At 41.7% G+C, this 60,948-nt stretch overlaps 2 protein-coding genes across 2 annotated transcripts; both read right to left on the bottom strand.

Annotated features, from left to right (window-relative positions):
- Positions 1-4,149: 4,149 nt before the first annotated feature.
- Positions 4,150-21,804, bottom strand: sash3 (SAM and SH3 domain containing 3). The gene is made up of 8 exons (XM_029770671.1): positions 21,597-21,804; positions 17,903-17,992; positions 13,566-13,703; positions 10,190-10,328; positions 9,942-10,099; positions 6,581-6,799; positions 6,146-6,290; positions 4,150-5,346 (listed from the first exon to the last, which is right to left on the bottom strand). Exons 1-8 carry the CDS (start codon positions 21,663-21,665, stop codon positions 5,102-5,104), a joined length of 1,203 nt encoding a protein of 400 aa, XP_029626531.1. The 5' UTR covers positions 21,666-21,804; the 3' UTR covers positions 4,150-5,101.
- Positions 21,805-25,755: 3,951 nt separating this feature from the next.
- Positions 25,756-52,431, bottom strand: xpnpep2 (X-prolyl aminopeptidase (aminopeptidase P) 2, membrane-bound). The gene is made up of 21 exons (XM_029770670.1): positions 52,247-52,431; positions 51,590-51,651; positions 50,903-51,013; positions 50,757-50,820; positions 47,297-47,401; positions 45,558-45,644; positions 45,189-45,332; positions 42,538-42,639; positions 42,356-42,437; positions 42,058-42,259; positions 41,772-41,861; positions 40,046-40,155; positions 39,866-39,943; positions 39,691-39,762; positions 39,450-39,510; positions 39,055-39,124; positions 38,451-38,555; positions 38,201-38,260; positions 37,967-38,043; positions 35,717-35,806; positions 25,756-26,330 (listed from the first exon to the last, which is right to left on the bottom strand). The coding sequence occupies exons 1-21, from the start codon at positions 52,353-52,355 to the stop codon at positions 26,130-26,132; spliced, it is 2,082 nt and encodes a 693-aa protein (XP_029626530.1). The 5' UTR covers positions 52,356-52,431; the 3' UTR covers positions 25,756-26,129.
- Positions 52,432-60,948: the final 8,517 nt, after the last annotated feature.

Raw genomic sequence — 60,948 nt, 5'->3', positions numbered from 1 at the left:
ATAACAATTATTTTAAGAATTATAGATACAGAACTCCTTTATGCTCGGCCATCACGGCTAGCTATTTTCACATCCGCCAACTTCGGGGTCACCTAAACTGGAAAAATTGGATTACCTTTGCTGTTCTTCGTCAGAATGCCCTCCCAGGACATCTACTTCAACAACAAATGTTGTTTTGGTTCCAAATAATCCATAGTTATATCCAAATACCTCCGTTTTGTTTGTGCGTTCAGGTCACTATCCGAAGGGTAACGCGCAAGCGCATTTCGTGACAAAAAAATGCGAAATATTCCATTACCGTACTTAGAAGCATGTCAAACGCTGTTTAAAATACATTTTTATGCTATTTTTCTCGTAAAATAGCGCTACAATTCCAACCGGACAACGTTGTATTCATTCATAGACTGAAAGAAAAAAATGGAGAAGTCTCGTGAATGCGCATCTCAGTCTCACTGTCCCCAGGCAGGCCACTTACAAACTCTGCTGCTATACTTTGCCCAGAGACAGGAGACACGTCATTCCACTTTCTGAACGCTTTAGAGAGCCAATGGAAGCCTTAGAAAGTGTCACGTAACAGCACAGATGCTGTAATGTCGATAGAGATGCAACAGAAGGACAACAAATTGTCAGACAGGGCACTTCCTGCATGGAATCGTCTCAGGTTTTGGCCTGACATATGAGTTCTGTTATACTCACAGACACTATTCAAACAGTTTTAGAACGTTTAGAGTGTTTTCTATCCAAATCTACTAAGTATATGCATATTCTCGTTTCTGGGCAAGAGTAGTAACCAGTTTAAATCGGGTACGTTTTTTATCCGGCCGTGAAAATACTGCCCCCTAGCCCCAACAGGTTAAGGATTCACATGTGAGGCCATGTTATAAACAACCAAAGATTTAAAGACTAACTCGGAACCCAAACCTGCTGCGCGCGTGTGCCATCGTGCATGCATGTATTTTGTCCCCCCACACCAAACGCGACCACGACACGCAGGTTAAAATATCAAAACAAACTCTGAACCAATTACATTAATTTGGGGACAGGTTGAAAAGCATTAAACATTTATGGCAATTTAGCTAGCTAGCTTGTCCTATTTAGCTAGCTTGCTGTTGCTAGCTAATTTGTCCTGGGATATAAACATTGATTTGTTATTTTACCTGAAATGCACAAGGTCCACTACTCCGACAATTAATCCACACATAAAGTGGTCAACTGAATTGTTTCTAGTCATCTCTCCTCCTTCCAGGCTTTTTCTTCTTTGAACTTATATTGTGATTGGCATCTAAGCATTCATAGTATTACCACGACGACCGACAAAACCGTTCGTCTTTCAATCACCCACGTGGGTATAACCAATGAGGAGATGGCACGTGGGTATCTGCTTCTATAAACCAATGAGGAGATGGGAGATGGGAGAGGCAGGACTTGCAGCATGATCTGCGTCACAAATAAAACTGACTTCTAATTTAGCCCTTGGCAACACAGACACATTGACGTGCGCGAGCAGTGTTGGTGCAATAATTGAATAATATAGATTTCTACATTTATTTTGCAATGCACGCACACCTGATGTGAGTGGTGTAGTCAGGGTGTTAAGGCTGGTTTATACTACAGGTGTGTTCGTAAATTTAATCTGGAGTGCCACAAAGTGCTCAGAGTGCGCTCTGGACGTTCGTAACTCAAAGCGTTGTCTGATTGTCCATTTGTAAATTCAGAGCGTTTCGCTCTCGGAGCGTTAAGAGCGCACACTGGACACTCTGGCCGAGGACTAGGGTTGATCCGAGCATTCTGACCTAACAACAGCAGTCAAGCACACAAACTAACTGGTTAACGTTGGCTAGCTACTTCCAGACACAAATGAGAGAACAGCTCACTCTGAGAATTTTACTCACCCTAGCAGAGCTGGTTAGGCTGTTTTTATGTTATCCAGAGCATTGGTGACTGCAACTGGGCTGGCTAGCCCATCTTCAAAGAAGCATCTTCCGGAGTGAATGGATGGAGAATAAACTCTGTGTGGCTCAGTTGGTAGAGCGTGGTGTTTGCAACGTCAGGGTTGCGGGTTCGATTCCCACGGGGGACCAGTACGGGGGAAAAAAATGTATGAAATGTATGCATTCACAACTAAGTCGCTCTGGATAAGAGCGTCTGCTAAATGACTAAAATATAAAATGTAGTTCTGTTCAGGACTACACGACAAGTCACTGGATACCGGACAACTTCAGAGGAGAACAGTAGAAGACTTGTTGGAACCCTTGTGGATAATCAGAGCCTTACAAGCGTGCCGCAAAAAAAGGCCCAACCCCCTTTCCAAGGCGGCACGGTTCCGGGAGATACACAGCGAACCAAGGCATTTCACGTAAATGCATTCATGATTTCTTACGCCAAGCGGGCGACGGTTTGTGTGCAAAGTATAGGAGTACTGTAAGTTAGAGTAGTTTCTAAATGTACCAACGTTAAGTGTCTCTGTCCCTCTCTCTCCATGTCTTTTGTAACAATTAGCCATATTGTTGTCAGTCCGCTAGGGACCTGTTTCTAACATATTAAGTGTGTATGTTTAGCCTGTGTTACCATTTTAATTAGCTAGTAAATAAATAATTAAACCAATTTGTGTAGTACTGAATCATAAGTAAGGCTCAGGTTTTTGCAGATGCAAGGTTACGACTGTTCAGAATGATGATATGATACGAGGTTATGATTAATAAGTTGACTGTTTATAGACGTGATAGGTAAAGACCTTTTAGTGTTTAAGTCGGGAGATGGTAACTCTTTAAAGAACCACTCTCGTGGTTTCCCAGATCCTAATGAGTTAATGATTCATTTAATCGGGTAACAATTAGACATATTTAGGTAATTAGATAAATAAGTCTTCAGAATAATGTTAAAGTCAAGTCATGACAGAGGTGCTTAGCTCATCAAAGTTATCGGCGGAGTCTCGAAACATATTCCAAACCACGCTAGCAAAGCAGTCCTGTAGCATAATCTGATTCTGGTGACCATTTCTCAAGGGAGCGAGTCACGGGTACTTCCTGTTTGAGTTTCTGCTCGTAAACAGGAAGCAGGAGTACGGAGTCATGATCTGATTTGCCAAATGGCGGACGAGGGAGGGCCTTGTATGGTTGCTTGTTGGTAGAATATCAGTGGTCTGGGACTTTATCGCCCCTAGTGGCATTGGAGACATTTTGATGGAAGTTAGGCATCACGTGTCTTAGTGACGCAGAATTAAAATCGCCCGCAATCACAAAAGGAGCCTCTGAATGTAGATTTTCTTGCTTGTTTATAGCCTTTTAGACTTCATTAAGAGCCAGCTTGTCATCTTTCTTATGCTGAGGTGGAATGTATACAACAGTCACGATAATAGCTGAAAACTCCCTCGGGACGTAGAAGGGTCGGCATTTGACCATCAGGTATTCCAAGACAGGTGAACAGTGGGTTGACACTTCCACCGCACTGGGGTTAGCACACCAGTTGGTGTTGATGTCGAGGCAAAACCTCGACAAGTTCTTGTCAGTTGTAAGAAATAATAGGGGATACATTTTGCGAAAATAAAGTAAAAATAAACAATAGAATAGCACAGTTGGGCCAGAGCTTGTAAAACGGCGGCCATCCAGTATGGCGCAATCTATACTGTGCATTCTAGTGTTTTATTTACTGTTGAGATTACAGAAAAGTCTTCGTGAAGGGCATTTTTTCATATTTTCATTGGCTGACAGAATATTTCACCACCATGTGTTTCCATCTCCTCTATTCCTTTCTCAAACGTGCAGAGGGGCTGTCAACAGTTTAATTCAACGTTTTGTTGTGAAAATGTTACTATCGATGTTTTCACTTAGTTTCCCAAATTAACCACTAGGAAGCTACAGGAACAGGATTGGAGAGCCAATGGCATACAGAGTTTGGGCAGAATATCATCTGTCGCGCAGATGATATGGGTGGAGATAAATAACTGGAGTAGCCTACATGGCATGATTGAAAAACGAAACGGTGGTAAAGCGGCCTCCATTCACTATTCAAGTGCATGGCATGTATTTTTACCCCTGCCCTTGTTCCTGACCGGCTGATGTCATGATCGTCATAGCCTATCCAACCAATCAATTCCTCCTTTCGGAGGTGGTCAGGAAGATATGATCACAATCAGTTCTTTTAATAATCTACACTGGTATAAAAATGTGTTTTATTTCAAATTGAATACAGAAAAGTCAACCTAACAACTATGACAGACATACAGATATTAACTTTGATCAACACAACAAAAAGGTAAAACCAAATATACAGTAACTCTGAACACATGAGATATGACTTTGGTGCTGTCAAATGTCTACAACATTATATACAGTAACTGAACACATGACATGACTTTGGTGCTGTCAAATGTCTACAACGTTATATACAGTCCACATACTATAGAAACATTCATTCATAGGTCATATTCAAGAATTGGTTGTCTATTTCCAAAATAAAGGTTGAACAAAGAAAAAAACATTCAAGCAAAAGCATTACACATTGAAAACTCAAAACACCTAAAATGTTCAAAAGTAATAGATTAAAGATGACAGAATAAAGGATTCAAAAAAGACACAGGAAAGTAATTTCTTACCTGTCCATTGATGGAAATAGGAATTACGTGACTATATCAAGTCCGAAACACACAGAATAATATTACCGTTTTTATGCCCTTACTAAGGTCTTAATAGTGCCCTGGAAAGATGATGATATGAATGCTCTCAGTATATATAAAATCTACTCAGAACTGCTCAAATGCCATGATATCAGAGAAAAGGATAACACTTGTATTTACAGCATGACCACACCAAGCTTTCAACAAAAAAACAGATACTTTCAAAGGTCTTGCATTCTTCCAAAACATTTTCAATAGTTACTGGTGGAGCTCATGCTACGGTTGCAGTCCCTATGGCTCTTTGTTTCAAAAGTATGGGGGCAACAAATGAAGACACTCCCTTTGCAGTATATATGGCTTAATCCTGATTTTATCACTATTCTGATGGTTTGAATAAATCAACCAATTGTCGTTGGCTTTTGATAAATGTCCATTAGTAAAGTCAACCAACCAAGGTTCTCTTCAATTCCAGAGCTTCTTCAGTTCTCAGGAGATCTCCTCATCCACTGTAAGCTCCTGCAGTTGCTCCTCAACAGAACTCAGCTGATTCTCCTCTCTCTGTTGCTGCTCTGACTCCTGGTTAGACTTCTGCTGCATACCAGGCTCTCCCTCTGGTTCATGGCGCCCGTTCTCCATGTTCTCTGTGCTCTCGAAGCAGCCAGAGTCCCTGGGTACGTCAACCTTCTCCTCAGTGCTACTTCCCTCCTCCTCTGGCTCAGACTCGTCATCCGCTGAGGGGGACAAAGACAAAACAATCATCAGCATCAGTACAGTGTAGATAACGATCCCATCAATTTCAGTTTTGGTCCAAATGCATTATTTCAGTATGCATGTGCCTCTAATGTCAGGGAAATTGCCTTTAAAGTCAAGTGCAGTGCGACGTCAGCGCAGTGTGGTTCGTTTTGAATTCCAGTCGTAGTGTACGTAATTAAAACAGGGAAGCACGTTGAAGCTGCTAGCCCCTCAGGCTAACAGCCAACCAAGCAGTTATGTTCAGAACAGAGGAAACCGCCATAATGATATGGATCATAACTGGTCGGAAACAGGTGTTTAAATGAGGGCTAATTATCTGACTGGAGGGAAGAGCGCTCCCATATCAAAGTGTTTATGAGGGCCAAATGGGGTTTCCTACAGGCCAATGCAGTAACTTGTGAGCGGAATGTTGTACCTTTACTGTACAGTTTGGCTCATGAAATTAAGCTAATCAGGTAACAACTTTCCAAGAAAGGAGAGAAAGCTGAAGATGGCACTGTACAGAGAACAGTTATACATTTATAGGCTTTGCTGAAAATGTCCCGCATTACATTACATCTTGAAGTAGCACATAGGAGGCTATGCTCCCATGTAAATGAGAAATGAATACATACAATGGGGTGATCGCTTACAGGTACATTAGGGCATCATCTACCTGTAGTAAAACATTGCATCTGTGTGCTTAGTTTTTCTGTGATTATTTTGTGATCATGGGCCCCCTATAGTGTTTCTTGTGTGATCTAGTATGTTATTATATGGAATTGAGTGTGGACCTACAGTCACGCAGCAGCTCAGTAGCAGTCAGAATCTTGGTACGTTGCTCAGCATCTGTGATGTTCAGTTCGTTGAGGTGGGACTCCTTCAGCCCGCCAAAGTCCTCCAGGCTTTGGAAGCCGTGCATAGACAGCAAAGAGCCCAGCTCCTGAACAACAGAGAGAATCATCATTTTAGCATTAGTATTGCACAATAATCCAAAAATAAATGTTCATTACTTGACAGGGATTTCTGAGAGCTTCGAAAGCAATGCAATTAAATGAGATGCGTTGTCAGATACTTATCCAGTTTCACTAATGTCTTTACACAGCACTCTGCGTTTAAACTTTTTCCAAATCTGAACTGATGTAAGATAATAATGATTGCTCTTTGATTGCGTTCTCTAAGCCAATTGTCTATTTGAAGCTGTATGAGATTAAGAGGATATGACTGTCTTACGGTGAGACCGATCCTCTCCAGAACTTCCTCCAGGGTCTGGGGCTTGTTTTTGGCCTTGGAGAAGCGGTTCTTGCTGGAGCACATTTTCCTCATGGGTGGCGTGGCCTCGTCCGGTAAGATGTTGACATAGATGAACTTGAAGGTGCCCACCTTGTTGTTGAGCTTCCCTGTCCATGTGCCCACCGGGTCCTTCTCAATGATCTGGATGATGTCACCTTTCTGCAGGAGAAACAGTGGATGATGAATACCTCGATTCAAACTAGATCCAATCTGCTTCCCAGTTATATAATACAATGTGACCACATACAGTGCCTTCAGAAAGTATTCATACCCTTTGACTTATTCCACATTTTGTTATGTTACAGCCTGAATTAAATAATGGATGACAGATTTTCTCACCCATCTACACACAACACCACATAATGACAAAGTGAAAACATGTTTAGATTTTGCAAATTAGTTGAAAATGACATACAAAAATCTAATTTACATAAGTATTCACACCCCTGAGTCAATACTTTGTAGAAGCGCCTTTGACGGCGATTATAGCTTTGAGTCATCTTTGGTATGTCTGTGTCAGCTTTACACATCTGGATTTGGGGATTTTTTACCTTTCTTCCTTGCAGATATTCTCAAGCTCTGTTAACTCTGCCATTTCCTGGTTGCTAAAATGCTAATAGTATAGCTAATTTCAGTTTATATGACATAACAAGCAAGCATAGTGTAGAGAATCATTGTACCATTTTAACCGCAGTGAAATATATTTTCCATAAGCTGGTGTACAAAACCGTAAGTAAAAGATGCAAAAAAGAAACTTAAGAATGGGAAGCATAGAAATAGTGCACATAGAACAGATCTACTACTTCTTAGACTTGCTTTCAATGAGATTGACAGATCTATAACTGGTCGGTTCACCCAAAAAGTTACATATTGCAGCTTTAAATCAGATGGGGAGCGGCGTTGAATAGCAATCTTCAAGTCTTTCCATAGATTTCCAATGGGATTCAAGTCTGGGGTTTTGGCCACTCAAGGATTTCACATTCTTGTTCTAGCATTGCTTTGGCTGTATACTTGGGGTCATTGTCATGTTGGAACGTAAATCTTCTCCCCTGTCTAAGGTAATTTGCACTCGGAAGAAAGTTCTCATCAAGGATTTGTCTGTATTTAGCTCCATTCATTGTTCCCTCTATCCTTGCCAGTCTCCCATTCCCTGAAACTGACAAGCATCCCCATAGCATGATGCTGCCACCACCATGCTTCATGGTAGGGATGGTATTAGATGGGTGATGAGCTGTGCCTGGTTTTCTTCAGACCACAGAATCTCTCACATGCCGTCATGAGCCTTTTTCTCAGGAGTGTCTGGCCACTCTCCCATAAAGCCCATTGGTGAAGTGGTGTAGAGACTGTTGTCCTTCTGGCAGGTCCTCCCATCTGAGCCAAGTTCTGTCAGAGTGGTCATGGGTCCTTGGTCACCTCCCTGACCAAGGTCCTTCTTGCCCGGTAGCTCATTTAGGTCGTACGGCCAGCTCTAGGCTGAGTAGTTCAATATTCTTTTCAATTTCCCAATGAGGAAGACCACTGTGCTCTTGGAGACGTTCAACACTCTAGAAATTGTTTTTTCCCTTACTCAGATATATGCCTCATCACAATTCTGCCTCAGATCTACAGACAGTTCCTTGGACTTCATGGTATAGTTTCTGCTCTGACAACTGTGGGACCTTATATAGACAGGTGTGTTTCTTTCTAAATCCTGTCCAAACAATTGAATTGGCCACAGGGGGACTACGTGTAAATTTCATTTAATACATTTGCAGATATGTCTAAAAACATGTTTTTACTTTGTCATTATAGGGTATTATGAGTAGATGGGTGAGAGAAAAACATATATATAATCCGTTTTGAATTCAGGCATCAACAATTAAATGTGGAATAAGTCAAGGTGTATGAATACTTTCTGAAGGCACTGTACATTTTGTAGTATTATGTGAAGTGGTTCTGTAACCTTTCTGTAGGAGAAACAGTGGATGACTACCACAATCCAAGCATTATCTGCATTCCAGTTAAGTAGTATATGATCACATACATTTTGTGGTATACAGTATGTGAAGTCGGTCTGTGTAATTCTATACTTCACTGAGCTACTCTAATAATAGCTACATGTCTAATCTGGTCAGTGCTCAGTACAATTGGCCCCTATATAGATTCAGCCATGGATGATGACTAAGGAATCATTATTTTATTTCACAATCTGTTAACAAGTTCTTTCAGGAGGGCCTTACTTGGTAGCCTGGTTAAACCAGTCAATGCGGCTAGGGGGCAGTATTCGGAAGTTCGGATGACTGACGTGCCCAAAGTAAACTGCCTGTTACTCAGGCCCAGAAGCTAGGATATGCATATACTTGGTAGTATTGGATAGAATAACTAAAGTTTCTGTTAAAAAACTGTTAAAACAATGTCTGTGAGTACAACAGAACTGATATAGCAGGCGAAAACCCGAGGAGAATCCATCCGGGATTTTTGTTGTTGTAGAGCTCACCACTCGTTATAATGGCTGTCTATGGGAATATGAATGGAATACCTCCCAGATTGCAGTTCCTAGGGCTTCCAGTAGATGTCAACAGTCTTTAGAAAGAGTTTCAGAATTTGTAGTTTTTCTAAGTGGCTCCCATTTTGGCTGTAGTGTTGTGGTGCGCGTCGGTGAGGGCGCACACTTCGTTATTTATCTCTGGTAATGAACATACTATTCTCCTTCTTAATTTTTTGCATTTATTTACATATCAGGGTACCTGAGGATTGATTAGAAACATTGTTCGACTTTTTTGGACGAAGTTTATTGGTAACTTTCGGGATTCATTTGTATGCATTTTGAACGAGGGAAACCGACGGATTACTGAGTCAAGCGCGCCAAATAAATGTACTTTTTGGGATATAAAGAAGGACTTTATCAAACAAAAGGACCATTTGTGATGTAGCTGGGACCCTTTGGATTGCAAACAGAGGAAGATCTTCAAAGGTAAGTGATTTATTTTATCGACATTTCTGACTTTTGTGATGCCTCTGCTTGGTTGGAAAATGTTTGAAATGCGTTTGTATGCGGGGCGCTGTCCTCAGATAATCGCATGGTGTGCTTTCGCCTTAAAGCCTTTTTGAAATCTGACAAAGTGGCTGGATTAACAAGAAGTTAAGCTTTTAAACGATGTAAGACACTTGTATTTTCATGAACGTTAAATATTACGAATTTTGTATTTTGAATTTCGCGCTCTGCAATTTCACCGGATGTTGTCGAGGTGGGGGCGCTAGCGGCATGCCTAGCCCAAAGAGGCTAAGTGGACCGTCAGTCTGGTTAAACCAGGCTACTTACTTGGAGCTTGAGGGACTCTATGTCGTAGGGGCTAGGGATGAAGTCTGTGTGGACACGAGCACGACCACAGAAGGGGCCTGTGTAGGGAGGACTGGACTCCTCCAGCCTCATGCTGTCTCTCTGGCTGTAGCCACTGTCCAGGCTCTGGCGGTCCCCACCTGTTGTAATACACAACACCCATAGTCAGACAATCACTGGAAATCACTTGGCTTGGTTAGATATAGTTTATTTAACCTATCTTAACTTACACCCAGAGAGCTGGCGAGAGACGGGGCTGTGGACAGTGTCCTCGGAGCCATTGGAGCACACAGATGTCCTATTGCCTGCTGTCAGGCCTGGCATCCAGTCTGTGGTGGGAGACAGGGAGCCCTCATCACCACTCTCCCCCTGTATACATAAAGGATATTATTTAGGTGTTGAACAACAGACAGAGCCTTCAGGTCAAAATATGCCCTAACCATAGACATATATTCATTATACAAAAAAAAGTGTGTTGTGTGTATACATATTTTGTTTTTATCGCTTGGCCCTAACATGGGGCTATAGTACACCCACAGACAGCTATCTGGGGACCCCTCATTAGAAAAGTCACTTCAAAGTATACTGTGCTGTAGCGTAGCCTTGTCAGTGGTGCGAAAATGGCTCAAGTAAAAGTCACCCAGTAAAATACTACTTGAATAAAAGTCTAAAAGTATTTGGTTCTAAATATACTTAAGTATCAAAAGTAAAAGCATAAATCATTTCAAAATCCTTATATTTAGAAAAAGCAGACAGCACCATTTTCTTGTTCGGAAAGTGAGCCATGGGCACACTCCAACACTCAGATGTCATTTACAAAAGCATTCGTGTTTAGTGAGTCCGCCAGATCAGAGGCAGTAGGGATGACGACATGTTCTCTTTGTAAGTGTGTGAATTGAACAATTTTTCTGTCCGGCTAAGCATAAAAAAATGTATGAGTACTTTTGGGTGTCAGGGAAAATGTATGGAGTAAAAAGTACATTGTAATTGTTTTATTTATTTAACTAGGCAAGTCAGTTAAGAACACTTATTTACAATGACGGCCTACCCCAGCCAAACCCTAACAACACTGGGCCAATTGTGCGCCACCTTATGGGAGTCCCAATCACAGCCAGTTGTGATACAGCCTGGAATCGAATCAAGGTCTGTAGTGAAGCATCTAGCACTGAGATGTAGTGCCTTAGACTGCTGCGCAACTCGGAAACTGCCTTTTATTTCGGAGATACCCCCCAAAAACGACTTAAGTAAAAATACTTTAAAGTACTACTTAAGTACTTTACACCACTGAGCCTTGTATGGTAGAATGAGTTGTAGCTGTGAAAGCCTTTGTTTGGATGCTATTTGAAATGTGACCACTAGGGGGAGGCACTATCAACCTTTTGAAGATACTCATGTAAAGGTGTTCGGTATTTAGACACAGGTAACTGCCAAAATAATGGAAACACTTGAGTAAATGAGGGATACAATGTATATTGAAAGCAGGTGCTTCCACACAGGTGTGGTTCCTGAGTTAATTCAGCAATCAACATCCCATCACGCTTATGGTCATATATAAACATTCTGCGCAGGCCATTATTTTGTCTACCATGGCTATGCCCTCATAGGATGACAATGCCCCCATCCACAGATAACAAGTGGTCACTGAATGGTTTGATGAGCATGAAAACTATATGCCATGGCCGTCTCAGTCACCAGATCTCAACCCAATTGAACACTTATGGGAGATTCTGTAGCGGTGCCGGAGACAGCGTTTTCCACCACCATCAACAAAACAGAAAATTATGGAATTTATTGCGGAAGAATGGTGTCGCATGCCTCCAATAGAGTTCCAGACACTCGTAGAATATATGGCAAGGTGCATTGAAGCTGTTCTGGTGGCTCATGGTGGCCTAATGCCCTACTAAGAGACTTTATGTTTATGTTGCTTTTATTTGAGTTGTCATATGATATACAGGTAATAAAGTGTCTGTCATTTTGAGGGTTAAACTAAATATCTATTCCCCCCAAAAATATTTCACATATTTGAATCTATATTTGATTTTTGGAATATAAATTATGTTTACAATATAAACTCAGCAAAAAAAGAAACGTCCTCTCACTGTCAACTGCGTTTATTTTTAGCAAACTTAACAAATGTGTAAATATTTGTATGAACAGAACAAGATTCAACAACTGAGACATAAACTGAACAAATTCCACAGACGTGTGACTAACAGACATGGAATAATGTGTCCCTGAACAAAGGGGGGGTCAAAATGCCAGTTCTTGCTGTGAGATGTTACCCCACTCTTCCACCAAGGCAAGTTCCTGGACATTTCTGGGGGGAATGGCCCTAGCCCTCACCCTCCGATCCAACAGGTCCCAGGCATGCTCAATGGGATTGAGATCCGGGCTCTTCGCTGGCCATGGCAGAACACTGACATTCCTGTCTTGCAGGAAATCACGCACAGAACGAGCAGTATGGCTGATGGCATTGTCATGCTGGAGTGTCATGTCAAGATGAGCCTGAAGGAAGGGGACCACATGAGGGAGGAGGATGTCTTCCCTGTAACGCACAGCGTTGAGATTGCCTGCAATGACAACAAGCTCAGTCTGTTGATGCTGTGACATACCGCCCCAGACCACGACGGACCCTCCATCTCCAAATCGATCCCGCTCCAGAGTTCAGGACTCGGTGTAACACTCATTCCTTCGACGATAAACGCGAATCCGACCATCACCCCTGGTGAGACAACTGTGACTCGTCAGTGAAGAGCACTTTTTGCCAGTCCTGTCTGGTCTAGCGACGGTGATAGGCGACGTTGTTGCCGGTGATTTCTGGTGAAGACCTGCCTTACAACAGGCCTACAAGCCCTCAGTCCAGCCTCTCTCAGCCTATTGCGGACAGTCTGAGCACTGATGGAGGGATTTTGCGTTCCTGGTGTAACTCGGGCAGTTGTTGTTGCCATCCTGTACCTGTCCAGCAGGTGTGATGTTCAGATGTACCAATCCTGTGCAGGTGCTGTTACATGTGATCTGCCACTGCGAGGACGATCAGCTGTCCATCCTGTATCCCTGTAGCGCTGTCTTAGGCGTCTCACAGTACAGACATTGCAATTTATTGCCCTGGCCACATCTGCAGTCCTCATGCTTCCTTGCAGCATGCCTAAGGCACGTTCACGCAGATGAGCAGAGACCCTGGGCATCTTTCTTTTGGTGTTTTTCAGTCAGTAGAAAGGCCTCTTTTAGTGTCCTAAGTTTTTATAACTGTGACCTTAATTGCCTACCGTCTGTAAGATGTTAGTGTCTTAACGACCGTTCCACAGGTGCATGTTCATTAATTGTTCATGGTTCATTGAACAAGCATTGGAAACAGTGTTTAAACTCTTTACAATGAAGATCTGGGAAGTTATTTGGATTTTTACAAATTATCTTTGAAAGACAGGGTCCTGAAAAAGGGCTGTTTCTTTTTTTGCTGAGTTTAATTGCCATTTTATTAGACAACCTGTCAGTTATGATGATTTATTGGTAAGGAGACAGACATCACGTTGTAAGCTTTGGAACCATCTTTGTTAAGACCAAACCATATAGCATTACGGGCACTGTAGTATATCACGCTACACTTACCCCCTCCTCTGCCAGGGCCTTCTGTACCGTCTTGGAGGTTTTGCGGGTCATGGTGCGTGAGATGACGTTACGCCACGACTTCTTCCCCTGCTTACTGCCACTCTTCACTGCATCCTCCACAGGCATATCCTCTGGCACCTAAAAGGTTCATTTTCGTTACCATTTCAACATTTACTTAAGTCAGTCTTTGCAAGATGTGGGTGTTGTGTGCTGTTTTTATCTATGTGGATCACAAATGAAGTGCACAGGGTCACCTAACTAGGGCTGTGGCGGTCATTAAATTATGTCAGCTGGGGATTGTCAAGAAAATAGCTGCCGGTCTCACGGTAATTCACCGGTAATTAACATAAACAGGTTTAGCATCTCCTGTATTTCATGCATAGCCTACAAACCACTGATGCAGACCTTTGGAACATCTAGCATACATTTTAAAAGTCTAATAAATCCTATTAAAATAGCCTACACCATCACAACAAATCCATTCATTATTTCAGACAAGTCTAAAGAAACATGACATGTAGAAAATGTAGTCTATTTCAGAAAAACAGATTAGCATACTCTGAGATGCCCTTTTATAAAGGCCCTTTTCTGGCTGTACCATATTGTGAGCTACACTAGTTCATTTAGAAGACAAGATTTGCTTAGAATTCCGTGGCATTATTTTATATTTTATTGTATAAAGAATAGAATTGAATACATTCTAATGCTGCATGATGCTACTCTAATGGTGATTTGAAAAAAGTTGCATGCAAAGCTCTGCTTTGTTTCTTGAGAAGGCTACACACACTTCATCAGTCTCTCATTCACAATTTGACAAGCACTTGATAATATTCTCACCAGGCCTCGAATTTCCTGGCGGCATCCCCCTTGTGTGGCCGTAATGCCCCCTAAAAAAATCCATGCCTTTTGCGGCCAAAGTGGCTGTTGTGCTCTTGGACTGAATATAATAATTATAATTCCCTTCGCTCAGCTGCCAATCGTTGTGCTCCAAAGCACCTCTCTCACATGGCTCTCTCAGATATCTCAATTCTTATTATAAACTGGATGGTTTGAGCCCTGAATGCTTATTGGCTGACAGCCGTGGTATATCAGACCACATACCACGGGCATGACAAAACATGTATTTTTATTGTTCTAATTACATCGGTAACCAGTTTATAATAGCAGTTGCATCGTGCCTAAGAACAGCCCTTAGCCGTGGTATTAAGCCATATACCACAACCCCTCGTGCCTTATTTGTTAATTAGCCAATGCCCATTACATGATCTGGTCCTTCTCACAGGCATCTCAGCTCCGAAGTAGGCTATAAGTGCAGACAGACACATCTGGGACGCAACTGTGCGTGTCCTTCTTATCGAATTTCGAGGCGCATATTGAAAATGTGAGATGAACTGTCCACATTTACTTTTTGTCAGCCAACAAGATGAGTAGACCTAACGAACAGCAAAAGCACTAGCCTATGTCAATCTGCTATCCCCCATAGTACAAAATGTACCTATTCTATTGGTCACCTTGTCCCTCTGTGCAAGAAATAAATATTCCAAACATACTCTGGGACAGTTGTGGGATGCGATTGATCCCAAAGTAATACAACCACTCTCTTAAACTATTAGGCTATTTCTTCACATTATAAGCGCAGCAATGTGCACACGGCAGTAGGCTATAAGCGCGTATGTTCCAAAATGCAATCAATTACCTGGAAAACACTGTTCTCAAAAGTGACCGCAAATGCAAGTAATGCTTTATTATAAAGGTGCATTTTTATGGTGAAAAATGGACTTCCCCAAACTTGAAACTCACGTGCGGCCTATCTATGCCAGTTAGGCTCTACACCGGTAGGCTCTGCTTAATTATTATATATTTTTTTCTCCCCAATTTCAATCTTGTCTCATTGCTGCAACTCCCCAACATGCTCGGGAGAGGCAAAGGTCGAGTCATGCGTCCTCCTAAACATGACCAGCCAAACCGCGCTTCTTAACACCCGCCCACTTAACCCGGAAGCCAGCTGCACCAATGTGTCGGAGGAAATGCCACCAAACTGACGACCGAAGTCATCCTGCCGGCGCCATTCCCACCACAAGGAGTCGATAGAGCGCGATGAGCCAAGTAAAGCCCCCCCGGCCAAACCCTCCCATAACCTGGACGATGCTGAGCCAATTGTGCGCCACCCTATAGGACTCCCGGTCACGGCCGGTTGTGACACAGCCTGGGGTCGAACCCGGGTCTGTAGTGACGCCTCAAGCACAGTGCCTTAGACTGCTGCGCCACTCTGGAGGCCCCAGCATCTACTTATTTTAAGAAGTTATTTGGTCACTTTAGTTGTGATACAAACCTTATCCAGACATATAGGACTATGGGCTAAGCTACATGAGGTGGGCGACTATGATTTGAAAAAGTTGCCAAATAAAAAGTAATGCACTGTTTCTTGCCTTACTGAACAAGCTGGGCATCATTCATAAGTGATAGGTTAATATTGTCATCCATCAGACTATTATTAATTTAATCTTGTCTTTACATTTACTAAATAATATATTTGTGAAATTAGTTTGATTTAGAATGAACCATTATCATACACCGGTCACGCAACAGGGGCAGGGGGGAAAAAAAAGACATAAAATATTAACTTAAAAAGCGAATGTAGGACTCTTTTCCCATGGTTCATTTTCATGCCACCCAGGTAGGCTATACTCCTGTTGTAAAAGATAAGCAATATGCTTAATATTAGGAAACGTGAGAAAAAAATATAGCCTATATAAATGTTGCGCAACATGAGTTCATGGGCTCTCATTAAGTGTTTGATTTGATTTTCGATTACATTTGCATTGACGTCAGAGTGATTACAGGGACAATAGAGTGCCGAGTACGAGGCAGTTAGCAAGTTTGGTAGGCTACTTATGACCATCAGCAGCAGAGCTTGGAGAAGCCTAGTTACCATGACTAAACGGTCACGTGGAATTTGACTGTGATCATGACTCATGACCACTGGTGTGGCGGTAATACGGTCACCATAACAGCCCTACGCCTAACCTAACTGATTTCATACACAAACATGTTAAGTGATCAATGTAACTTGTGTGATGATGTGCTCTAGAGTGGTTCATAGCGCACGCTTCACACACACAAACAGATTGTGGCGTGTGACGTGAATCAGTGATTGGGATCCTGTGTCGGGGAGAGGGCTTCCAGTGAAGCTTGGCTGTGATGACAGTTTGTGTGTGTCACCGGCAGAAGGCCCAGAGAGAGAGAGAAGAGCATGGCGCAGTGAGTCATACTAGCTCCTCCTCACAGGGCTACAGTGCTGTGTCAGAATGGCTGTATGGTGAACATGGAAGCCTACAACCCCATCTTCAGCACAACAGACCACATCACCACAAGGTGCTGTTAACACATACTGCAGATTTCTCACATACATACAGAGCAAAACTTGAAAATAAATGCAGAAACACCTACAAAATCATTAGAACATTGCTTAGGAAGATATCTCATTATTTAATCATTTCTGGAGGTGGATTAGTTGTAGTGAATGGGATCTGGCTGAGAAGCAGCAGACTGTCTGGAAGACAGCGGTTCTCTGCTTGAATAGCTTTTTACAGAGGACATCCTGCTCTGGTATTTCTGTCCTTCTGTCTCTCAATGTGGTTTGATTTAGACGCAGCTCTAAACTTCATCCTCTGAACTTCCTCTCATTGTTGAAAACCTCTTCTAAACTTCTACCTCTAACTTCCAGCCATACTGTTTTTAAAATACAGTAGGATAAATAAATGCTATCCATTCAAGTTTGATTATATTGTCATCAACGCGAAACCGAGGAAGTACAGAACTCGGCTATTGTTGGTATCAGTTGTTGACAGTTCTTTGTTTTTAGCAATTTTTGGGAAGCATGAACTGCAAACTTCCTTTATCGTTAAACACTGATGTCAGTTTTCCCTTTGTGGTCAGTAGACAATTTAGTGTGAATGTGGGTATGGTTGAAACTCAGTTGTTGAATGAACGTTGACCAGTATGTCCTTCGTCGAGGAACAAGTACTTTTAGAATTTCAGTAAACTAAGAAATTGAATTTGAAACCATCCCTGTATTTATTTAATCCATTTTTTGCTATTAAACTGTAACTTGATTGGATTATGTGAATACATATGGCTGCCAATGGAAGACAGGAGAGGCTTTTGTTTTTAATAGAGGTAGTTCGGTGAACCATGCTCATGTGAAGAGTAACCTTCCCTAAGGCCTGAAGAATTGCTTTAGCTTCCCAAGCTAATGCCTAGGCTTTAGCTCAGAAGGCTAACACGGCATACTGGAGACCCGGGTTCAAAGCCAGTCAGTCTCACTGTAAACTTACTGTGTAGTCCAAGTTGAGCTCCTTGTCCAACACTACTGGGGACTTGGGCTTCATGAAGTCCTTGAAGCTGCTGGACCTCTGCAAGGTGAGCTGTGGAGACAGAGGGAGGACAGACGATGTATGTAGGGGAGACCTAGAGAAATGCACATTTGAGTCATAAAAAAATATAACCTCGACATTCAAGTCATGTGGTCTTAAAAACGTACAACATTTCATCAAAGATATTTTGGCACCCAGAGAGTTCTTCTAGTAAAATACGCAGACAGTTGTAATAGAGACAATGAGCCAGGAGGAGATAGAACCTTGGCATGATATCTAAAATAGGGTAGAGAACACATGGTAGCGTTTATCATTTTGGCAACTTTTTTTTTTAGTTTCTTCTTCCTCAAATCTATCAGATACAGCTGAGAAGAGCCAAAATGCCACTGTGGCCAATCTTTGGGGGTTTAGGCCTGGTTATGGTTCAGGCCTCCTGTTGAGCACTTACAGTAATGACAAACTCTGAATCATCAAGTTTATTCAAATGAGAACTTAACAAAACCGATTCATAAAATAAGAGGAAGCGCCTACATTCAACTAAATGTACCTGATAAACATTTCTCAGAACATTAGAAACAGCTGTGTGCAGAGTTTATTGTTTGTGTTGTTGGTTAAAATCACTCCTGAGATAGTACTTTTCACACTGATGGTTCACAATACGTGGTATCACGTCCTTATCAGTAGAGATTCACAGAATAAATCTATATCAGACAGGCTTAGTCATAACGCTAGCTCGGCAGGTCGTCATGGGATATTTAGTCATATATATTATGGGATATGTATCCTTACAGTATATCCTGACCAATATCTGACTACAGGTCAAAAGGACACTGCTGCTCCCATAGCTGCCTGCACAGATGGTGACTGTATTAAAAAGTGAATTTTGTACCTTTCCTGGATCACAAATCAATACAGTGGGCTGATCCCAACCAGGTTATACCAGCATGCAGCATGAGACACGGCTTACACAGATCTACAAGGCTTAGACGCAGTCAATAACATTATAGAATACTGTTCCCAAAATATGGCAAAGATAAAAGCTGAAGTCATGTCTGCTGTTTTATAGACTAGTATGCTTCTATTTGCTCTATGCCTCCATCTCTAGTCTCTCCAATGCATTTCAATAAACCCCTTAATTAGCCTTTACATCTGTTCTCATCTCTGATTATACACTTCAGTTATGAATCAAACATTTTCCCATCTGTGATTACACATATGATTGAGTCTCAATTTGATACTGTACTGAGAATCAATACAGAAATCGTTGATGCGGTCGAACAAGTTCCACTTGGAGTTCCCTATAGCGATAGGGCAGAGTTGGGTAAGTTGAGAATTATTTTTTTACATTCAGCATCTCTCCGTCAAGGGAATTATTGTATTCTTTCTAACAAAGCTATCTACATAAAATTTCAGGATGTTGTGTAATGCTGGAAATAAGAATTAATGTAAACATTACAGTTTTGGAAACATAACTTGTCCGAAAAAGGTGGTCTCTTGGTATAACTTATCCTGGGTATATGGGGCAAGTTGAGCCACGGGACAGGGTAAGTTAAGCCGCCTACAAATTTCTGTACTGAATGAAATATTACCACTACCTTTTTAAAACCATGTCTATATTTATTTTTCAAACACCATTCAACGCAATCACACCCCCTTTTTCTCTCCTATTTCGATCTTGTCTCATCGCTGCAAATCCCCAACGGGCTCAGGAGGCGAAGGTCGAGTCATGTGTCCTCCGAAATATGACCAGCCAAACCATGCTTCTTAACACCCGCCCACTTAAACCCGGAAGCCAGCCGCACCAATGTGTCGGAGGAAACACCATTCAAATGGACGACAGAGGTCAGCGTGCAGGCACCCGTCCTGCCACAAGGAGTCGCTAGAGCGCGATGAGCCATTTAAAGCCCCCCGGCCAAACCCTCCCCTAACCCGGACGACGCTGGGCCAATTGTGCGCCGCCCTATGGGACTCCCGATCACGGCCGGTTGTGATACAGCCCGAGATCGAATCCTGGTCTGTAGTGACGCCTCTAGCACTGCGAAGCAGTCGGGAGCCCCCATTTTGTCTTTTATTCATTTTAAGAATCTTTTAACACAGGCTTAACACCAAACAAACAATTACTACTTTTTAAAAACACTTTCAACATAGTCCAGGCCCTTTTTTTTACCTCATATCCCAGCAATAATGCCTTGCATTACGCCTGGGAAGAAAACACTTATTAGCCCTCTATATTAGCCCACAGAGCTACGGTACAAATATGGACTTTCATGCTAGCTTTAGGACCTCATATTGAAGCTTTTAGAGACCCCAACTGATGTATAGAAACATTTTAAAATATCTACTTTGCTTTAGAAACAAGCATCCTGAAACCTCTAACTGTTTTTTGGACCTAACTTGCTTACCCCTTTTTCATGTTTTGTTCTTCAGACTCCATGAAATTATTAAACATTTTGTGTATGGTTTCCTAGAAGCAAGGTCATCTCAACTTACCTCATTCTCCCCTAAGCAGCCATTACTTTCCAAGGCCTATGTTCCATGGCCTATGTTTCCAAGGCCTATGTTCTATGTTCATATCCACCTCTCCTTCTTGCCCCTATCTAAAAATCCACAGAATATGGGTACATGTTGGGCAACTGTCAGCATCCAATCGCTGCAGGTGTCTAGACAGCCTTGGTGGCAATAGTGGTCTATGTTGTCTCTTCCTGGTGCCACTGAATTAGAGGGAACAACTTCTCAGAGAAGATAAAGTTTGTGTAGTTTATTATGATAGGCATTAGTATCATCCAATATCCATTGGGTGATCTTGCTGAGAAGCAAATCATTTGCCTTGTCTAGCATCAAAACCCACTGCAGTCCACTTTTCAGATACAGTATATCTGCAGTCTTTGCATTCAGTTTGACCTTTCATCTATTTCTCAACTATTGCGTGTCATGGTGATGCAGTGAGGTGATGAGATGTGTAATGATGAAACTTGGATAGAAGCGTAGAATATGCATGCAGATGGAAAACAAGGGCACTAGTGTTAAACATAGGAGAATAGCCGTTACCCAACCAAGCCAGTAGAGCTTTAGAGCGAGAAGCCACAAAATGACTAAGTATGACTCAAACTGAACTTAGCTGCTACGTCCATGGCCAAAATAGCAATGAATCATACAGCAATATTAGAGGAACTAAGGTTTAGTGCCATGAGAAGCAATACTTTGTCTTTTTAACCCTGACAACCAAGGCTTCCATCTATTTCAGTTCCAAGTTTCAGAAGATTTTTTTCAGGTCACCACAAAGGTTTCTTCTTCTAAGCCTGTGTAGCAAAACCTGTCAGTGTTTGCTGCACATACAGACAATAGGCTAATGTGCCTCTCACCATCATCAGTGTTTGAGTTAGTACAAGGGGATGAGCCAGAGAAAGTAGCACTCTAAATTACTGTCCATCATGTGTTCATTCATCAATAAGATGAACACGTTGTGTTGCTCTCTTGTTTTAGCAACAACATTTTTTTCACTTGATCACTGCTCATTTTGAAGAAAAAAATTGCGGTCCAAAGCCCTTTTTGCAGTGTTCAGACAGCGCTTCTCCTCTTGTCATTGCACTTTGTTTCATCATTACTCACAGACACAATCCTCCCATCCAAACACAGACAGCCCACACCTCCTCACCTTCTTCTTCTGCACCTTCTCCTGCACCTGCTCCTTCTCTGAGGCGTTGGAAGGTTTTCGCCGTAACATTGTTCCTCTATGGTTCCTGCTGCTATTATTTTTGGTCAAACAGTGGAGAGACGGGCACCAACGCAGACTTCAGCAGCTCCTGTCACTCCGATGTCACTTCTAGAGAACTCTGACAAAACAGTAGAGACAAAAAGAGTGACTTCCTGTTTGACAGAGTAGAGCACAGAGACTGAGGGGAAGACACGTGACCACACAGGAAGTGGAGAAGCAAACTTCTGTAGGCGCTTTGGTTTGGGTTTGACAGAGAAACTCAACATTGCTTGTATTTTTTTCTTCTTCATTATTTTAATAACCGTGCGTGCCAGGCTTTTTGGACATACATTGCTGGTGAAAGTGACGATTCATCTCTTAAGTTCACAAAAGGAATGGTTGATATCAGTGGATGCTGGTGAGAGGAGCTATAGGAGGATGGGCTCATTGTAATGGCTGGAATGGAATAAATGGAACAGAGTCAAACATCTGGTTCGACACCGTTTGAAACCGTTCCATTTATGCCATTCCAGCCATTACGATGAGCCTGTCCACTTATAGCTCCTCCCACCAGCCTCCACTGGTTGATATAGTCAGAAAGAGTAATGGTTCTAATCCAATTAGTCTAAAATAGGGGATAGCTAACATAAAATAGGGGTTAAGCCATGGAACAAGAGCAGCCAGCAGTTAAAGATGACCATTTTCTTTGTCGGTAGACCTACTCTGTCTGGGGTGGAACGGTAGGCCTAACTTTCGAAAGTACCGTGCTCAGATTCCTAATGAAGTCTCATATTTAATTATTTGCAAACAGGGACAGTTTCGTATCAAACAACACACACTGATTTGGCATTGGAGAAATATGATAAGATGAACACAGAGGGTTACGCAACCCTGCTGCCCTATATACATAGACTTGGACTCACTGGCCACTTTAATGGCCAGAAGTGGCGGGTATCCTAGTGGTTAGAGCATTGGGCCAGTAACCAGAAGGTTGGTGGATCGAATCCCCGAACCGACAAGGTAAAAATCTGTTGTTCTGCCCCTGAACAAGGCAGTTAACCCACTGTTCGTAGGCCGTCATTGAAAATAAGAATTTCTTCTTAACTGACTTGCCTAGTTAAATATAAATTTATGGAACACTAGTCACTTTTAATAATGTTTACATACTGATTTACTCATCTCATATTTATATACTGTATCCTATTCTACTATATTTCAGTTAATGCCACTCCAACATTGCTCAATCTAATATTTATATATTTCTTAATTCCATTCTTTTACTTTTACATGTGTGAATTATTGTGAATTGTTTTTAGATACTACTGCACTGTTAGATACTACTGCACTGTTGAATCTAGGAACACAAGCGTTTTGCTACACCCACAATAACATCTGCTAAATATGTGTATGTGACCAATAACATTTGATTTGATAGAGCTATCTGTGTCCATTCTTAGCCTGTAATTTCTGTAATTTGTGTGGTATTAATTGTATGAAAGGTTTATAAAAGGCAATTTTTCTCGAACTTGTAATTCCGATGATAGATTAATGTAATCATTTTACTATAAAGGAGAGAGAGATTCTTGCATCGCTTTTACTATAAAAGAGATTGTTCTATCCCTACTCTTGTCCACGGTGGTCTGTGAACCCACAACCTTCTGACCCGCAGCCTTGTGCAACATTTCTGCAATGCCATGTAGCCTACTACACAGGTCCAGGAACAGTTTCTAAAACTGACTCTGGTCTGTCCAAGAATTAAGGGTAAACGGTAGACACGTTCTCTGCTATACATTTTGTTTTAATTATTGTTTTGCGTATAGGGGAGGGTCATTTCTTTATTTTCAAGCATTCAGGGTGGGTTTAGGTAAAATATATTTTACCTGAAGGTAGGGCCATTCATTTTCATTTCATACAAGTCTGATTTTCTCCATGTATCCCTTATTATAAAAAAAGTGTGTAGTAATTTAACCATTTATTTTCTGAAAATTATTTCTCACGAATATAAAAGATCCTTATGTTTCCAAAATGTTTCCGCAAGTGATGCGTTTTAACGTTCAGAACAAGCATCGGGGCTCTTAACAAAACTCCCCAGAATACACTCAAAAGGCACTAACGGCAGTTAGTGTCTATGACTGGGTTAAACAAGTTCATGCCTCCCTCATTCTGTCTATATTTACCTCTTGCAAAACAAGAAAGAAGGCAGATCCACCAGAGTGCAAGAAATGAATCATATTTTGCATGTAAAAGGAGTAGAGGAGGTTTTCTTCCTCTTAACCATAACATACAGTAGGGGCCTACTGAAATACAGTACTGGGCGGGAGTAAAACCCCACCCTGGCTTGAAAGCTGCCATCCCTTTCGGCATTCACTCCTCCACATCCTATCTGCTATGAGTGCTCATCCTTAGAGTTTTCAAAGTGCTGTTCACTTGTTGTTGGGCACTGTTACTAGTCATGCCAGTCATACGAAATACCGGCCAGAAGAAGATGAGTTCCACCTTTTATAGTGATTTCTGTCTGATAAAGGTGCTACTTGAGGTTGTTTATGATTGAGATGCTAGTTGAGGATTCGAGCACTGAGCCAGCTTTACAAAAATACCCGAAGTATTTCTATCAGAGCAGACCTGAACCCTGGAAGTGAAAGCCAACAAGAGATGACACATTTAGAAACTGAAGCTGCTGGGCAGGTGTAAATCCCTGTCACAGGAGAAACACACAGCCTGCCCGACCAGAAACGCATCCATGTTGATCCTTGATAAGGTACACAGAGTGGTCTGTCAAATCACGCGTTTCCCTGTGGATTCTATTTCTAGTATTTTCTTTATCGTCCGTCGGTTGATTTCCTTGGTTGTTATTGGCTCAAGGTAGAAGTTGTCCTTGATTTAGGACCAGATTACCCTGCCCCCTCAATCCTAACTTTAACCATTAAGGGGATAGAACATATTGATCCCTGCCTCAGTGGTTAGGGATATCTCCCTGACCCTGCAACTCAAGGGCAACTTTTACTTTGAGCCAATAACAACCGATAAAAACAACTAATGGATGATAAAAAAAATACTAGAAATCGAATCCACAGGAAAATGCGTATACATTTTACCTTTGCATGTTGGACAAAACAAGCATTAGTAGGCCTATGCGGAGATAGACATAAAAGGAAGTAGATATGTGTTAAATGTAGCCTATTATTTTGGAGGGTTGTCAAACGACATGACTAGAGGATGCCCTAGTTTAGTTTCCGAAGGTTGGCAACAAGTTTGAGGTTTTTGTGTGTTTGTACAAACTTTTGAGGGACAAAAGCATAAATAAACAATGTTCAGCATAAGACATACTGGTTTCATTGAAAGAATAAACAGTAGCAATCCAAGAGGATCAACAGTATACACTTCATTTAGGGACAATGTGAAAGTTAAGATATAGTACATTTACTAAAACTGTGTTCAGGTCTTAGGGAAATATTTTCCTTACATAGAGACAATGAGCTCATATTTTCAACATCAATTAGTAATTGCATTGGTCCTCTTTTTCCAGTGGCCATAGCCACAGACCCAACCATTTCAAACACACAGACAGTGTCATCTAACCAACAACAATGGAAATATAGCACAGCCAAGCCATCTTTCTCTTCTTATGAAAACTTGTTTTCCTATGCGGGAGGGATGCAAGTCGAAAAAAAAGCGTGCAGCAGGGCGGACGTCTTCGTAAAAGCCACATTCACACCTTCTTGCAGCTCTTGACAGGTCTGTTGCTAAGCAACAGCCCCATCTCGCTGGCACTCGTTCTTCACATGTGGTAAAGCTAGACGAACCTCAAGAGCTGTTGGTTGGATGGGGGTGAGACTCATATCAGGCAGTGACAATGGCTGCTTTTAGAGACACTGATTAACACAGCATGTGATGATGACCCCAATTATCTGTCCCTCACAAAGTGCTAACAGGCACAGATTTCAATACAACATTCACTCTGTCATCATGGCCATCTTGTAATGTAGTGTTTTATATTGAGTTTGTTTGGTTAAACTTTTACTTCAGGGACAAAGTACAGCATGCTTGATATACATTTAAATCATTCTACACAGAAAGTAAGTAGTGAACTACAGGTCAGTTAACAAAATGGTACTCAAACTTTCAAATAATCCTCTTTTAATAAATTACAAATCAATTTACATTGTCTACAGCCAAGACCCCCTTTTGGGATGCAAATAAAAAAACTGATTCGAAACACAGAGAGGTTGGACACATCAAAAAATGACAAAACAAACCAGCTGAACATATTCACCAAATAATGAAATAAACAAATTGAAATAAACTTAAAGGTACTAATCAAAACATTCATTGAAATCAAACATTGAATGACAACAATACATTTACTATGCACAGGCACTGCATAGGCTGACAGCTAAGATAATAATACTAGCCATAAAAGATGGAGTGCGATGAGATGAAGGGAGAGAAGGACTGAGAGATGGTGGGAGAAGTGGAGCGAGGGATGGAGGCTCCTCAGAGGAGGTTGTGGAGGAGGGCGGTGGCCAAGGCGGTGAGGGTCAGGCTGAGGGGGGAGACGGCAGCAGAAGCAGTGGCACTCTGGAAAGGCACTGTGTGCTTCAGCATCCACTTCTTCTCCTCTGTCAGGCCCTGCCTGTCCAGCTCAGCCCCCATTAGCTTACGTATGGTCAGGTAGTAATTATCCAGCCACTGTAGCTGAAGGGGAGAACAATGGAGACAGGGTCAGTGGGGCACAGACGCAAATGAGCAGCAACCCAGTGCCACGCACCACCGTAAGCTGGCACGGACACACATACATGCACACACACATGCCACATGCACGAGTGGAGGCTCCTCAGAGGAGGAAGGGGAGGACCATCCTTCTCAGTGAATTTTTAAAAATACTGAAACATTAAAAAAGTTAGCCTTTTTAGATAAAACTATACTAAATATATTCAAGTCACCAAATAATGAATTTAAACACACTGTTTTGTAATGAAGGTCTACAGGTTAACAGTACTCTGTAGGGTAGCACCATGGTGTAACCGGAGGACAGCTCGATTCCGTCATCCTCTGGGTGCATTGACTTCAATACAAAACCTAGGAGGCTCATGGCTCTCGCCCCCCTCCATAGACTTACACAGTAATTATGGCAACTTTCAGAGGACGTCCTCCAACCTATCAGAGCTCTTGCAGCATGAACTGACATGTCGTCCACCCAATCAAAGGATCAGAGAATGAATCTAGTAGTGAAAGCAAAAAGCTACAGCTAGCTAGCACTGCAGTGCATAACATCTGGAGAGTAGTTGACTCAGGGAGAGAAAGACAATAGAGGAACAATTTTGAACCATTCAATTCTTTAAAAATAAAGGAGAAGCAAAAGAGATATTTAATTGTATTTTTGTTTTACTTTCACTTAGCTAACGAATGCAACTAGCTAGTTTATCCTACTCAAACGCCCGGCTCAAACAAAGAGGGATGCTATTTAACTTGCTGGCTATGGTTATCCAATACTGGAACTCTTCCAAGTCAAGCTAAGCTTTTGGTTTTATAACAGTGTTGCCAGAGCGCATAGATGCAAGAAGGAATTCTACAATGAGCAAAATGTTCATGCTGTTTCTACAGTATGTGGCTCCTATGAAAGTGAACTGTGTTTGCGTGTGATCAGGGGTGTATTCATTCCACCGATTCTGTTGAAAATTGTTTCTTGAACGGAAGCAAATGGAAAGAAATGGGGATAAACATACCTGAATTTGTCCAATAGAAATTCTCATTTAGAACTGCTGGACTAATGATTACACCCTAGATCAGCTAGATGCAGGCAAGAGTGTACAAGGCAGTATTAAATGTGTCACTGTCTGTCACCTCGATTACTCCAATTTTTCTCTCGACCAGTGCACCTACGTTGTAAACTTTTTAGGTTGTAGCAACCTCATGATGGCTACAGGGAAAAGGAGAGTATCAGGTAGTAGCCTAAACCTATTGATGTTACATTGAGCTGGGTGAATGGAATATGAATGACAGTCATCCAATATGCTGTAATAGAAATACGGCCATGCTCATAATAAAATAATCGTTCTCCCTCATCTTAAACGTCACCGACAGCCACTGACATGCATGCACATATACACACACAATGAATGTATATGTATATATATTTTTATCTTGCTTTGTTTGCTCTTTTCCATGTCTATCCCTGATAAGTTACCCAGGAAAGGGCTGAAAATAGCCCGTATTAGTATATGTAGCCTTAGAAATAAGGTTAGTGAAATCATTAACTTGCTAACATAAGATAAAATTCATATATTAGTCATTTCTAGGATTCACTAGATAATTCATTTGATGACAGAGCAGTAGCAATACAAGGATATAACATCTATAGAAGAGACAGGAATGCTTATGCGTGAGGTGTTGCTGTATACAGTGCCAGTCAAAAGCTTGGACACACCTACTCATTCAAGGGTTTTTCTTTATTTTTACTATTTTCTACATTGTATAATAATAGTGAAGACATCAAAACTATGAAATAACACATATGGAATCATGTAGTAACCAAAAAAAGTGTTAAACAAATCAAAATATATTTTATATTTGAGATTCTTCAAAGTAGCCACCCTTTGTCTTGATGACAGCTTTGCACACTCTTGGCATTATCTCAGCCAGCTTCATGAGTGTCACTGGTGTGCCCTCTCTGGTTTCTAGGTCACCAGGCTGCTCGTTATGGCGCACACCTGTCACCATCGTTACGCACACCTGCGCGTGATCAGACTCACCTGGACTCCATCACCTCCTTGATTACCTTCCCTATATACGTCACTCCCTTTGGTTCTTTCCCCAGGTGTTATTGTTTCTGTGTTATGTCTGTGCGTTGTTCATGTTACTTATGTTATGTTTATTTATTAAAACACTCACTCCCTGAACTTGCTTCCCGACTCTCAGCGCACATCGTTACAATGAGGTAGTCACCTGGAATGCATTTCAATTAACAGGTGTGCCTTGTTAAAAGTTAATTTGTGAAATTTATTTCCTTCTTAATGCGTTTGAGCCAGTCAGTTGTGTTGTGACAAGTTAGGGGTAATAGCCCTATTTGGTAAATGACCAAGTCTATATTATGCTCAAATAAGCAAAGAGAAACAACAGTCCATCATTACTTTAAGAGATGAAGTTCAGTCAATTCAGAGACATATCCCTGTAACTTATTCAACTTTATTTAACTAGGCAAGTCAGTTAAGAACAAATTATTATTTTACAATGGCTGCCTACCCCAGCCAAACAACTCTGGGCCAATTGTGCGCCGCCCTATGGGACTCCCGATCACGGCTGGTTTTATTATAGCCCGGGATCTAACCAGGGTCTGTAGTGACGCCTCTAGCACTGAGATGCAGTGCCTTAGACCGCTGCACCACTCGGGAGCCCTAAATGCTTAGAGAAGATTTTATGTCAAGTGTTATTGAAGTGTTGAGGTTGCAGGTTCACCTGGCACATCTAAAGTATTTTCTTTTGGGGTGTTGCTATAGGCCACCAAGTGCTAACAGTCAGTATCTAAATAATGTGTGAGATGCTTGATAATGTAGTGTGATGTAAACATAGAGGTCTAATTTCTTGGGGACCTGAATATTGACTGGTTTTCATCAAGATGTCCACTGAAGAGGAAGCTTCTCACTGTAACCCGTGCCTGTAATCTGGTTCAGGTTATTAATCAACCTACCAGGAACAAGATCATCCACATGTATTGATCACATTTTTACTAATACTGTAAAACTTTGTTCTAAAGCTGTATACGTACCCATTGGATGCAGTGATCACAATAGCTAGCTAACATTAGGCTCTAACTAGCAAAGCAAACGGTTCTGGGATACGAATAATAACGTCATACACGTAATGTTAGCTAGGGAGCTAGCCAGCTAACGTTAGCTAGCTAGCTAAAAGTACACTTTAGCTTGAAATGAAACCACTTTCTGTCAAAATTAGAAATGAGTAATATCTGAAAATGTAGCTAGCTAGACTATTTTACCCGTATACAGCATCATGCATGATGGACGCGTTTCCCTGTCACGGATGCCATGCCACGGTTGCCCTTAGTTTGAAGATGTAATCCAGAGACAGTTGGAGAAAACATCTCTTTAGCTATCATACTCTAATTACACTGATTTCAAAACTCGATCCTCCAGAAAGTGGAGAGTAACACTTATGCAGCTCCACTACACGATACATTTAAAAAAAAGCCACGTTCGACATGATTACCAACACGGACTGACCAACTCAAATAGACAGAAGCCTTCTATATGGCAGACCAATCCGAACTCTCTCGGCATGTCCAGCACACTCATTATCTCAGCCAATCATGGCTAGTGGGAAGGTTGCTCGCTTTTTCTGTGGCTTAACCAGCAAGGCTCGTAATTAAAAAAACGTATTCGTATTTACAGGTGGCACACAAGTTTGTTATTAAGTCACTTGAAAGTTCACATGTTCTAGAAGGCATTTCTGCCAAAACACATTTAAAAAATAAAAATAAAACGTTCAAATGGCTCTCCTGTGAAGTCGTGAGTTGCAACATACGCCTAGTTTCCTGTAACGGGTCAAATATAGTGGCTATATCCAGGAAAGCCAAAGTTCCAAACGCTGGGCCTAAAATAGTTTTTGCTGTGCCTCTAATGTGGATGATGTTTAAAATATTTCTTGGTCTGATGTGATTAATGAGGAGCATCCAGACGCTGCACTTAATGAATTTATGAAATTGCTTCTTTCAATTATTGATGAACATGCACATGTTAAGAAACTGACTGATATAACTGTTAAGGCTCTATGGATTGATGAGGAATTGAAAAACTGTATGGCTGAAAGAGATGGGGCAAACTGAGAAATTATGTGACTAAACTCAACAAAAAGAAGATGAAACTGTATTATGAAGCCAATATCAATGATATAAAGAATGATGGAAAAAATACTTTGGCGTACAAATTCAACTCCATCTGTCATCGAATCAGATGGCTTATTCATCACAACACCATTTCATATTGGCAATAATTTGAATGATTACTTCATTGGCAAAGTGGGCAAACTTAGGCAGGAAATGACAACAACGAAGAGTGAGTCATCGTACTCATGTATAAAAAAATCAAATAATGAAAGAAAAGCATTGCAAGTTAGAATTTTGTAAAATGAATTCGGTAGAGGTGGAAAATATATTGTTATCGATCAATAATGACAAACCTCCTGGCATTGACAACTTAGATGGAAGGCTACTGAGGATGGTAGCTGACTCTATAGCCACTCCTATCTGTCATATATTTAATCTGAGGCTAAAGGAAAGTCTTTGTCCTCAGGCCCGGAGGGAAACCAAAGTTATTCCACTGGTAAAGCTGCCTTTACTGGTTCTAACAGCAGACCTACAGCTGTATCAGCTTGCTGCCTGCAACTTAGCAAACTGTTGTAAAAATTGTGTTTGACCAAATACAATGCTACCTCTCTGTAAACAAATGAACAACAGATTTTCAGCATGCTTATAGAGAAGGCCACTCAACGTGTACTGCAATGACACATGAAAAAGTGATGCTGATGTCACAAAGTGTTTCTACACCTGCATTGCCTGCTGTTTGGGGTTTTACGCTAGGTTTCTGTACAGCACTTTGTGACATCAGCTGATGTAAGAAGGGCTTTAGAAATACATTTGATTGATTGATTGACTGAAGATTGGTTGAAAGAAATTGATAGTAAGAAGATTGTGGGAGCTGTACTGTTCAATTTCAGTGCAGCCTTTGATATTATTACCTGTTGTTGAGAAAACGTGTGTTATGGCTTTTCAACCTCTGCCATATTGTGGATTCAGAGATATCTATCTTAAAGTAACAGAGGGTTTTCTTTAATGGAAACTTCTCTAATGTCAAACATGTAAAGTGTGATGTACCACAGGGCAGCTCTCTAGGCCTTCTACTTTTTCTATTTTTACCAATGACCTGCCACTAGCATTAGACAAAGTATGTGTGTCCATGTATGCTGATGATTCAACCAAATACACATCAGCAACCACAGTTAATGAAGTTGCAGACTGTTTTGGAATGGGTGGCCAGTAATAAACTAGTCCTGAACATCTATAAAACTAAGAGCATTTCATTTGGTACAAATCATTCCCTAAGTTCTAGACCTCAAATTAATCTGGTAATGAATGGTGTGGCTGGTGAACAAGTTGAGGAGACTAAATTGCTTGGTGTTAGCTTAGATTGTAAACTGCCATGGTCGTAAAGATGGGGAGAGGTCTGTCTGTAATAAAGAGATACTGTGCTTTTTGACACCACACTCCACAAAAGAAGTCATGCAGGCTCTAGTTTATCTTATCTTGATTATTGCACAGTCATATGGTCAATTGCTGCAAAGAAAGAACTAGTTAAGCTGCAACTGGTCCAGAACAGAGTGGCACGTCTTGCTCTTCATTGTAATCAGAGGGATAATATTAATACTATGCATGCCAGTCTCTCTTGTCTAAGAGTTGAGGAAAGACTGACTGTGTCACTTTTTGTTTTTATAATAAACATTGATGTGTTCGAAATTCCAAATTCTTTGCATAGTCAACTTACACACAGCTCTGACACACACACTTACCCCACCAGACATTCCACCAGGGGTCTTTTCACAGTCCCCATGTCCAGAAAAAATTAAAGGAAACATACAGTATTATACAGAGCCACGAGTGCATGGAACTCCCTTCCATCTCATATAGCGCAAGTGAACAGCAAACCTGGTTTCAAAAACAAATAAAGCAACACCTCATGGCACAACGCCTCTCCCCCATGTGACCTACTTGTGTGTATGTATTGACATGTATGTGTAACTGACAGATGCACACACACACTACATTTTAATGTTTTTAAATGTATGTAAATTGTAAAGTATTTTGTCTGTAATGTCTTTCTTGTTATACGTCTGCCCCAGTAAGGCTAGCTGTCCCCATTGGCGTCGGCTAATGGGGATCCTAATAAATCAAATCAAAACACTAGCAGTAATAAAATACAGTACCAGTCAAAAGTTTGGACATACCTACTCACTCAAGGGTTTTTCTTTATTTTTACTATTTTCTACATTGTAGAATAATAGTGAAGACATCAAAACTATGACATAAAACATATGGAATCATGTAGTAAGTAGTAACCAAAAAGTGTTAAAAAAAATCAAAATATATTTTATATTTTAGTTTCTTCAAAGTAGTCACCCTTTGCCTTGATGGCCTGTTTGGCCCTGTCCGTGGTTTTCATCGGATGGGGCCACAGTGTCTCCTGACCCCTCCTGTCTCAGCCTCCAGTATTTATGCTGCAGTAGTTTATGTGTCGGGGGGCTAGGGTCAGTCTGTTACATCTGGAGTATTTCTCTTGTCTTATCCGGTGTCCTGTGTGAATTTAAATATGCTCTCTCTAATTCTCTCTTTCTCTCTTTCTTTCTTTCTCTCTCTCGGAGGACCTGAGCCCTAGGACCATGCCTCAGGACTACCTGGCATGATGACTCCTTGCTGTCCCCAGTCCACCTGGCCGTGCTGCTGCTCCAGTTTCAACTGTTCTGCCTGCAGCTATGGAACCCTGACCTGTTCACCGGACGTGCTACCTGTCCCAGACCTGCTGTCCCAGACCTGCTGGAACCCTGACCTGTTCACCGGACGTGCTACCTGTCCCAGACCTGCTGTCCCAGACCTGCTGGAACCCTGACCTGTTCACCAGACGTGCTACCTGTCCCAGACCTGCTGTTTACAACTCTCTAGAGACAGCAGGAGCGGTAGAGATACTCTCAAAGATCGGCTATGAAAAAGCCAACTGATACTTACTCTTGAGTTTCTGATTTGTTGCACCCTCGACAACTACTATGATTATTATTATTTGACCATGCTGGTCATTTATGAACATTTGAACATCTAGGCCATGTGCTGTTATAATCTCTACCCGGCACAGCCAGAAGAGGACTGGCCACCCCTCATAGCCTGGTTCCTCTCTAGGTTTCTTCCTAGGTTTGGCCTTTCTAGGGAGTTTTTCATAGCCACCGTGCTTCTACACCTGCATTGCTTGCTGTTTGGGTTTTAGGCTGGGTTTCTGTACAGCACTTTGAGATATCAGCTGATATAAGAAGGGCTATATAAATACATTTGATTTGATTTGAAATAAATTTGATTTGATCGCAGTTTTGCACACTCTTGGCATTCTCTCAACCAGCTTCATGAATTAGTCACCTGGAATGCTTTTCTAACAGTTTTCCAACAGAGTTCCCACATACACTAGCGTTCAAAAGTTTGGGGTCACTTAAAAAAGTCCTTGTTTTTGAAAGAAAAGCAATTTTTTGGTCCATTTAAATAACATCAAATTGATCAGAAATACAGTGTATACATTGTTCATGTTGTAAATGACTATTGTAGCTGGAAATGGCAGATTTTTTATGGAATATCTACATAGGCGTACAGAGGCCCATTATCAGCAACCGTCACTCCTGTGTTACAATGGCATGTTGTGTTAGCTAATCCAAGTTTATCATTTTAAAAGGCTAATTGATCATTAGAAAACCCTTTTGCAATTATGTTAGCACAGCTGAAACTGTTGTTCTGATTAAAGAAGCAATAAAACTGACCTTCTTTAGACTAGTTGAGTATCTGGAGCATCAGCATTTGTGGGTTCGATTACAAGCTCAAAATGGCCAGAAAAAATAACTTTCTTCTGAAACTTGTCAGTCTATTCTTGTTCTGAGAAATGAAGGCTATTCCATACGAGAAATTGCCAAGAAACTGCAGATCTCGTATGCTGTGTACAACTCCCTTCACAGAACAGCGCAAACTGGCTCTAACCAGAATAGAAAGACGAGAGGGAGGCCCGGTGCACAACTGAGCAAGAGGACAAGTACATTAGAGTGTCTAGTTTGAGAAACAAACACCTCACAAGTCCTCAGCAGCTTCGTTAAATAGTACCCGCAAAACACCAGTCTCAACGTCAACAGTGAAAAGGCGACTGGCCTTCTAGGCAGAGTTGCAAAGAAAAAGCCATATCTCTGTCCAGTGTTTGTGTTCTTTTCCCATCTTAATCTTTTCTTTTTATTGGCCAGTCTGAGATATGGCTTTTTCTTTGCAACTCTGCCTAGAACACTTTTTTTGGTTACTACATGATTCCATATGTGTTGTTTCATAGTTTGATGTCCTCACTATTATTCTACAATGTAGAAAATAGTCAAAATAATGAAAAACCCTTGAATGAGTAGGTGTGTCCAAACTTTTGACTGGTACTGTAGGTCATATGTGACCCGTTTTGGCTTTTACGGTAGTCATATGTGTGTGTACAGAAGTAGTGTGAGATTTACTTTGAGTGACAGGTGCACTTTATTCAAACTGCAATAATATATGAACGCTGTTTCTAAAATGACCAACATACAAGATACAATAAAAAAAAAAGTAGTACGGCTGAACATAAACACGAGTAGATTACAGATCAGGCAACATGTACAAAATGAAAGTGCTGTCTTTGTTTTCTCTGAGACCTCGGATAGTTAGTAATATCACTGCTGATAAACGTCATACGTGGTTTAAAAAAAAAAAAACTTGCAGGTTTTGGAAGCTGCCTGTAAACTATGAGGGGGATTTTCAGAGGAAACCCACACTGTCAGCATGAATACACCTCAACCTGTCTGTTGAATGTGTATTTACCTCATGCTCTCATACTAGATGTCCCAGAGAATTGAACCGTTCAATGTTTTTGAACCTTCAGCCATACTATAATGCAGTCATAATAATGACCTAACGTGCATCACAGAGATCATATCAAAATACACACATAGTAATTCCAATGACCTAGTCTCCACTGACCCCTTTTTGTCATTTTACAAAGTGGGATTCTATATAATAAATAACAAATATAATAAAGGAAATGAATGAAGGAAATGAAATTACATGAAATATGTAATTGAATGATGGGCATGATGTCAGTCTTAGTTCAGTTGTTAATTAAGCTAACTAGCTGTGATGGCGGTAAGGATTTTTTATCATGACTGCTGATTATGTGTTTATGGTATCTGCTGTCATTACAGGAAGTAGGCCTCATGACAGAGCGTACAAGTTAAGTGTCAACACACCATGTGTTTCTTACCTGTTGAGGGCTCATGAGAGAGGTGTCAATCAGCTTCCTGTCATACGGGACTAATGATACGGTCTCAAAGGTCAGGTATTTATGGCCATACTGCAGGAGAAAAATACACAAAGGGCAGAAAGTCAACGATTGTCACAGTCTTTGGACACATTCCTAGCGGATTACATTGCAGACACATGCCAGATCTCACAACCATTGTACGTGAGATGTAAGTGCCTTAATGTCTTTGGACCCCAGAAAGAGTAGCAGCAGCAGCTAATGGGGATTGCTAATGAATACAAATGTGTTTAACGTATCAGCATATAATATAGCAATCTGATGTCGGACTGCATAGTTGATGACGTGGCACACAACTATTGGTTGATACAATGCATGAAGTCAGCCTGGAACACAACCTTTGACATCCCTTATGGAAAAGTCACGTCTCACGAAGCCGATTTCACACGTGAGAAACATGATTTTCTGACATTTCACATGTAAAAATCACACATACAGTGCATTCAGAAAGTATTCAGACCCCTTGACTTTTTCCACATTTTGTTACTTTACAGCCTTATTCTAAAATTGATTAAATACATTTTTTTTCCTCATAAATCTACACCCAATACCCCATAATGGCAAAGCAAAAACTGTTTTTTAGAAATTTTTGCAAATGTATAAAAAAAAACTGAAATATCCCATTTACAGAAGTATTCAGACTCTTTACTCAGTACTTTATTGAAGCACCTTTGGCAGCGATTACAGCCTCGAGGCTTCTTGGGTTTGACTCTACAAGCTTCTTGGGTAAACTCCCCAAGCTGTACTTGGGGAGTTTCTCCCATTCTTCTCTGCAGATCCTCTCAAGCTCTGTCCCCTTGCTGTGCCACTCAAGGACATTCAGAGACTTGTCCCGAAGCCACATCTACATTGTCTTGGCTATGTGCTTATGGTCGTTGTCCTGTTGGAAGGTGAACCTTTGCCCCAGTCTGAGGTCCTGAGTGCTCTGGATCAAGGATCTCTCTGTACTTTGCTCCGTTCAACTTTCCCTCGATCCTGACTAGTCTCCCAGTCCCTATTACTGAAAAACATCCCCACAGCATAATGCTGCCACTACCATCCTTCACCGTAGGGATGGTGCCAGGTTTCCTCCAGACGTGACGCTTGGCATTCAGGCCAAAGAATTCAATCTTGGTTTCATCAGACCAGAGCATCTTGTTTCTCATGGTCTGAGAGTCTTTAGTTGACTTTGTAAGTCGCTCTGGATAAGAGCATCTGCTAAATGACATAAATGTAAATGTACATTTTGGCAAACTCCAAGTGGGCTGTCATGTGCTTTTTACTGAGGAGTGGCTTCTGTCTGGCCACTCTACCATAAAGGCCTGATCAGTGGAGTGCTGCAGAGATGGGTGACCTTCTTGAAGGTTTTCACATCTCCACAGAGGAACTCTGGAGCTCTGTCAGAGTGACCATCGGGTTCTTGGTCACCTTCCTGACCAAGGCCCTTCTCCCCCGATTGCTCAGTTTGTCCGGGCGGCCAGCTCTAGGAAGTGTCTTGGTGATTTCAAACTTCTTCCATTTAAGAATGATGGAGGCCACTGTGTTCTTGGGGACCTTCAATGCTGCAGAAATGTTATGGTATCCTTCCCCAGATTTGTCCCTTGACATAATCCTGTCTCGGAGGTCTACAGACAATTCCTTCAACCTCGTGGCTTGGTTTTTGCTCTGACATACACTGTCAACTGTAGGACCTTATATAGACAGGTGTGTGACTTTCCAAATCATGTCCAATCAATTGAATTTACCACAGGTGGACTCCAATAAAGTTGTAGAAACATTTCAAGGATGATAAATGGAAACAGGATGCACCTGAGCTCAATTTCGAGTCTCATAGCAAAGGGTCTGAATACTTATGTAAATAAGGTATTTCTGTTTTTATTTTTAATAAATGTGCAAAGAAATAAAATATGCTTTCGCTTTGTCATTATGGGGTATTGGGTGCAGATTGATTAGGATTTTTTTTAAAAAATGTAATCCATTTTAGGCTGTAACTTAACAAAATGTGGAAAAAGTCAAGGGGTTTGAATACTTTGGAAATGCACTGTAGTTGTCAGACATTGTACATCTGACAATTGACGTCATATTATGGATAGCTAGAATCTTTCCACAGCTTTAATACATCCCCATGTTGTTAAATGTTATTCATATTTACCCACACTTATCTGATATTTCCACATGTTAAATAAAAATGCTGTAGTTCAATAGTTTATCTACCTTTGTGTGAGCTGGCACGATGACGACAACATCTTCAATGCGGATCCCAAAGTCATTTTCCTTGTAATATCCTGGTTCTGGAAGAGATACAACCTGCTCATGAAATAAAGGTCTCCATTCTCTTCCTATTCATTCAAGTCAAAAAGGCAGCTAAAAAATCTAAATGAACCTTGTGACAAACCTCAAGATGTTAATTGAAGATAAGGACACAAATTTGATTTGGTAAGATCTTACCTATAGATGTGAACATGCCTTCCCGGAATGGAATGTTATTGCTCTGAAAGCCAACAGGCCCTGTGACGGAATTGAAATTAGTCAAATCCAAACATCTATGGTCACATACTGTACAGCTACTTTAACTTTAGCATTGAGAATTTAAAATAATACAGTGTGATTGCTACAATGAAATCAAAACAACTCTTAATATCAGTATCATAAAACGATACTAAAGATTCAAAATAAACAATAAGTAAAGCAATTATACACTCATGGACGCCAAAGTAGTTTCCCACGCCGTGACCTGTCCCGTGGCCATAGTTCAGGCCCACTTCCCACAATGCCCGGCGCCCCAGCATCTCCATGTTTACACCTGTTGATAAATAAAAGCGTTAACGTGCCCTGGTCTCAAACATCCTTCAAATCTTTACAACCACTTCTTGTTGGCATACTTTAAAACATGTATTTTTCCTTCCTCTCTTGAAGTCATCACTGATTTAACAACCGTGAAAGTAAAGATTCCCTCATCAAATCAAATTGTATTGGTCACGTTCACGTGTTTAGCGGATGTTATTGTGGGTGTAGCGAAATGCTTGTAATATACCTTTCAGTCATGTCAGGTCAGCGATCTCGAAGAAGGAAAGATGTATTTTCAAAGTATTCAACAAACAGGGCCTCAAACAGACCCAATGTACTTTGTGTTAAAATAGCACAAAATCACCTCGCTAAGGGACTAGTGAAAAAATAATGCCCTCTTGTGGTTGTATAGAACATTGCACGTATGCTTTTACATATCCACCAGTAGTAGCCTCTGACAGTGTGACGTGAATGACCATCTGCTTCTGTGCAGTTGTACATTGCATTGCACTCACCTTTTGTCCCTGAGGGGAAGATGGTCCGAGAGATTTCAATATTTCCCATGAGCACACGAGTGAAGGCCTCCTTTGGAGTGAGAGAACGGTGTAGATCAGAGAATTGGTTTGAAATGATGAGAATAGACATTTGAAATAACTATAGGCGACATAAAGTTATATATCAGGTAGAAAGGTATATATCTACATATTCATTTGACGGAGGTAACACAATTTCACTTGGGCCCCCAAAAGGCTAGGGCCGGCTCAGACTGCGGGTATGGATGTGGGTAAGCAGACCCGCCAGCCACTCCGGCCCCTCGTGATGAGTTCAGATTTTTTGTGGCGTCCACCCCATCAAAGTTGCCCATCCCTGGTATATATAAAGCTACTTAGCCCCATAGGGCCACCTGTACCTTCTGCATGTCGGTGGGGGTCCCCCAGTGAACAGTTCGTGTGATGTCAGTGGTCCCATCTCTATGGTCACAAGAAGAACAAGTCATGGCTCACATTTGAATCAATGTGGATAATAACTGAAGAATAAACTGCAAATATTTACCATAAAGATCCTATTAAATTACTAATCTTAATGTGTTATTTGTAATTCTATGGTGATAACTACATTCTCAGCTATAGTGAATAAGCTTCTCTACTCACAGATACTGGCCACCAGAGTCCACCAGGTACATCTCATCAACAGTAAGCTTTCTGCTAGTTGCATTAGAAGGGCTGTAATACAATGTTTGTGACAAAACAATAGTTAGTGGTACTGTGAGGCAGATACTAAGCAAAAACATTAGGAGACAAGGTGGAAAAGATAAGCTCTAGATACCTATAGTGGGCCAGAGCAGCATTGGGCCCACTGGCAGATATGGTTTCAAAGCTTGGCCCCCTGCTGTCCTTCTGCTTGCTGTCAAGTGTCAAAGATAGTGTTAGCGATTAAGTGTGTGTGTGTGTGTGCTTAAGTGCTTGCGTTTGTGTGTATATGCATGTGTGTGTGTCTTCTCCCCACCTGCGACACTCATTGACGTAATATGCTGCTGTCATCTCTGTCTCTGTCCCCTCTGGTACAACTTTTTCCAGCCACATCAGTAGCTGTATGACTGCCACGGCATCCCTCACCTACGGAGAGCAAGGGAGGACAATCAGACCACACAAGGTATTCTCCTATTACAACTGAGAAGTAGGATGACGTTACCCTTGAACTCAAGCGTCTCAAAGTAGGACTGCTGATCTAGGATCAGGTTCATGTAATCTTATTAATTGTGATCTAAAAGATAACACTGCTCTTAAGTCAGAACTCCTATTCTGAGATATTGGATACATACGGCCCCTGATCTCAGATCAGCTTTCCGTTTTTTCCCACAGTGGTTGAGGTTAGGATTTGTAATGGTTGAGGTTAGGGTGTGTAATGGTTGAGGTTAGGGTGTGTATTGGTTGAGGTTAGGGTGTATAATGGTTGAGGTTAGGGTGTGTAATGGTTGAGGTTAGGGTGTGTAATGGTTGAGGTTAGGGTGTGTAATGGTTGAGGTTAGGGTGTGTAATGGTTGAGGTTAGGGTGTGTAATGGTTGAGGCTAGGGTGTGTAATGGTTGAGGTTAGGGTGTGTAATGGTTGAGGTTAGGGTGTGTAATGGTTGAGGTTAGGGTGTGTAATGGTTGAGGTTAGGGTGTGTAATGGTTGAGGTTAGGGTGTGTAATGGTTGAGGTTAGGGTGTGTAATGGTTGAGGCTAGGGTGTGTAATGGTTGAGGCTAGGGTGTGTAATGGTTGAGGTTAGGGTGTGTAATGGTTGAGGTTAGGGTGTGTAATGGTTGAGGTTAGGGTGTGTAATGGTTGAGGTTAGGGTGTGTAATGGTTGAGGTTAGGGTCTGTAATGGTTGAGGTTAGGGTGTGTAATGGTTGAGGTTAGGGCGTGTAATGGTTGAGGTTAGGGTGTGTAATGGTTGAGGTTAGGGTGTGTAATGGTTGAAGTTAGGGTGTGTAAGCTGATTACTATATCTGATTCAAAGGACAATGTCCATCCAGAGTCATAATTCATACAAACACCTTGACATTTTGGTCCATTTAAATGTGAATGCCATGACAACAGTCTGGTCTGTCATATCTTACTGCCGCGCTCAGATCTGTATCTTTATCTGTATCCCCATTAGCTGACAGCCATGACGACAGGAATGGAGGAATTTATAATAACACACCCTTATAAGAACCATACATTTAAGGGCTTTATTGGTGCCAATCATAAAAACTGACTTTGATGGTAATGGATAGAAGACAGAAAATCAGGGTATCTTAGACAGGATATCCCATGAAGGGTATTGAAAGCACTAATGCTAACGTATGCAATCTTGCCTCTAATATAACAATCCCAATATGGAAAGTATGGCTTGTCGAGATGAACTGATCTCGAAGGGCTATTGGAGCCACCAGCGTCTCTGTTGTAAGACTTTATGGCTTAATAAGGGCACAACTCAATAAAGAGAGGGAATAGGGAGTCTTGAGTTTCCAGCTCTCTCTCTATGTGTGTGTGTGTGTGTGTGTGTGTGTGTGTGTGTGTGTGTGTGTGTGTGTGTGTGTGCGTGCGTGCGTGAAAAGTCAGGACTTTTTTCATGTCTTGAATTTGTTAAAATGCTATTTTAGGCTTAAGGGTTAGGTTTAGGATTTGTGGTTAAGGTTAGGGTTAAGGGTTAGGGTTAGGGTTTAGGAAAAATAGGATTTTGAATGGTGTGTGTGTCACATACATGAGCATCTCTCAGGATGCGCTGCTCTGTCTCGTCCTTCACCGCTTTAGTGGTCAGCACCGGAGAGTAGGCACTGGTCAGTAACTTCTCCTAAAACGGAGGGGTAGAGCGATATGGTTCTAATACTCTCAGTTCATACTCATGTACATGAAATGCGACACAACAACAACTTTCTTCCACAGTAAAGTGTAGGGAGGTGTGATAAATAAATATATAACACATTAAATGGACCATTCCCAGTCAGTGAGGAGTTTAATAATAGGTTTTATCCCACCCCTGTCCTCACCTCTGGAGTGATGAGCTCGTACAGGGCATAGTTGGTGTACTCTGTTCCAATCCACACTTTCACACCAGGTGTTGTCATGTAGTTCTTCAGCATTACCCGCACCTGTTCATATTCTAACAACTGCACACAGTGAGCTAGGAAACAAGTGGAGTTCAGGTATAACTTCAAGTCTTCTGTCACTCTGTCCTTGTGTACAAACAACCTGAGAGGGAGAGAAAAATGAATCAACAACTTTTATGGTACACAAGGGGCCCGTTTGAGCACTGTAAAGCAGTGCGGACTAGGACTTCGGACTCACCAGATCTCATTCAAGGTCAGTAGCGTATAGGAGTAGAAGAAGGGGTTGTAGGGGACATCATTACCACGCAGATTAAACAGCCCTGAAACAGGGCAGATAAGAAGACTTCAATGAGGACTTCAAATAATGAAATGTTAAGTGAATGAGTATGAATGTGGAGTTTCCAGGTTTGACGTTCTTACAGGCAGTCTCATCAAGAGCAGAGAGCAGGACCGCTGTGGGCTTGTAAGGATTGTCTGTCATCTGAGTCCGTATGTGTTCCACTTTCATCTGCCAGGTCCTCTCTGTCAAACGGTGTGTTTCGGCGCCAGATGAGAAAACACAATCAGACTCTGGGTCACCATAAAGGCCATTTGTTTTATGATCCCTCCATTTACTTACTATCTAACAGTGGAGTGTATTCATGGATGCCAAGGGAAGCCAGGTTTCCCTAACAAATTGACCAAGATTTTTATCTTTCATCTCTCTGTGTTTCATGATTTTCCTTACATTTTTAAGAGGCTGAATCTCTCTCACCGGGAAAGCATCTGAGCTAGTGAAATAGTGCCCCTCTTTTTCTGTATTTGTAGGCCATCTATCTGATTCTGTCTGGTCAAAAAGAGTATGACATTGTTGCCGCCTGTAGCATTGAATGCACGGGAAGCCAGCGAGCTTTGGCCTTCCTTGATAAAAAAAAGTATAAAAGAATAGCCTACCAGTGTTGAGCTAAAGTAAACTGGCTAGCTAGCTAGCTAAAATAAGTCATTTCCAAAATTAGCAATAGATGGAGATAGAGATTTGGACTTGTGGTTTTACTTAATAAAAAAAAAAGGTTTAACCTTTAATTCTCCGTAGTGGCCAATGATTATAACAGTGATTCTGATCCAACCATATATTCATTCAATGTGCGGCCTGGCCTGAGAGGATGGAAGTTGAATATGTAGCTAGATGTAAGTCGCTCTGGATAAGAGTGTCTGCTAAAATGACAAAAATGTAATTGTAGAAGGCGAACTAGCTAACGTTGCCCATGAAAGGAAGTTAGGCTAGCGAGCAAGCATTTTAGCCAGGTAGCCTAGGACAACAAAAAATAAGTGCGTGTACTGTATGACAGAGTCATAGACCGTTTAGGCAACATGAAAGAGAGGAGGATGGCATTGGCGTTTCTCTACAAGTAGGGTGATTCAACATGTTTTTTCTACTTGCAAGCACACACACACACACACACACACACACACACACACACACACACACACACACAGAAATCAGAACCATGAACAGCCACATCATATTTAGCTTACGATGATTGAACTAAATTATTTTTGGTATATTTTAGTTGTCACTGCATTAGATTAAGCATAGGTAATTTGATGATGTTGAAATGTTGAAGTTGAAATGGTGTTGGAATAGTGGAGGCGGCTCCTGTTTTCTTTGCGACTTGCGGAAACTCTCAGTGGTTCTAAATCAATAGTTGTTTAGTAGTTAGAAAATGTCAGAAACATGAACTTGCTTGACCATGCTATAGGTCATGTACCTGTCTGTTACATGCAATATGTTTGTGGTCTTCACTGGACAGATGTTGCTCTCCGGTTTAGTGATGAAACAAAGGTGTGGTTGAATTTATTCTGCCTATGTCTTCTTATTCTCTCAGCCTTAGACCTATATACTGTATCACTGTTTCAAGGCATATGAACTACCAGGTTATAGAGCAAACAACACAATTACCACAACACATAGGTTCTAATATGGCTTCCCCCCCCCCCCCCCCTGGTTTGGCTTCCCCCAGTGATTTTACTCACACATCACTACTGCTGTCTAATCATGATCATAGAAAACAAAAAGGAACAGAACTATCAGCAGTGCATGACTTGGGATGGAATAAGTGCAGGAGCTGTCTTTTTCCAAGTCGGTCCATTAGACTATGGTTACCAAAATTCACCAATGACGTTATGCTATAGAGCTCTCTGATTATTCACTGTTAATGGTTATTATAGCCTACATGCTAAAGTAAGCATTATTGACACTGGGAAGTTGCTGTGTCTGATCCTGTGTAGACCTACCACCTCCTGGCATTGTGCCCTTGATAAAGGCACTTAGCCCCCCACATAGAACAGCACAGTTAGTCACATGTTGTCAACATGTGGTCAACCCTCCATCTGGAGAGCTCCTGGGTGTGCAGGCTTGGCTTATGATACAGCCCTGAAACACTCAAGTCTACTTATCAAGGTCCTGTTGAGCAGATGATGTTTAGCCTACAATGTGGGTTAGACTAGGGCTTGAACAAAAGCCTGCACACCCAGGACAGCCTACTGTCACTCTCAGATTCACAGACTAGCGTCAAATAAAGTAGAACAAAGCGGAATCAGTAAATGAATGCCCACTCTCCTACTCAATGAAGATCTTGTCTTCATTCCAATTTGATCAACATATTTTGCTTCAGTGTGTGAATCTGGGACAGGGATAGGTTACTTTGTTTGTATAGAGGAGCTGGTACGCAATTCCCCAACAATTAGATTTGCTGGTACACGTTCAGGACAGCTCTGAACCAAATCAGGCACTGACTATAAGTGTTTATTATCAGGGGAAACCCGCAGAGACAAGACTAATGGAAACAACCCCATTCATTTCCCCCCTTCCACAGAGTAATAACCTGCAATGATTGCCAGCCATAAGCAGTTAAAGGGGATGTTTATGACAGTTTGTGAGCCTATGGCTTTCTGCACTGTTTGCCGGTATTTATCTATTCATCAGCCCAGAGATAAAGGGAACTGCACAGTAACTTACTCACTCACTCGCACACTCATCACACGCACACACTCTCACACACACACACGGATAGACAGCGACACACACACACCTACGACTCTGTCGGGCAGGCGGATGAGGTTGTCAGGAGGGATGAGGGGTCTGTCTGTCCACACTCTGTCCACCAGGTTGTCAGGGATGGACTTCAGCATTAGCTTGGCTGGAACTAGGTAGTAGCTGTAGGACTCATAGGTTTCTATGGGATTGGAAAAGACAACCATTATGCAGTAGTACATCCTGCAGGGATCACATACACAGCCTATGCTGTATGCATTTACTGTACTTTAAATCACTTTGGATAAAAGCATCTGCTAAGTGGCATATATAGTGCCATATATTTGATAGTACATGAATACTTATTTGCTAAACCAAAGTGCCATAGTCTGTCAAGTATGACATGGATCTTTATGGGCTGCCTTACGGATAGAGAAGAGGAAGGGGTCAATGCCGATGTTGTCAGTGTCCGAAACCTCCCGAATCAGCCAGTCAGTTATACTGCTGATGGACACTGTGGAGCAGAAGCAACAATAGGACAGACCAGACATTTGCTTGAGTAAACATTGTCACAACAGTCATCTTCCTTGCCGAGACAGTTTCATTCGTTCAGATTACATAAACGAATGTTTGACATTTGGGAGCCTTGGCAATGTGTTTGTTTAAGGTTACCTCTATCATAGCTCTATTATAATAATATACTGATGAAAAAAAAGAACACAACATGCAACAATTTCAAATATTTTGCTGAGTTACTGTTCATATAAGGAAACAGTCAATTGAAATAAATTCATTAGGCCCTAATCTATGGATTTCGCATGACTGGGCAGGGGCGCAACCAATCATAATTTGTTTTTCCCCCTCCAACAACGTTGGAGGCGACTTATGGTAGAGAAATGAATGTTAAATTATCTGGCAACTGCTCTGGTTTACATTCCTGCAGTCAGCATGTATATTGCACATTCCCTCACAACTTGAGACATCTGTGGCATAGTGTTGTGACAAAACTACACATTGTAGAGTGTATTTCAATTGTCCCCAGCACAAGGTGCACCTGTGTAATGACCATGCTGTTTAGTCAGCTTCTTGACATGCCACACCTTTCAGGTGGATGGATTACCTTGACAAAGGATAAAATGCTCACTAACAGGGATGTAAACAAATTTGTGCACAACATTTGAGAGAAATAAGCTTTTTGTGTGTATGGAACATTTCTGGGATCTTTTATTTCAGGTCATGAAACATGGGACCAGCACTTTACATGTTGCATTTATGTTTTTGTTCAGGCTTATATTTGATAATACACCGGGTGCACTTGCGCTACCTTGTCCCAGACCTGCTGCTCGACCCCCTCACTTCCTACCTGCTGCTGCTTCCTGCTAACCCCCCTCCGCACCTTTCACTTTGAAACTTTGAATGCTTGTTTATGAAAAGCCAGCCAGCATTGACTCCTGAGGTGTTGAATTGTTTCACCCCTACAGCCACCATGGTTATTATTTGACCCAGATGGTCATCTATGAACATTTGAACACTTTGAAAAAAAGATCTGGCCTTACAGCATGGACCCATAAATCTCCACCTGGTACAGCCAGAAGAAGACTGGGTTTCTAGGTTTCTCCTAGGTTATTGCGTCCTAGGGAGTTTTTCCTAGACACTGTGCTTCTGCATCTGCATTGCTTGCTCTTTGGGGTTGTAGGCTGGGTACAGTTTCTGTAAAGAACGTTGTGCTGCTGGTGATATAAAAAGGGCTTCATAAAATGAATTTGATTGATTCATTGATGGCTTGCATGCCTATCACTGTGCACTTTTTTTGTGTATGTGTCTGTGACTGTAATTCCTTTCTCCTTTCGTAGTTTCATCAGACAGAGATGTGGATTTGAAATGAGAGGATCAGGCAGACAGGAAAGCAACACAGTCTGCAGCTCTCGTCTAGTCAACACAGTCTGCAGCTCTAGTCTAGTCAACACAGTCTGCAGCTCTAGTCTCTTCTTTGCAGTAGAGTCTCATGCACACAAATGACACACACAAAGGACATGTTCATGTTTTTAAATGTATGCAAATTGTAAAGACTTTTGTCTGTAATGTATTTTTGGTTATATGTCGGACCCCAGTAAGACGAGCTGTCTCCATTGGCATCGATTAATGAATCACATCAAATCATCTTACCGTCTCTCTCCAGCTCCCAATTGCAGTCCATTTGGCGTTCAGCCTGGACCCAGTAGCGACTGTCTGTCCAGAGGACCGCCTTCTTCAGGGTCACCACCGCTGTGCCTGGGGAGGGAGGGTTACATTACACATCATGGAGAGTTGTGTTTAGTTTCAGTGACGTGTGGTTATGTTAGAGTTATTGTACTCTTTTATGCGTTGGCAACTTTCAGTGCATTCGCAAAGTATTGAGACCCGTTGACTTTTTCAACATTTTGTTAAGTTACAGCCTTGTTCTAAAATTGATTACATTTCTTTTTTTTTCTTAACCATCTACACACAATACCCCATAATGACAAAGCGAAAACAGGTTTTTAGACATTTTTGCAAATGTATAAAATACAAAACTGAAATATCACATTTACATACAGCGTAAGTATTCAGACACTTTACTCAGTACTTTGTTGAAGCATCTTTGGCAGCGATTACAGCCTCGAATCTTCTTGGGTTTGACGCTACAAGCTTGGCACACCTGTATTTGGGGAGTTTCTCCCATTCTTCTCTGCAGATCCTCTCAAGCTCTGTCCCCTGGCTGGGCCACTCAAGGACAGTCAGAGACTTGTCCCGAAGCCACTTCTGCATTGTCTTGGCTATGTGCTTATGGTCGTTGTCCTGTTGGAAAGTGAACCTTTGCCCCAGTCTGAGGTCCTGAGTGCTCTGGATCAAGGATCTCTCTGTACTTTGCTCCGTTCAACTTTCCCTCGATCCTGACTAGTCTCCCAGTCCCTATCACACTCCCTACTTTAGAAATGTTTTCAAATGTATTAAAACCTTAAAAACAGAAGTACCTTACAGTATTTACAGAAGTATTCAGACCCTTTGCTATGAGACTCGAAATTGAGCTCAGGTGCATCCTGTTTCCATTTGTCATCCTTGAGATGTTTCTACAACTTGACTGGCGATTCAGTTGATTGGACATGATTTGGAAAGGCACACACCTGTCTATATAAGGTCCCACAGTTGACAGTGTATGTCAGAGAAAAAACCAAGTCACGAGGTCGAAGGAATTGTCTGTAGAGCTCCGAGACAGGATTATGTCAAGGCACAAATCTGGGGAAGGATACCAAAACATTTCTGCAGCATTGAAGGTCCCCAAGAACACAGTGGCCTCCATCATTCTTAAATGGAAGAAGTTTGAAACTACCAAGACTCCTCCTAGAGCTGGCTGCCCGGACAAACTGAGCAATCGGGAGAGAAGGGCCTTGGGAGGTGACCAAGAACCCGATGGTCACTATGACAGAGCTCCAGAGTTCCTCTGTGGAGATGGGAGAACCTTCCAGAAGGACAATAATCTCTGCAGCACTCACATCTCTATCTGAGAAACAAGATTCTCTGGTCTGATGAAACCAAGATTGAACTCTTTGGCCTGAATGCCAAGCGTCACGTCTGGAGGAAACCTGGCACCATCCTTACGGTGAATTATGGTGGTGGCAGCATTATGCTGTGGGGATGTTTTTCAGCGGCAGGGACTGGGAGACTAGTCAGGTTCGAGGCCAAGATGAACGGAGCAAAGTACAGAGAGATCCTTGATGAAAACCTGCTCCAGAGCACTCAGGACCTCAGACTGGGGTGAAGGTTCACCTTCCAACAGGACAACGACCTTAAGCATGCAGCCAAGACAACGCAGGAGTAGCTTCGGGACAAGTCTCTGAATGTCCTTGAATGGCCCAGCCAGAGCCCGGACTTGAACCCAATCGAACATCTTTGGAGAGACCTGAAGATAGCTGTGCAGCTACGCTCCCCATTCAACCTGACAGAGCTTGAGAGGATCTGCAGAGAAGAATGGGAGAAACTACCCAAATATAGGTGTGCCAAGCTTGTAGTGTCATACCTAAGAAGACTCAATGCTGTAATCAACTGTCAAATGTGCTTCAACAAAGTACTGAGGAAAGGGTCTGATTACTTATGTAAATCTGATGTCAGTTTTTTTTGTTTTTTTTTACTGTTTTAGCTTTGTCATTATGGGGTGTTGTTTGTAGATTGATGAGGGGGAAAAAAACGATTTAATCAATTCTAGAATAAGGCTGTAACGTAAGAAAATGTGGAAAAAGTCAAGGGGTCTGAATACTTTCCGAAGGCACTTTATATGACAAGTACATACCAGAAGGACGTACAACAGTACCAATGATCACAAAATGCACCAAATTATTAAAAGCATTTTCAGAACACAATCATAACAGCTTTGTAATACTGGTGTTAACCTCTATTTATATATCGCAAACTGCCAGACTCAGACTAATCTGAACATCTGCCGGATAAAAAAATAAAAAATACTATAAAATACCTTTTCTTATTCACAGGGAGAAATTTGAACTGTGCTTGGAATGATCTATTCATCTGCCTGAGCTCTAGTACAGAAATGGCATTGATCATCCTTTTATGTCAGTGCAATAGTCCAGGAATAGATCTCCCATCAATCTGTCCAACCTGGACTCAAGGGTAGACTTAACGTAGTGTACCTAAATCTGTCTCCCTCCATTTTGTATGGTATGTATTCATTTGTGGATGTCCTTCATCCATTTCATTTGATATTTTACAAATTACAATTCGTATGATATGTTACAAATTGCAATTTGTACAATATGTTACAAATTTGCAATACATATGATATGTTACGAATTCCAAGTTGTTGTTGCTGATGTTTGCTAGGTGGCTAAAGCTAATGTTAGCTAGGTTGCTAATGTTAGCTAGGCTAGGGGTTAAGGATAGGGTTAAGGTTAGGAGTTAGGTTAATGGGTTGAGGTCAGGGGAAGGGTTAGCTAATATGCTAAGTAGTTGCAAAGCAGCTAAAAATAAGTAAGTAGTTGAAAAGTTTATAATTTGTTCAAGATTAGTTTTGAACAGACAACCTTTGGGCTGCTAGATGTTCGCGTTATATACCCACCTATCCACCCCGACCCACCACCGTCCTTTAATTTTTGCCTTAGGTAACCTTCTGTCTTATGTAACCATACCAAATGTAACACCTCAAACTAATTTCAGTGTCCCGGATTTGAGTTTTCTATGTTACGTCTAGTCTATGAGACCAGGCTGATCGGTCTATGGAAGCTCCCTGATTCACAGTTCATTTGTCACTCATCAATGGCTCTGAGAGGGTGGGGGAAGGGGCAGGGAGCTGATGGATGTGAGAAGGAGAAGCAGTGAAGATGGAAGAGAGGGTATCAGGAGAGGAGGGCGGGAGTGGAATGATTGTGGGACTAGGAGGTAGGAGAGGAGAAGGAGGAGAAGGGAAGAGGAGGAGGAGGGGTGAGAAATGAACTGAGAAGTAGAACGGTGAGATGAATGGGAAGGACTAAAACTGAGACAGGAGGAGAGGAAGGGAGTGTGGTATTTTAGAACTGAGGGGAGGAGAATTAGAGAGGCAGGGAGAGAAAAAAGAAGGGAGAAAAAAGAAGGGAGGAAAGGACATCTAGAGATCTACCTGCAGAGCCTGTGAAGCCCGTCATAAAAGCCATCCGTGCATCACGCGGGGCGATGTACTCACTCTGTAGGAGATACACATGTTGTCAAACCCACACACAACACATACACACACGCACACACATGCGTACATACACACACTCCTACCAGGTGAGCGTCTGTCCCAGGGATGATATAGGCAGAGACATTGAAGGAACTCATAGCCTCCCTCAAGGCCTGCAGCCGTAGGGTAGTGTTGACCACAGTGGAAGGCAGGTACTGGAACAAACAGTAGAGAGGGTTAGAGGGCTGAATTGCAACCTTAAAATCTGTGTGAATCGCCTACTAACATGAATGCATGATTAACGTGATAGTCAGAGTCACGATGGGTGTATTTCTCAAAATAGAGAGTTTCCTGGAATCCAAAACTCAAGTTCCCCAATATTTGTCCAGACTGAATGAGTGAAGTAAAACAACAGTGGAATTGAGTGATATTTAGTGTAGATTCCTTGGCCCGTATTCATAAAGCGTTTCAGAATAGATGTGCTGATCTAGGATCAGTTTATCCTTTTTCGATAATAAATATTAATTCATCAAATGATTTGGCCAGGGAGGACCTGATTCTAAACCAGAACGCCTGCTCTGAGTCTCTTTATAAATATGGGTCGAGGCTAATTATGCCAGTGAGTGAACCTTAGATTTGGAAAAACAGGGCTGCATACTGTGTGTCTGACCTGATTACATATTGACTGATCTGACACTCATTCACTACACATTTATTTGAATCCCCAGAAGGGACATGGTATACAAGGACACATGGTATAACGGCACTAAATCTGGGCTAGATCGTCATACCGGTGGGATTGCAGAGCAGTTCCTCTCAGACCCACCATCTGCACGAATGACATTCCAGCTTCCTGAAATGGGAAAAAAACAAATGAGGAAGATACCTTGGAAGGTGACAATTAAAGTGCTGTGTAAGCACATTCCTAGATCAATGGAGTGGAGTGCTGTTGTTGTTCAGTTACTGATTTTAATCAGACATTACAGTAAGAGCTGTGATTTGTCTCCAAAAATCTATGTAACTTCATCCAGGGGCAAATGAAGACTAAATGCAATGGTGAGAAAATGACAAATTATAGAATCTCTGCAAGTAGAGAAAGAAGAGAGCAGCCAGACAAATTGTGTATAATAATACCTTTCATAAAATCCCTGTGCAACACGATAGTTCTCTCAAAGACAATAGAAGCAATCAAAAGATTGACTTCTAAACGACATGTCAGAATGCATAATCATTGTCATTCTCATTTGATTCATTCTCAGGAAAATTACATTCAAAGATATTCCAATGAATAATCCAACAGGCATGAAACAAACAGCAGATGGCAAATTCGAATGTACCCTATACCAACCAAGAGTCTCTCGCATAGCCTTTCGCACAGAAATCATGCACTGTGCACTTATTAATATGGATACATCAATCATCACAGGAAGTTAGAACTAAACTTTTACCTCCAAGTGCCAGAAGAGTGCCAACCAGTAGCCAGTCAGAAAAGGGCATCTTGGCACAAACTGTCTGCCACCAGCGATTCCACAGAGAGAGTGACGGTAATGCCTGCATGAATGTACTGTATGTGAGACAGGTGTGTGTGTCGGTGTGTCAGTGAGTGTGTTGCCACGTCTCTCTCCTCCCTCTGTCTGTATGATACACCATGCACTATCCCCTCTTCTGATAGAGATCAACCACTACAGCTTAAAGGGTGGAACTTTGGCTGAGGTATGGATCTCTTTCCTCCATTCCATAAATTCTCTTTGCTCCACGCCATAAAAACCACTGTGTCATTTTGCTGTTGCCGCTCGGCTGCACTGCTTGTTGCCCTTCTCTCTTAGCAGTCCGAGGCATATAAAACAATATTCCCTTCAGGATTCCCTTTTATTTGTATTTCCTGGTTAGAGATAACATAATTAATCGAAGAACCTGATAACACAGGTATTTATTCTATGTAATACAGGTGGTCTCTTGAAATAAAATCTATTTTGTAATAGAGGTCTGTTCTGCACGAGATACCCAAGACTTGCTGCATATAATAGTGCAGCACTGTGGTCATCCTGCACAGGGCTCCTGGATGTATGCCTCTCACACACCCAGACATTTTATCTTGTTTTCACTCCAGCCTCCAGTACACGGCCAACACATGCCATGAAAAACATGGTCTAAGGTGCATAGAATATAATGACTGTATGTGTGTGTCCGTCTTTCTGCAGTATGTGTGCAGATTCACAGATACAAGACCACTTCAGGTAATTCCTCCTAGGTCTCAGTGGAAAACATAGACTACTAGTCAGTGTTCGATTTATACAACCTCTTTGTGTCTACTATGATGCGAACAGAAGGCATAGGAGAGAGGAGAGGAGACTCTATTAGACGATGTTCCATTCCATCGCCTGAACAGAACCATTCAGGAGACTCCTCAGCTCCCCGGCCAATTACTGCTTAGCAACAGTGGCACCTCAAAAGCTGACAAGGAAGATCTGCTGTTGAAGTTATGGAAATCAGGGTTGTATTCGTTAGTACACACCATAGCAAACAGTAGCACAACATTTTGCGACATCAACGAGAGTTTCTTGTTATTGGACACGTTAAGATAGTATGCCTTGATTCAGCCGCTTGCTTCCATTTGGTGCCTAGTGAACATAACAATGGAGAACCACATATCTACAGTCCACTTTGAGTGACTAGGTCTACACTGTGGGTGAGGTAGCTAATGGAACACTGTTAGGTTAAAGATGAACTTGTGAAGATCCGCTGCGCTTCAGCCTTTGATCAAAATAGACTCTATCAGAGCAGGGAGGCGGAGTTATGAAATGCAGCTGTTAATGTTTGGCCAATGGCCAACATCTGTTGTGTACTCTGGAAGATTTTAACATGTTTTATTTATTTAACCTTTACTTAATCAGTTAAGAACAAATTCTTATTTACAATGACAGCCTACCCCGGCCAATGCTTGGCCAGTTGTGAGCCGCCCTATGGGACTCTCAATCATGGCCGGATGTGATGCACCCTGGATTCAAAACAGGTACTGCAGTGACACCTCTTGCACTGAGATGCAGTGTCTTAGACCACTGCTCCACTCAGGAGCCAAGATCCTTACTGGCCAATAAAAACACACAGAGAGCACAGAAGTTTTACCATTGCTCAACTGTTAAACACACAATAACATAGGCAGACTTCAACCTGCCCACATGAAAACTGAATGTGATATATTTAAGCAGTAAGGCCCAAGGGTATGTTCTGATGCACGACGCAACGTGGAGTGCCTGGATACAGCCTTTAGCCGTGGTATATTGGCCATACACCACAGACCCCAGAAGTGCCTTATTGCTATTATAAACTGGTTACCAATGTAATTAGAGCAGTACAAATAAATGCTTTGTCATGCCTGTGGTATAAAGTCTGATATACCATGGCTGTCAGCCAATCAGCATTCAGGGCTCGAACCACCCAGTTTATAAATATATATAAATGCCTGTGTATATTAGCTAATGACAAGTGTATCAACACAGAGAGACAAGTGATCTAGGAAGATACCAGAAGGGGGCACATTTGCTCTGTAAGTTTATCATGCAGAGCACCTAAGTCACTTAGCGTTTTTTTCTTGTTACTTCATGAAATTATGACAAATACAACTTTATAGCCTATTTAATGTTATGTTGGCATGCATTTCTCTAATTGGTGTCTGGGTTGTCTTTACTTGCAGTGTATTACAGTGAATAGCCTATATGCCTATATAATGTGTGTTGTGACGTGTCCAGCAGTTTCCATGAACTGATAACATATCTGATTGTTCTCAGACAGAGCTATTGGAGCCACCAGCGTCTCTGTTGTAAGACTTTATGGCTTAATAAGAGCACAACTCAGTGGATGACTCTTAATCTATAAAGAGGGAATATGGAGCCTTGCGTTTCCATCTGAACAGAGCAGACTGTGTGTGTGTGTGTGTGTGTGTGTGTGCGCGCGCGCGTGCGTGTGTGTGTGCGTGCGTGCGTGCGTGTGTGTGTTTGTCACCATCATGGCCGTTCGAAACAAATGTGCATGCATCGATGATGGCCGGAAGGTGTGCATTACATGATTCTGTATGACAAGAAGCTGCCAAGTGGGGAATCGTATGTGGCTCGTTTCAGCTTGTTGTGTTTTGTTATTGATACCATGTCTTGTTTTGAGGTGTTCAAATCAAATCAAATGACATTTTATTTGTCACATGCGCTGACTACAACAGGTGTAGACCTTACAGTGAAACGCTCACTTACATGCCTTTGACCAATAACGCAGTTTTAAGAAATGACCAAAAGAAAAAGAAAGAGATAAGAATAACAAATAATTAAAGAACAGCAGTAAATAACAATAGCTGGGCTATATACAGCGGGTACCGGAACAGAGTCAATGTGCGGGGGCACCGGTGTTGGGGGGGGGGGGGGGGGGGGGGGTGTCAATGCAAATAGCCTGGGTAGCCATTTTATTTGCTGTTTAGGAGTCTTATGGCTTGGGGTAGAAGCTGTTAAGAAGCCCTTTGGACCGCTTGCTGTGCGGTAGCAGAGAGAACAGTCTATGACTAGGGTGGCTGGAGTCTTTGACAATTTTTAGGGCCTACAAGCCAAGAAGGTCAAACATACAAAGACAAGGTAATGTAGACAACCCTTCTCCCATAGTTATTACATGCAGTGATAAACAGCCGTAAACAATTGAATGGGACATGTATGGCAGTATTTGTGTTATGCCTATAGCCATTCCATTACCTGACCAGAAGGGGGCACATTTGCACCATACTTATTTCACACATGGAAAGAATCACAGTAAGCATAACAGGTTTCATCCTACTTGCATTATTACATTTGTTATAATGAATTTGTATTTAATGCAAAGGGAGTAAAAAAGTTTCACGGTAATGAGGGCAAAATGCATTTCCACAAACGTCAGCCGGTCAGCTCTGCCTCAGTTGTTAGACTCATGTAAACTATGATACAGGTTGAAATGACCTGCCTCTACCTAAAAAAAGTAGGGAGTGCTACCTATTAACCTACCTACTTTCCTGCCTCTACCTATCAAAACAGTAGGGGGTGCTACCTATCAACCTACCTATCAACCTACCTACCTGCTATTAATAAATGGTAGCCCTGGCAACATCTCCCTGTGTTAAGTGTGTGAGTTGGAATAGCTAGCTAGTGTAGGCACAGGGGAGGGCAAGGGACTGAGAGGCCACAGGCACTTAGTGTACTCTAAGACCCAGCATGGTCACTTGCTAGCAATGCCAGGGACTCAATTTCATTCTAACGCCACTGAAACCAGCTCAACCTAAAGGAAACTGCCACTGAAAACAAAACAAGGCAATAAATCTGTAATCGCCAACAATGCTGCTATCATATCTTTGCTTGTAGCTTTCAACACTAGCTATAACGAAGAGATAGGCCTACAGTCGAACTTGCACATACTCCAGATGTAGGAGGCATGAGGGTTGTAAGGGGATGCAGGAAGGCTGAGGGGACAGAAATGGAGTTGTTTAAGCCCTGGACCTTAGTCTCTCCATAGTCCTCCACACTGGGTGTCCTAACCAACACACACTGTCTTGGTATAGAGATGTTGGGATGGGATTGTTGTTGTGGACAAAAATCCTCTATCTCTGTGGGATTGATATTTTAAATATGACCATATGTTTTTTTTGAAGCAACAGTGGCTGTTTGGGTCCTGTCAACGGAATATATATCAGAGACAGAGCCACAGACAATAGACGCCATGGAGCGCCTCTGCTTCTCTTTCTGACCTACAGGAATCAACGACCATTGTAAATCTCTGAAATATAGCATTTAACATGGGTAGAGGGAAAGAGTGATGTGTGTGTGTGTGTGTGTGTGTGTGTCTCAGTAGGAGAAAGACAGTAGATACAGAGAGAGAAATACAGAGAGGGAGAGAGAGACAAAACAGAGATATAGAGGCAATAAAACCCCTCTTCTGAGCTACTGTATCACATACAGTACCGCCACTGGAAAAGAAGACCCAGAGTTACCTCTGCTGCAGAGGATAAATTCATTAGAGTTAACTGCTCCTCAGATTGCAGCCCAAATAAATGCTTTACAGAGTTCAAGTAACAGAAACATCTCAACATCAACTGTTCAGAGGAGACTGCGTGAATCTGGCCTTCATGGTCGAATAGCTGCAAGGAAACCACTACTAAAGATCACCAATAAGAAGAAGAGATGTGCTTGGGCCAAGAAACATGAGCAATGGACATTAGACCAGTGGAAATCTGTCCTTTGGTCTGGTGAGTCCAAATTTGAGATTTGTGGTTCCAACCGTCGTGTCTTTGTGAGACGCAGTGTCACAGTATCCACAGAAGATGGCGCCCCTCCTCGGTCGGGCGGCGCTCGGCGGTCATCGTCGACGGTCTACTAGCTGCCACCGATCTATGTTTCTGTGTTCTTTGGTTTTTGTCTGTCTAGGTCCGCACCTGTTTCTTGTCTGTCATTAGTGGGCGGGGGGGTATTTAGTTTGTTCCTTTGGGTTCGTTTTTTGTGCGGGATTAATTGTTTGTCAGCGGGCAGTGTTTGTGTACGCTGTTGTTGTGTTTTCCCAGCGGAACACGTTGGATTATTATTATTGCCGGGCTGCGCCCGTGCGTATTTTTTCATTCGTGGATTACCTGTTTCCCTTTTGGGTATTGTGCGCACCCTGTGCCTTTTTGACCACCGTGTGTTGTCGGTGTAAATAAACTTTGGCACTACTGGACATTTTTGACTCTGCCCCTTCCTCCTGCCCTTAAGGATCCGTGACACGCAGAGTAGGTGAACGGATGATCTTCGCATGTGTGGTTCCCACCGTGAAGCATGGAGGAGGAGGTGTGGGGTGCTTTGCTGGTGACACTGTCTGTGATTTATTTAGAATTCAAGGCACACTTAACCAGCATGACTACTACAACATTCTGCAGCGATGTGGGATTATAATTTGTTTTTCAACAGGACAATGACCCAAAACACACCTACAGGCTGTGTAAGAGCTATTTGACAAAGAAGGAGAGTCATGGTGCTGCATCAGATGACCTGGGCTCCTTAATCAACCGACCTCAACCCAATTGAGATGGTTTGGGATGAGTTGGACCGCAGAGTGAAGGAAAAGCAGCTAACAAGTGCTCAGCATATGTGGGAACTCCTTCAAGACTGTTGGGAAATCATTCCTCATGAAGCTGGTTGAGAGAATGCCAAAAGTGTGCAAATCTCTCAAGGCAAAGGGTGGCTACTTTGAAGAATCTAAAATCTAAAATATATTTGTTTAACACTTTTCGGTTACTACATGATTCCATGTGTTATTTCATAGTTTTGATGTTTTCACTATCATTCTACAATGTAGAAAATGGTAAAAATAAAGAAAAACGCTTGAATGAGTAGGTGTGTCCAAACTTTTGACTGTTATTGTCTATGTTGGCCAACCATTATGGTCTAGCTGGTCAAGCTGGTCTGACCAGCATCGTCTAGCTGGTTATGTTGGCCGACTAGCTGGTCAAGCTGGTGGTGCTGGTGACCAGCTCATGCTGGTATGTTGGTGAAGCTGGTATGGTTTTCTAGCTGGTCAAGCTGGTCTGACCAGTATGGTCTAGCTGGCAAAAACTGCACCAATCATTATCACATTTCCCAGCATGCTCTTTGCAGTTAGATTTTTAGAATTTTTGGTTTCATTATTTTGTGCTTTGATTGATTAATGAATCTTAGGCTACACAAAGATAAATAACATACATTTTTCTAAACTAATCTAATCTGTTAGTTATTGCACCCATTACTGAAATGGTTGTTCCAGTTTAGATGATGATAGTCTCATTTAGTCATCTTTCTTGCCCTAGCAGTCATTCTGAATTCAGGCTGTGGGTGAATAAAAGTTCTAAATGATATCCCCACTGGCTGGATTCCTATAGGGTTCAAACATCTTTGCAAGCTAGCGTAATGTGAAAAACTAGGCCTTCAAAGTAAGGTCTTATGATATATGTAATGTATTGTCTTAAAGGGGGGCTGAACTTACTGACTTAGCCTGGGTTTCAATCAAACTCATTAGGAAGTGCAACTGAGAATGAGATTCGGGTCTTGGAAGCGTGCTTTGATGTGGGTGTCTCTTGTTTGTGTGTGTTTGTACGTGGGAAGCGTTTGTACATTCACCCTGCCAAAACATTACGCAGTTACAGCCACTCACCCTTCTAGATAACTTGAAACAGTCTAACCAGATCTTGTGTCTGGATATAGCCTAGGCTAGCGATATGAATTTATGCAATTTCTAGTTGGTTTGAGGTTTTCATTTTATTTAAATTTGGAGCTAATTAATTTGTTTTATATTGTCCCATGTACTTTGCGTAATTTACTAATGGTCCCTAACTAGCTCCATAGGATATCAAAAGTCCATGGTCAGTGTGCAGGGGCCTGATTTATAAACTGTGCGAATTTCTTCGAATTGGCATTTCTAAAATGTATATTTAAGTAGACATGAGAATGTGCTCACCTCCCTGCAGAACATGCATACCACATCTGCTGGTGGTTGAAATATTGTATTGCAAGCTGGCAACTACAGTAAAATACTTCCAAGTAATGCCAAAATAAAGGAAACGTCAACAGCACCTTAATAGGGAGTTGGACCACCACGAGCCAGAACAGCTTCAATGCACCTTGGTAGGCTTGGGCAGTATGCCATATATACTGTATACTGGGGTATTTGAAAATAGCCACGGGATGGTTTTCAATACTGTCAATACCTTTGAAACTATTTATTTGACATTTTTTTATAAATGTGAATGTTTGTAGCTACTTTTTAAGTAAATACCTGCAGATTGCATTTTCTATTTCACCTGTCACATGAAACACAAGAGACGGGTGCCTTGTGAGTAACTCACTGCAGAACACACCAGGGGGCCATACTTGCAAACATTTAACTGTAAACAGTTACCAGACGCTCTTATTCAAAGTGACTTTCAGTAGTGAATGCATACATTTTCATACTGATCCCCCGTGGGACTCAAACCCACGTCACTGGTGTTGCAAGCGCCATGCTCTACCAACTGAGCCACACTGGACCCATTTTCTCTGGCTCAAAATGTTTATCAGCCAGTTAAAATCATCAATTTACTTGCAGGTGACAAAACACGAAATTGTAGCTCGTCCAATCAGATACCATGGCACATGTTAGCCCTATGCTAACCTCAACAGGTGGCAGTGATTATATCCTGGAACTAATTCTTCATCAGATAATTACACATGTTGACATAGATGGATGTGAACAAACACTTTTCCATAAGAGCGTTTATCATTCTACAGTACACCTGTCAATCAACTGATCAATGCATACTACTGCACGTTGTAGACATATTAATAAGGTGTTAACACAAGATCAGTCTGTGCTTTCAGGGTGTGTTCATTGTCATAGTGACAACTGCAAATAATACTTAAGAAAGTATTCACACCCTTGACTTTTTACACATTTTGTAGTGTTACAGCCTGAATTTAAAATGGATTCAAGTGAGATTGTTTGTCATTGGCCTAAACACAATACCCCATAATGTTGAAGTGGAATTATGTTTTTAGAAATGTATACAAACTAATAAAAAAATGTAAGCTGAAATAAGTATTCAACCCCTTTGTTATGGCAAGCCTAAAATAAGTTCAAGAGTAAACAATTGTTAAACAAGTCACATAATACTGTGTGCAATAAAAACTCTGTGTACTATAATAGTGTTGAACATGATTTTTGAATGACTACCTCATCTCTGTACCCCACACATACAATTATCTGTAAGGTCCCTCAGTCAAGCAGTGAATTTCAAACACAGAATCAACCACAAAGACCAGGGAGGTTTGCTAATGCCTCTCAAAGAAGGACACCTATTGAATATCCCTTTGAGCATACTCCCAGTCACTACAAATATACAGGTGTCCTTCCAAACTCAGTTGCCAGAGAGAAAGGAAACCACTCAAGGATTTCACCATGAGGCCAATGGTGACTTTAAAACAGTTACAATGGCTGTGATAGGAGAAAACAGAGGATGGATCAACAACATTGTAGTTGCTCCACAATGCTAACCTAAATGACAGAGTGAAAAGAAGGATGTCTGTATAGAATAAAAATATTGCAAAACATGCATCCTGTTTGCTGTAAGGCACTATAGTAAAACTGCAAACAAAATGAGGCAAAG

This window comes from Salmo trutta, chromosome 13, assembly GCF_901001165.1.
Source record: "Salmo trutta chromosome 13, fSalTru1.1, whole genome shotgun sequence".
NCBI classification, from domain to species: Eukaryota; Metazoa; Chordata; class Actinopteri; order Salmoniformes; family Salmonidae; genus Salmo; species Salmo trutta.
Note: the sequence above shows the minus strand (reverse complement) of the source record. Positions and strands in the feature narration are given on the sequence as shown.

Excerpts from the sequence above, each read along its gene's own strand:
- sash3 (XM_029770671.1), bottom strand. The coding sequence starts at position 21,665 with ATGTTACGGCGAAAACCTTCCAACGCCTCAGAGAAGGAGCAGGTGCAG. Across the intron at positions 13,704-17,902 it reads AGCTCAACTTGGACTACACA|GTGCCAGAGGATATGCCTGT; the intron begins GTAAGTTTACAG and ends TGAACCTTTTAG. Across the intron at positions 6,800-9,941 it reads TAGAGTCCCTCAAGCTCCAA|AAAGGTGACATCATCCAGAT; the intron begins GTAAGTAGCCTG and ends TTTCTCCTGCAG.
- xpnpep2 (XM_029770670.1), bottom strand. The coding sequence starts at position 52,355 with ATGCAGGCATTACCGTCACTCTCTCTGTGGAATCGCTGGTGGCAGACA. Across the intron at positions 40,156-41,771 it reads GCATCCTGAGAGATGCTCAT|GTGAGGGATGCCGTGGCAGT; the intron begins GTATGTGACACA and ends TGCTCTCCGTAG. Across the intron at positions 38,556-39,054 it reads CTTCCCCTCAGGGACAAAAG|GTGTAAACATGGAGATGCTG; the intron begins GTGAGTGCAATG and ends ATTTATCAACAG.